Here is a 65694-nt window from a genome sequence, read left to right on the forward strand (position 1 = left end):
AAATATGCCACGATTAAACATTTGAACTGGGATAATGTTATGATGAACGATCATATGGAGGTCCCAAACACCCTAAATAGTCACTCTGTGCTCCTAAAACAGAATGTTACGGGCTCTGATCTTGATTTAATGTCCTCAAATGGGGCTTTAAAAACAAACGCAGGACAGAGGAGTCAGGCATCGAGTTTTTATTTCGGAATTCAAAAGCCTAATGAGGTAAGGAAGCCACCAAGAGAACTATAAAAGGAAAGGCAAAAGGTTGAAACAGTCAACAGACTCACATAGGAGGTGGCTGCAGATGTGCATGATGCACAACACAGGGCAACTGCTGAACCTGCTGTTGAAATGCTAATCAAATCCCCTCAAAATAGAAGCGAGAGAAGAGGGATAATTCCTTTTCCTGTGCTCCATCAGATGGCAGTGGGAGAGCCCAGCAGCTGTAAGGGGGCTGGTGGTGCTCTGGCTTCTGTTCTGCCGATGGGGTCTGGATGAGGAGTGCACTCCTTGCCAAAACAGTGGCATCACTGTGGTCCCCAGCACGGATGCAGCTGAACTGGCCTGAAGGGCTGAGGTGCTGGTGGTAACAGGGACCTTCCCTGGCCCTGTAGGAATCCCTCTCTCCCACAGGCACGTGTTCGCTCTCAAAATGACCGGGTGAATTTTGAGAGAGCAAAGAACCCCCACTGCAAGTGGTGGTGATGGACAGCTAAAACTTGGACATTTTGGCACATCCTCACTTGGCAGCGCTGGAGGAACTGTAACAATTTACATCTCCTCAGAGACTTCACAGACATTCCTCCTTTATTGTGCAGCTATAAATAACGCAGCATTTCGGCTTCAGCTGTTTTTGGAGGTGGGATAGTGGGGGATAGTGAGCAGGAGTCAAATGCAGCAGTGACAGGGAATGCTGTGCTGAAAAAGCCAGGGAATTTTTGCTGGAGAACCTTTTCCCTCATCTTGTTTGCTGGCTTTTCTGACAAATTCAGGACACTGGTTCTTTGAAGTGTATGTCCAGTCCAGTTTTTCCTCTCTCCACGATGAAAGCTGGGGGCCAGGCAGGTTTCCCTGCCCTCCAAAGAGCTACTCAGAAAGAGCAAACAAACTGGGGAATCCAAACAATTCCAACAGCAAGGTATGAGAAATCTGTCTTCCCTCAATACACACTCCAAACAAATACCCTGACATCATCCTCATTCACCACACAAAATCTATAGCAAGAGCAAACACCCTCTTCCTTCCTTTTGGTCCAGCTTGAACTCTGCCTAACACAGAAATTAAGCCTAAATTGCCACAGGAGAGATGGTCTGTGTATATTTTCCTCTTCCTGTTCTATAAATAAGCTGAGTTTTGCATCATTGTCCATTACACCATCACTGTTTTCCTGAACCTCTTTGACAGACAAGCTGGGTAGGATGTAGCCCTTATTTACAGCAAGTAAATAACAAGTAATAACAAATAAAAAATGCTGCAAGAGTAATGCCTGAGTTCTCCTGATTTCTGTGTATGGACTCAGCCTCTGGTCTAGTGTTCCATTCTCAGCATTTTTTTACACTGTCATTCAGATAAAACCAAACATGCCAACATGCACATACAAATGTTAAAAGAGTATTTGAAGCTCCTCTAGGATTTTGGAAGCATGGGGAATAAAGCTGAATTATTCTAGCCCAGTATTATATCCAGTAATGTCCTGAATAATTCCATATGTGGGGTGTCTCGGAAAAGTGAAATCCATCAGTCAAAAGCAATTTGTCCAATGAAACTGCGAAATAATGTGGAAATAATAAGACATGAGGGCCTTTGACCACTTCTGTGATTTCTTTAAGAGCTCTTTAGTTCGGGGTGGGCTGCTCAGTTATTGTGCTGGCTCTGCTTTACCAGCCAGGAGACTTTCACACGTGAATTAACACGTCTTTTTGCAAGAGGCTGACATGGCACATTTCCATTTCCCCTTCATATGTCTGTGTTTGTATAAACACACATGTATGTGTGCATATATCTGTATCAAATAAATATATCTGTATCAAATAAATACACCTGTGTCAGAATGAACTGCACTGGGAAATGCCCCCTTGCATGGAGGTTTTGGGGCCTGGCAGGATGTTAATCAAATCTTCAGCACAGCAAGGACAGGATGTGCCCTGAGCTCCTTCCCCCTGGGACAGAGGGACAAAAGGGAACATCTGTGTTTCTTAAGGAATCAGTTAAAAGAGAGTCATGTCCAGCTGCTGCCCCAACCTCACCTGGGGGTCCCAGGTTTTGGGAAACTCCTCTGGGGTTTAACCACCAAGTTTTTATGGATAACCCTTAATGTCGGCCACTAATAATTAGCTGGGGAATGAAAGCTTTAACCAAGACTGGCTCTGAGCATAATAAGGAAAATAATATTAATCAGGACCATGTTCAGCTGTGGTGGCCAGGGAAAGGCAGCCCTTTATGGCAAGGGGTGATGGACTGAAATGTTGGTAGTGTCTTAAACATGGTCAAAATCATAATAACCAGATCCTGACACAAGGTCTGCTCCCACTGCCTGATCTTTGTGTGGGCTTGCTCTGCAGCTGAATATTTGAATGTGACTGTCACCACTGCCCTGTTTCTGTGATGAGAGTAAGTTGGTGTTAAGGCACTTTCAAAGCAGTAACCAACAGGGTATTTTTAAATTGACTTGTGCTTGCAGGAAAAAAATACAGTCACTTTTATTTAAACACAACCTAAAATTACTCAGCCCACGTTCATAGGGCATGTCAAGTGGGATGTGTGATGCCAACATGTCCTACAAGCATCATGACACAGCTACATATGGAGGAGCATCCATTTGACATGAAAATCCCTGTGCTGAGCATGGAGTGAATGGCTTAGAGGGGGGAACACCATAAAATCAGCCCTTGAAGAGGCTTCTGACCTCTCTCCTGCCACACCATGCTGTCCAAAATAACACTCTCCTGTGTGCAGCAGTTTGGCATCTCCCTGTCACGAGGGTGAGACTTTGGACAACACAGAGACCCTTCCCTTTGGGGCAGGTGGGTGGCCAAGGAGTGGCACAGCAGCCAACCCACTGCCCTTGCTCTGAGGGCTTTGGCAGACAAACAGGGATGCCTGAGCTGCTCCACGGAGAAAACTGCAATTAATAGGAACTCTAAAACCAGGAGAGTGCAGTATCAGAACCCCCCCACCTCCATTTATGATTTAAAAAAACCCCAAATAATGAATTATAACGGGCCACTGGAATTGCCACCCTTCCTCTCCCGAGGAAAAATCACCATCATAAATAACAAAATCCCAGCCAACACAGAGCAATACTGCATGCTCCTGTCAAGGGCAGAATTAACAAAGTATTTAATTATGCCTGTATTATCCCTATCCAACTCAGGGGAACACGAGGATCTGAAGCAGAAATCATAAACAGGTCGGAGGAATCAGCCAGAGGCACGTGCAGACACCACGGAGGGATTTTCAGGCTTTGAGGACAGAAGACATTTGGATTCAGAAACACTTGCTGGGAAGGCTGAGACCACAAAGGCTTTCCATTCTCTTCCAAGGAAGCCTGGCACTTGTGTGTGGCTGTGCAAGGCCACGAGTTACTGAAGCAAGAGTGGTTTACAATCCATACAGTCACTGAAATGATTTTTCCACCTTCTTTTGTGGCTGTATTATTGCAGTGAGCTCTTGGATGCTGGGGTGGGTCTGGACCTGCTGCATCATCATTTACAAAGCCTGTACAGTCATATTTTCAGTCTATGAGTTCCTGCCTATTAAATGAATGTTGGTGGATAAGGAAAAGGCACGAGGAGGTGTGGGGGGGAAGAGGGTTTCAGCCTGGATTTCAGCCCTTCATGTGCAGAGGAGCCCTGGGTGCTGGGCCTGCAGAGCCTCTGACAAATGGGCTTTGACAAGAGCCAGTGACAAAAGCAAGAGCGGTGCCTGAATTTTAAGGACTCTCTGCTTTCTTCCCCTGCTCGTTTCAGGAAGGCTCTTGTCAGACAGCTGCCTGAAGCAGAGCAGACTGACCTGTTCCCTGTGGGGATCAGGGCGGGATCCAGCAGGATCCAGCTCACACCGTGGCTGCCTGTCCTCCTCCTGTCACACCCCACGTGCCTGGTGGCCCTCACCAGCCTCCTGCCTCCCCCCAGTGCCCGTGGGGCATCTCCCACCAGGAGAGCTCAGTCAGCAAACAGCCCCTGCCTGATTTCCCCATGGAACTTGGGGGGGGGGGGAGGAAATTCCCCTCTAAGCATCTGTAAAACTAATTTAGACTTTCCCTCCTAATCCCCACGTAAATGCTCCTTTTTAAAATTTTTTTGCAGGGCCTGCAGAAAACAGGCATCACTTCTGGATGAGGAGCAGACAGTTTATCACACTGACCAAAATTATCTCCCTGTTACCCTGCTCTTCTCCATTTGTTTGCTGCAGTATCCTTGGGAGAGGAACCATCCTGATCACGGGCACAGCACTTGGCACAAATTCCTCACTGCTTCTTGAGGAAGTCTTCCAGGCATTCCAGCTACCCATATACTATATTAAAGCAACAAGTTGCTCCCTCACAGGGACAGGCTTGCACTGCTCCTTCCTCTGAAATCCTGCTCTCTTCGTTTCCTTCCAAATATTGAAACAAACACTATTTTAAATTCAGGCTCCTTGACTCTTCCCCACACCTTGTGGGATCTTCCCAACGAAAAGTGCCAGGATTCCCACATCCTGGTGACCCTGGTTAGCATCCAAAGGCTGGCCACCCATTCCTGCTCAGGTGAGGAGAGGATTAGGCTCAGGGTTGGGAGTGCCCAAGGGAGGGCTGGGCTGTGGAGAGAGCTTGGCTGTGAAGCAGGTCTGTCTGGGATATGTCAGCAGGACCTTGTCCAGCAGTTCCATCAGGGCTGCAGCTGAGCCAGAAGGCCCAGTGGTGCTCTTGGAAAGGGGCCACCTCAGGAAAGTCTTGGCTGGAAGTCAAAGGCAGACAGCTCAGGTTCAGGTGCTCCTGCAGCACAGCCCAGACCCCACACTGAGCAACTGGTGCAAACCTGGAGCAACTCTGAACCAGTTTGTGTCCTTTTTTTTTTTTTTGGCCATACGAGGAGAATAACAGAAAATGGCAGTTGAAGGTTATTTTTCTCTGTTTAACCTCCTCCCAGTGTCCCAAACATAGGTTTGTTCCCTTATCTGGGTTGCAGGGCTGGTTTGAATGTATTTACTCATTGTTTCTCTCGGCTGTGGTTTGGGAGTGAAGCTGTGGGAGCGTTATTATCAAAGACAAGTTCTAAGCAATTCTAAGAGCAGCTTGTTCTGCCTCCCTCTTGCTGCTCCCTGTCCCTTCCAGCAGCTCCTGGGAGAGCTCAGGGGCTGAGCCTGGCCCGTGGGAGAGGGTCAGGGGGTCCCAGCACAGCACTGCAGCTGGGGACAAGCCTTGCTGGATGGAGGGAGTGCCCAGGGAACCTGGCAAGAAGGGATTTTCCCAGCTGCAGCCTGGGAGATGGCGTCTTCCCCATCCCAGTCCCCGGGCTGTGTGAAGAGTATTTCCACACAAGTGGAAGCTCCAGAGAGTCAGGAAAGCTGCTGGGAGAAGTGACTGCTGTATCCCACCAAATAATTGATTAATTCACTCCCTGCTTCAGCCTGGCTGCCAGCACATCCCGTGGGGATGAGTCCCCGGGGCTGAGGGAGGGAGGGGAGGCAGCTCAGCACAGACAGGGCAGATGTTTGCAGCTGTTTGCAGCTGCTGCAGAGGAGCAGCACGGGCAGGTTTCAGAGAGCCTGCTCTGCCCAGCCACCTGGCATCTCCACTTTTTGGGAGGAATTAATCATGTGCAGAGCTCCCAGGCTCTCCTGCAAGCCAGACTTAAACCCGAAGTCTCAGAGCAGCGCTGACACACACCGAGCTTTTCCTCGGATCACATTACCCTGCTCCCCACTGCTCCCAACATCCCTGCTTGCCCAGGGTGTGCTTTCACCTAAAAAAAGCAACAGTTCACATTTTGGTGGTTTGGGTTTTCTCTTTTTTTGATTTATTTTGTTTTTCCCCATGGCAAAGGAAACCAGTCCCAATCCAGCAAAGCGCACGCCGACCTTAAATTCATGTCTAAAACACATGTTTTTCAGGACTGGGGCTACCACAGACTTTTTCTTAGCAGCCCTGCACCAATTAGGAGGATGTAGCAGTCCAGTAGGATCTATCTGACAGACATGCCCCGAGGTTTTAAATTGTCTTGGTCTTTTACACAATTTGAACAAAACCCACAAAGCTGCCGTGTGGCTCCTGTACTTCAGTTATTCTGGGGCTGTGTCCTCCAGCACTGAAATATGTGAGACTGAGGAAAAACTTGCCAAGAGTCTGAGAAGTACGAAAAACAAGAGAGGAGAGTCATCAAAACACTTAACACCTCCCGTGAATGCAATTTGCATCCCACTTGCATTGTAGAAGGACCGGGTAATTTCTCACAGTGACAATCAGATACAAATGAGATGCGTCCCCATTATACACATAAAGAAAAGGAAATAAAGATTAAAATAAAGAATAAAATCCCTGTTTTGGTGCCTAGTCCCAGCACTCCTCTTAGAGACAGCGGGAGCTGCTGAGTTCGTGCCTTTGGAAGCACAGTAGGAAGCACCTGGTGGGATCCACATCCAGCCTGGACCCCCGAGGGAAGGATGACTCAGAGTAAAACCTCTCCCGTGGCATCCCCGCTGCGTTCCCACCCTGCTCCCCTCCACAGATACAGCAGCTCATCAAGACACCGCAGGCTGCTCCTCCTCAGCACGGAAACTCTGTTCTTCAGGGGAAATCAAATTGCTGTTTTCCTCCAAGTGCCAGAATTGAGGCTCGCCCGTGTTTCCCTCACGATCTCCAGCGGGAGACAATGACAGAAAAAGCTGTGCCTGACTCATGCCTTGGGTGATTCACACCTGAGAGCTCCAGCACCGGGAAGAGCCGAGCAGACACTCAGGGAGAGATGTTATGGGTGGGTTTAGTAAGGGTTGCATTTCTCCCCACACAGCCCCCGTGTCCAGCTGGGGCCCGAATTTTTTCCTCTCGTTCCCGCAGCCCCAGAAGAGCTCAGCCCGATCCAGGCGTTTGCTCTGCCCTTCACAAGCCCTGCTAAGCCACACTCTGGGGCCAGGGGACCTTGTAAAGCCAAACAGGCCCGGAATGACAAACAAGACAGGAGCATGTCCCCTCAGGAGAGGGGGATGTGGGGTGATTGATGAGCGGAGGGGAAGGGATTGATTGCAAAGAAAGGTTTTATGGCAATCCCCGGCCTAATAAAACTGAAATAGGGCAATTTCTTATTCTGAAATCCGTCAGTGACCTTTGGCAAATCAATTCATCTCTGTCTGTGCCTCGAGTAAATGGGAATAATACAGCCTTGCTGTCTGGAAAACCCTGGGTAATTCTGAGATGAAAGATGCTTTATTGGTACCAGTATCATCCCTCATTGCTATTAGCATGATAACAGATCTATCACCTAGCAACAGAGCAGCAACTCTCCTCGTTCTGCTTGGCCACGGATTCTCCTTGAATTTTGGCTCTCTAGCAATCTGCTTTTCATTTCAAGAGGTTTTACAGCCCATGGCTGTTCTTCCCTTCCCTTTCCCTGCTGCAGACAAGCACATCTGCCACGTCCCGAGTCCTCCTGCCCCCTTTTCACTCCCCCCTTTTACCTCTTCCCTGGCCCCGCTGTCCACGTGAGTGGTGAGAGCGTCACCATCAGCTGACACAGCAAACAGCATTTGCCTCTCTTAGCTAAGGCACCCCGGCAGAGGTTTTGAACTGTTAAATATATGTGCAAACTTAGTAGGTATGTAACCTTAGAAATGCAGCTATCTATCAGATGCGCACAAATTACGGGGAAAAAAATGTGGTAATCGGGAAAATTTATAAAACTTTGCAAAAGCAACCATTTTCCCAGACGTTCCAGACATCAGTTTTAAGGACAAAGTTGCACATATGTAGATAACACCGACCACTGAGGGTCAGGAGTCCTGCCTAGTCCTATGATGCCTTTGGACATGTGACAGGAGCACTCCGCACTCCTTCCCCCCCCAAGTGGTGCACAGAGCAACTTAAACCACTGAAACCAGCATCAGCAACAAGCTGGAGAGAGGATCAAAGGGAAAGATAAGGATAGTAAATGCATTGTCCTGTCTTGTCCAAGAAAAGCCATTCCTAACACCTCTTTTTTTTTGTCTAAGGCAGTTTTAGTATCATTACTTAGAGGAAGCAGTTTACAGCAAAAAACCAGAACCAGAATCTCCAGTGCTTGAGTCTGGGCCAGAACCAGAGTCCAAGGTCAGCCCTGTTGGTTCATCACTGTTCACCTCCCCCTCCCCTGAGTGCAGCAAAACATCACCATCTCCTTCAGCTGGGGATTTGGGATAAAAACACTTTTAGTTATTTTCCTACTCTCTCTCTTCCCGAAGTTCCCACCTCTCTGATTTGAAGGAGGATGCCGCTCCAAAAAGCCTAAAACAAGGAGACTGCCCCAGTTATGCTTGCTGCTGCAAGGAACTTCATCCCTTTGGGGGTGAGAGACCTGGGAGATTTGGTTTCTCCCCTCGGGAATGACCGCTATAAAGGAGCACTGGCCCTGGGCCATCAGTCTGACACTTCCCAGCAGGACGATGTGCCAGCCTGGGGTGTTGATTGCCCAGCACGCCCCCCGTGCTGTTCCCTCCCGCGGCGGGAATTCAGGGATTCAACTCCTTTCCAAGAGAAGGGGCAGGAGGGAGCCCGGCTTTCAGATGTTTCTGGGCGACAGTGCTGGGGGAGAAACCCCCCCTTTCTGCCTCAGAGGATGCCTGTGAGGAGGAGCACAGATCATGGAGCTGGCACATCCATCATCATTAGACTTCCTTTGAGAGAAAACTCCGTTTGGACTGTTGCTTTCTTTTTCCACAGTGTTTGTGCTTTGGAGTGAAGTTTTTTTGCGTGTGTTTTTTTCTTAAAGGTACTCGGGGTTTGTGTGTGGAAAGAAATGATGGTTTTGGTGTCTCAGGTGGCTGTCGGGTTCCATTTCCCCAACTTCAGCTTCCCCCAGCCCCTGCTCATAGCAGCTCCTGTGAGTCCTGGAAACTTTCTCCCCTTCCTCTGTGTCCCAGAGAAGTGAGAGAGGAAAAAAACCAAAGGAAGGAATCTTCCCTGCCTAATTTAATGAGCCCAGTGCAGTGCAGGAGTCAGGGATGTCTGTGCTGGTCACATCCAGTGACCCACCTGATGGGCAACAGAGCAGGAATTAGTTAAATTCGGTCTCATCTCCCTTTCCGGGGCTTTCCAAGACTCTCCCTCACTGGGAAAAACACCTCTCTGGGACACATCTTACAGCCTCACAGTTGCTTGCTCCCTGAAGAATCGTTTATATAATACATGTAGACTGGGGAGAAATATGGAGAAGGTGTGCACAAGGATTTTTAGACCTGAATTTAAAGAAAAAGAATGGAAAAAAAGGAATGGAAAAAAGAGGAAAAAGTCCTTGGTGCTTGCCGTGGATTTGAGAAGGATTGAGATGCCAAACTTAACAGCCAGCTGGGAGGAGATCCTTGCATTTTAAAGGAGGAGGGAGGGGGGTCACTGCAGGACAAAAAGCAGTTGCATGAGCAGAGGGAGTGATTGAGCCTCCCGTGGGGGAGACAAGCGATGGCTCCTCTACCTGCCCGTGTATTTCCATGGAACTTCCAGGAACAACGTGATTTCTGCAACCATTTCATCCCTGTGGGAGGTGGCTGAGCTTGGCCAACAGTGCAGAAGCGGCCTGGGCAGACAGACAAACACTGAGGGACAGGAAACATTCAGTGATGCTGCAAACCCTTACCTGGTGTGAATCAGCCGACAGACACTCCCCTGTGAGTTGGATATTAATGAGCAATAATATTCATGGGTATTAAAATGCAGGAGTGCCACCCCAGGTTTACGTGACTAGTTATTAAAAACTCTCGCAGAGTCAGTGGCTCTTTAAGATTCTGAGGGCACGGCAGCCGCTCCGAGGCATCAATTACCTTTCCTTTCAGAGCTCAAACACCCCCACAGAGCTATATCGCGTTTCCAGGTCAGTACCTGGGCCCGAGCAGGGCTGTCACCATGGTGCTGCTGGCACTCAGACACACGGCGACAAGGGGAATTGCCGGCAGTTCGCCTTGCTTGTCCCTCATCCCCCGAGCACAAACCACAACGGGTTTAAGAAACCGGCTTTAAAGACTTCATTTAACGTGCCTGAAAGGCATTTGGGGCGAGGACGGTCAGTGGGAAAGGCCTGTCAGACTTGTTTCCGAGATGTCAGCATCCCTCTCAATAAGCTGAGCCTGAGCTTCTCTAATTGCCAGGTAATCCCATCCTCCCAGCCCGGGATGCACAGGTAACTAATCGGTTCCTAACCTGGCTGTAACCAGGGATTTGGTGTCTTCATCCAAAGGGGATTGCAGGTAACTGAATAAAGATGAGACAGGGCTGCCCGGGGATGACACTGTCCATGCCAGCTGCTCTCCTGGCAACCACAATTCAAGCAGGAGAAAATATCCCGAGGAAAGGATGGGCTGGGGAGAGAAGCAGCTGCCTGGGAACACAGCATTAGGCTCCCCGCTGCAAAGACAGGAAAAGTGGAGGATAGTTGTTCCATGACATCCTTTCTTCCCTGTAACGTTTGGCCATCCTTAAATCAGGCTCCTAAGATGGTTTTTTTGGAAGGAGCATTTTTCCACACTGGTGTGCAGTGCCTGAGGGCAAAGGGAGGTTTTTTTCCTCTGGACTGACACTGAGTGTGCAGGCCAGGTGCTTAGGGGGAAATTCCTGAAGCAGAAGAATCCCTGTGACCTGGATCAGGCCCCTGTCACGGGCAGAGATGGAGGGAGTCAGGGCTGGTTTGTCAGAGGAATGGTGGGATTTGGATTGTTTGAAGGGTCTCCTGTCCTTAAACCCCTAATGGAGGGGTTTAACCTCACAGAAAACCCTGGACTGTGTGTAAAGCCCTGGCTCAGGGCTGAACTCAAAGCCAGGGAAATCAGAGGGAGCTGCAGGTCTGCCCAAGGCAGGTCTGTGGGAGCAGCACATCCTTCCCGGCCCTGGCACAGCCGGGAATGAAATGTGGGATCACAACCCAGGAAAAAAACCTGGGTTGGGGGCGGGGAAGGGAGCATTCTGCTGACACTTAAAGACACGGTAAGTGTGGTAAGTGTGTTACATGCTCTAGTCCCAGCCCCAGGCCATCTGCCAGCCCAGCTCCTCACTCAGAGGATGGAGCACAAGCATCTCTCCTGGCAGCACCCAGCAGGATGGTGCAGGGGTCAGATGCCAAGTCCTGCAGGAACACGTCTTGGAGCTGAGACTGGCACGTTTCTTAGCCATGCAAGTCCTTTCCTGGTGCCTCAGCACAGGCAAAGGGGGGACTGCACTCAGCTGTAGGCAGTTAAAAGCTTCCTTCTGCAGAGCAGACCTAAATGTGTCATCTTCTCTGCTTGGAAAAGAGAGCACAGCTCTGAGAAGAAGAAAATTCGGAGCATCCACGGGATTTGCCAGATCAAACTGCTCTAAAGCACCGGCGGCTCCTCGAATTCACACATCCCTGCCCCACCCCTGCCCCCTCGTCGGACCGGGAGGAGAGGGGGGATGACAGCCGCGGCCAAGGACTGCACGGATTTATGCAGCCTTGGAGGAGCTGAATCCCCACCAGGCGCGCTGGGAAACAGCAGCAGAACAACCGCACCCTGAGGCACCCCAGTCACTGGGAAAGGACGGGGGGGGTCTCATCCAGGTGCATCCGCGGCTGAAATATGGAAATGAAAGGCTGTAAAAGGGGACGTGGTGACACATCGTCCTTGCAACGCACAGGACAACCTGCTCTGTTCTGGGGCTCTGCTTCGCCCCAGTCCCATTCCTGCAGATGGACAGTAAAGGCAGCTGCCACAGCCCCGGAATAATTGCCCCCTTCCATTTTCCAGTAGCTTCTTGATAGAACAAATACACTAAAATACCTGTTCAGAGGCACCTGGGGGTGCAGTTCTGCGGGACCTGGGACTGGAGGGGGGACTGGCATTCCCATCCCACCTGTGTTGCTCCCCTCCGTCCCTTCCCTGATGCAGGAAAGCACGGGGGGGCTCAGGGGAGCTGAAAAACCAGCCTGGCAAATAAGTCACATTTTCCAGCTCGGTCCCTCGTCGCGAAGTGTTGCAAAAACCAGCCCCGGGGTGGGAGAGGGCAGAACCAGGTCAAGCAGAGCTGGGGGAGGGTGGCGGGTGCAAGAAGAAAGGGATGGGATGGGTGGTCCAGGCACAGCCTCGGTTTTGGGAGGCTCCGGCTGTGGGAGAGCTGCCCCTCCCCTACCCCTTGTCTTCCCGCGGGTTTCGTTTGCCTGAGTTAATTAATAATCACGGTGGGGACCCTCGGGGAAAGCCAAGCCCGGCCGTGCTGCTGCTTTCCGGGGCAGGCAGAGATGAGAGGGAAAAAACCCATTATTGTCCCACAGCTGTCCCTATGCTGCAAGCACAGGACAACAACATTCTGTCCTTCAGAGGAACAGAAAGAGGGAAGCTATTTGGAAATAAAGCCTCTGGCGACCTTTCTTTGTTTTAGATTGAGCCTGTCCTTTCCGGTTGTAGGAGAGACAAGGAACTGGAGGATCTCTACAGGTAAAGGAGGAAGAGTGCTATTAATACAAACATTAATAAACATATTTATGATCTGTGTGTCAAAAATGCCATAGTTCTGTTCTTAGATAATAACCAAAAATTTAAAACAAGCGTAGAACCTCACCCTTAATCGAGAAACATCTCATTTCTCCTCTCTTGGGCTTTGAGTGCCCTGGCATCAGCAGGCAGATGCTCCACAAAACTCCAAATCCCACTCCAGGCTCTACCCTGATGCCCTTTGTTCCTAACAACAGCTAACTGCCTGTACCTCAGCAACAGAAAGCATCATATTCCGGGGCTTCTTTTGAGATTAAATACCGAAAAGACTCCGGATGTTTTCACCTCCCTCCCCTACAAACATCCTCAAGCCACCTCTGAGACAGGCAATTAAGGCAATGCAAACATGCCCCACACCGATGTGGGGCTGGGATACAAAAGAGAAAATTGTCCATTTTTGGCCACGGAGGATCAAAAAACCAGGGAAAAGCCAGGGAAAACCCAAACTCCTGCACACAGCAATAATGTCCCTGAAGTTCCTGCTCGCTTTGTGATAAGCACAGCCCTGTAATGAGCTTGGGGTGCTTCAAACAGCGAAGTTTAAAGCTGCATTACAAAGGAGCAAAGAGAGGGCCAGGTTCCTCTTGGGATGGAGGTTTTTCTCCATCCCGTTTTTCCGGGGACTCGCTGACAAACCATTTCCCCGGTGCACTGGGGACTGAAAAGTCTCCTGCAAACCCGACCCAGCCTGTTTCCAGCTGCACACCAAGGGATTTTATTACAAAGATCAAGTGATGTCAAGTGCAAAAGCAAGAAAGTAATTGTTATTTACTTTCAGGATTTGTAAACCTCTACACTCAGGAATTTTAATATTCAGCAGCCCATTTACAGGAGAAGTAAAAAGCCACAAAGACCAACACCTTTAGCAACAGATGCTGATTTCTGTTCCTTCTCCCTGAATAAATTCAACACCTGTTTTTCCAGGCAGAAGAGCTTGAACAAAAACACTTCCACCACTGCAGATCCTGAACTGCTGCCCAGCCATCAGTTAGTTTGCAAAACCCTCTTCTAAGTGTTTCACAGCTGCTCCATTAACTCCACTGGGTTCTGCACTCAGAGAGGCCCCACAGAGGCGCTTCCATCCTGCACCCAAAGCTCGGCACTGCTCCTTCCCTGATGCACAGCCTGAAGTGTAAAGGTGTATTTTCAGCTCTATCAAACAGGTTCATTATGGGCTCGGTGCCAAACACCACAAAAAGAGCTCAGCTGATCGTGGAGGTCTCTGGATCAGTTGTTCTGGAGATAGATTTGCACAAAGGCAGGAGGAGGAAAAAATGGTACTTACAGGAACAGCTTCTCTCCCTCCCCTCTGGACACGGCTCAGGAGCAATTCAGTGCCATCCTTTTGGATCTCTGCTTCAAGGAAGGAAGAGCTGGACATTCCTACCAGCCTCCACTGGTCACAGAGGTTGGATAATGCCCAGAGTGGCTGCACAAGCTGCAGAGGGTGGGCAGCAGCCCAGGTGCAAAGGATACACCTTGATGGGTGAAGGGACAGGTGCTGCCAATCCTCTCCTCACCTCACCCTTCTGCTGCTTGTTTTCATTGAATCACACACGATTTGGGTTGGAAGGGACCTTGAAGCTCCAGTTTCCACCCTCCTGCCATGGGCAGGGACACCTTCCACTAGACCAGGTTGCTCCAAGCCCCGTCCAACCTGGCCTGGAGGTTTTTGTGCTGAGATTATCCTTTTTTACACAGTGACCTGGCAAACAGAGTCAGCAGTCCGTGGCAATCTTGTCCAAAAAGTACATGTATTTAATAATGATACCAAATACAGTTTTTCCCCCCCTGGAATTTCCACTGTGGCATTTCAGGAATTCCCTTCTGTGGCCACTGCAGTTGGACTGTACAGAGCTACTGTCTACGCTGGATACATGGTTATGTTTTAGCAGTGTAGCACTCATATATTCTCTATAAATATAATAAAAGATTTAACATTTGCTTTCATTCTGGTTCTTACACATATTTACTGGGTCTTCACAAAAAATACAGGTCTCTTTCCTGCCTCCCCCAACCTTTTATTGGGTTCCAAATAAACCTGAGTTTGCGATTCAAGTCAGCATCTGCCATCTGTTCAGGTACGTGAGTCTGGCACACAAAAAAGGTGGGATTTCAGTGGTCCCTGATCTCAGTGGTCTCTGATCTCAGTGGTCTCTGATCTCAGTGGTCCCTGCTCGCTGCCTTTGCAGCACAGACATGTTCTTAGCACGAAGGAGATGACAATGCTTTGACATTTCTAAATGAAAAGAGCTAAAACGGACCCCCCTGGGATGCACAGGTGCTCTGTACAAACAGAATACAACATTTTTTGATGGGAAAATGAATAAAATTATTTCGGGGCTGTCTTTCTCATCCTGTTGGGATGCAGATTTTGGTGTTAGGCCAGGAACACATGCTCAGCTGTGGGCTCTGCTGGGGACCTCCTCCCCTGCCTCTGCCCCAGCCCCTGAACATCTTACTCATGAAACTGGAAGGAAAACACCTCAAAGAGGGGTAACTCTCACTCTCAGCATTTGCCTGGACACCAAACCAAGGGGGCAACAAAATTGTTTGCAAAAATATGGTTGTAAATAGGGCTAAACCTTCTAATTTATAGGAAATGGGGCTGAAGACAAAAACAGAACCAAAAAAAAATGTTGCCAACCTCTCAGATGTATTGTTTACTTAGAAAAACATGACCAGTATGCAGGACATGGTGTCTCTTAAGAAAGTTAATTTTCACTGCTCATAATAACACCCAATTTTTGGTAACCACCGCATTACCAATCCTGGAGTATAAAACAACCTTGGTACAGGTTCATGTGTCCTTTATTAGTCATTTTAATTCACTGCAGTCTCTCAGAGAAGCCTTCAGGTGTGTCCAAAGCTGCCTTGCTGAAACAGGGGCTACTGCAGGTGTGGGCTGGGTTGTTCAAACACAGCCTTCTGCAATCTGGATTTCTGTTTGAAGCATCTTCTTGCAGACCCATCATATGAAAGGAACAGGCCTTTAGTGAGGTGAATTTCCACGTGACAACACTTGTTTTTAAACAATCCTCTTTCTTGTGAGTGAGGTGATTAAATCAGTGGGGTTTTTCAGGGAAAAAAGAATTACTCTGTTTTTAGCTCCTTTATGTAACCAACAGTAAAATCTGCTTTGACTCCCAACATTCCCACTTCTTCTGAATGTTTAGATCACTTGTGTCTTCATTCAAGCTCGCAGCACCTTCATCTCCTCGGCAGTGCTCGTCAGCGAGCTGACTTTGGACAGAGTACCTGGAGTTTCTCCCCTTGCCCACCCCGTGACCAATGTCTGGAGCAGTGCCACAGGCAGGAGGAGCAGGGACAGTCTTACCACAGATCCTGGACGGGACTGGCACTCCTGGCACCGCACAGATCACCTCGAGGAACCAAACCCTCGGCGCCTCCAACCAGCCCTGCTGCAACACCAGGTGAGAGCTGTGAAAACACACACTCACCTGGCTCTTTCAGGACATGTTTTACTGTACAGTCGGGTGCCAAATGCTAATATTTCTTAACAGCACGAGCAGAGCCCTTTCCTTTCAACTTCAATATGTAGGACAACGCCTTCCTTAGGAGCAAAGCTCCGGTTTCCTGCTGGAGCACTGGGGTGTGTTCCGCAGCGACAGTAACATGCCTGTGGCTTTCCCTTCTTGTTCAAAGTGGAAAAAGGTGAGATCCCAGAGCAGAGCAGAGCAAATCCCAGGATGTCAGGCTAACACTGGCCGCTGACAGCATCTGCTGTGCTGAAGGAGATCTGGGTGGGGCTCATCTGCTGCAGCTGAGGCATCCTGGCCTCCAGCGGCTTCTCGCTGGCCGACTGCATCGTCTGGCTCCTCTTCCTCAGCATCTGTCCGATCCCCATCATGGGGAACCTGCCCCTGCTTTTCACACAGTTGGGGCTGCCCAGGGGGTTGTTGGACACCAGCTGGGTGGGGGACACGGCTTCTTCCTTCGCCGGATACGCTTTTTCCTCGTAGGTGAAAGAGACCTGGGTGGGGTGGATGGGGGACGTGCTCCCCGGGGGGAAAAGCGGGGACAGTGTCCTTTCACTGGAGCTTTTGTAGGGGAAATTCATTGGGGAGCCTAAAATTCTGTACTGGTGAGAGGGGGAGACCTGGTCTATTTGGTCCTCTCTGTCAACTGACTCGAAGGAGTGCACGATGTTGAGGATGAGGGGGGAGTCCTTGGCTCGGCCCCCGCTCCGGGCCGGCTCCTGCTGCGGGGGAGATTCCTGCCTCTTGAGGAGCCGAGGGGTCCTGGGGGGCGGCTGCTGGACCTCGAGGTACTCCAGGGAGCTGGAAGTGACACAGCCCGTCTTGGTGGCCAGGGGTTCATGGAAAGGGCTCACCCCCCCGCCGGAGTCTGCAAAGCAATGGGAGAGGGAACCAGGAGAGAGGGTTGGAGTTACCGGCACTGCTTTCCCTGGCAGGCAGGTCCCACATCCCCTGGGACACACTGCACAGGAGCCTGACATGCACCAGCCACCACAAGCTCTTGGGGACACACACTCAGAACCTCTGCCTGACTCAGGGACACACTCAGAACCCAAGTCCCCGACTCTCACTCGATACTTACACTGTTGTTCCACGGGAAATTCATCTGCCACTTCCCTCAAAGGCAGCAGCAGAGCTTAAACTGAGTGAGACGAGGACTTGAAAAGGAAAACCACAGGTGTCTTCAGCTGTTTGTATTAATTATATCCTCTAAGGCCACGCCTGACAAACCTCACGTTTCTCCTCTCTTAGCACAACTCTGCCTGGCTCTTACTGGATCTGTGTCCTGTGTTCACTGCCACACCTAAAGACACAGTGAGTTAATCCCTGGTGTCTTTCCTCGCATTTTGGAACAGAATCTGCTCTTGGTTTCACACATGTAAATATGGAGTAGCTGCACTGGCCAGATTCAGGCTGTTAGAGTTGGAACAGATTTGCTGCAACGACTTCAGCAAGAACCTTCCCCCAGCAAGGACCGAAAATAAATGGAACAATCTTTGCAGGATTTGGCCCAGTAAAACAAAGCAGCTTGTGGAGAAGATCTGCTCAGTTTCCTCAGGATGCTGGCACTGGCTCATGCCAAGCACGTTTTGCTGCCTTTATGGAAAGCTGTCCAAGGAGCCTGACTGCCAGGTCCCCCTAATTAAATTAACCAGCAGTTAATCACTGTCCGTGAGTTCTCTCAAACCACCTAAAAGGGACCTCAAATAATTTAGGTCTGCCAGCCCTCAGGTCACAGCCACAAATCTCACATGTATTTCTTGTGAAGGGATGGTCTCATCAGGGGTTGAGACCTGAATGGATGGACAGGATGGAATCTCACACTCAAGAGTTGCCTGGCAAAAGCAGACCAAGGTTAATCTGACCAGTCTCTTTCTAAAACCGGTCAAAATTATTTGACCACTTCATTCAAGATGTGTCAAAATATGGTTTCTATGAAAGAAATGCTTTAGCTGAGATCTGAGTGATTTTCGGGTTTCAGGTCAAAAAAGCAGGGAGAAACCCTAAAGAGGAACAAAACCTAATAAGCTGACTTCCCCCTGTGCCTTCCTTCCAAAAGGGACAACAAATGGGAGCAAAATGGGCATTTTTAAGTGGTTTTTTATTTTTACATTTTTCACAGGAAGTATGTCCCATTTCTGACCAGCTCTCTGGACTCCTGCTACCTTGCAGCAGAGGTGCCTCTGCTGCCACACAAACACCATTTGGACCTATTTTTTTTTCAGGTTGACAGCACCAAACGATGAATTATGAAGTCATGAGGACGAGCACGAAACCACCATGAGCCACCACTCTAAATAACCCCCTGACACCACAGCAACTGCTTTATATCACTCTATTTCCCCCCACTGCTCTGTAGTGATCACCCCTTATTTAGTTCCTTATTTAACAACCAGCCACATCCCCTTCCTGCCCCTCAAGGTCTCCCATCCATGTGTGCACTACCAACACTCCCCTTTCCCTCTACTCCTTTCTCCCACCTCCTTTTGCCAGGAGCTCTCACCCATCCCTCCCTCCCTGTGTGATTGATGGTCTCCTCTGGCTGTCACGTCTTTTCCTTTCCCTGCTCGTGGTTTTTCCCCCTCCTTTTGCTGCCTGAAATGTGCTGAGCTTGCCAGTCCCACCTGCCTTTCCCCTTTCTCCATCATCAGCTGCTGCCCACTGCTTCTCCCAGGGATGCCACTGCTACTGGCACATCCTCAGGGTCAGGGATTCTCCCGTGCTGCTCCTCAGCCCCCTCTCAGGAAAACACATTCTCTGGTAGGAAGAAGCTTGTCTACCAGCTCTGGCTTGTCAGTGATCTGGGGTGGGTGTTGATGCTTTCAAAACACCAGTGTGAGTGCAGATGATTTGGTGTAAAAAAGCTTTTTTTTAAAGCACTGCAGGAGCTCTGTCAAACACGAGGAGAAGTAAAAGTGAGGGCTCATGACTGCTGAGCACCGTTCAGGACGTTCTGCTCCACGTTTTATGACATTATCCAGTCCTTTCCCACACCAGCTCCCGTGCAAGCCCATTTTTACTCACAAACACACAACACACAGAGAGGACAGGCTCATTAACGCTCATTAACACTCATTAACACGCTCACAGGGACGCACCACGGGCGTTTCTCCCACTGACCTTTCTCGGGACCCCCGGCCTTGGCGCCTTTCCGGTCCTTCAGCAGAGCCTTGGTGTTCTGGATCTGTGAGACAAGACAGGAAGAAGGCTGTCTATATGAAACTGGACTTTTCTCAGTTTTCTCTGGGGGCTGACGGTGAAGAATCTCCCCTTTCTTTTCCCGCTCTTTGGGTTTTTTGTCCTTGAAGTTGTAAAACAAACAAGAACAGTTTGGGTTTACTCAAGGGAAGGTTCAGTGAGGCACAAGCACTCCGCTTTACCCAAGCTGGATTAAGAACTTCACATGTACAAGGAACTTATCCTGACTGCTCAGAATAACTAAATCTTCCACGTCTCATTTTTCTCTGACAGGATTTCGTGGCTCCCATCTGCTCTGACATCCGGGCAGTGAGAAAGACAGCTTTGGAAAATTAAAGGAAAAGGGAAGTTTTCTCTTCAGAGGACGTTTGTCCTCACTGGAGGAAGCAGATACAGGTGTGTGCTCCTCCATATCTGAAATACCCTATTTAAGCACCAAAAAAGGTCTTTGATTTCTCCTTATTCCACTTCCTCTGACATATAAAAAGGTGAGCTGCTGAGCTTTAAGTAAGTTTAAACTCTTTAAATAATTTATTTTCTGTCCAGGTAAGATGTGGAGGAATATGGCCCTTGATTTTGCAGCATCTCTGCAACTGCACAAGACATGGAGGGGGAGAAAATTCCTGGCCAAGCTTTCCCTGAGCCCTAACTCCTAATCATGAGGGGGAAGAGCTGAAGGTGGGACTGCAAGAGCACGTATCCTAGATAGGTTTGATCTGCAGTCATGACAGAGGAAAAACAGAACCTGGGAGTAGGACTCTGAAGAGGAATCCAATTTTCAAAGCACAGTTTTACAGTGAAAATTCACTGCCTCTTCTTTCCATCACTGGATTCAGCACAACACCCCTTCCTGCCACTGATTTCTGGGGGAGCCAAAAGTCTTATTTCAGGCATCAAATTTGTGGCTTTATTTTGCTACCCCTCAAAGGCTTCAAGGATCTCTTGCCTTTCTGGGACAGAGCAGTGTGGTGTGGTTTGAGACGTCCCTCTCAAAGAAGAGGGGCTTTTGTTTGGGTTGGTTTGGGTTTTTTCCTGTGATCATAATTCTCATTTAAGCAGCACGTTTTGCTGCGTCTTATTAAAAAGTCACTGTGAGTGCAAGTCTTTTTTAAAAAATGCAGGAAAGTTCTTTCCCCCAGTTATGTGTTTCCATCCTTTATCTCCTCCAGTTCCCTTCCCTTTGGCCAGCTAAAGCTAAAGCTGGCTGACCCCTCCACAGCCATGAGCACATCACTGAACTGTTGTCACTCTGCATGACACCTTCATCCTTTGGTGCCTTCAGAGGCTGTAAACACCTCTGGCACCAAGCATTTATTCCTGCCTGGCCACGCTGTGCTTGGAGCAACACAGTGTTGGATCAGGCCCAGGCATTGCACAGTCACTCCTGATGAGGATGAAGGAGTAGCAACAGCAATGATGATGATGATATTATTAATAATATTATTAATAATAATAATATTGCTGTGTGAATAACCTCCTGCCACAATATAGTCAGTGGCCTTCACCCTGCTGGTGTGTTTTCTCAGCCAACCCACACAATTAAAGCACCCACAGCAAAGAAAACTCACATATCCGGTGTTAGCAATTAATTAGTTCACGCTGGATGAACACTGCAAATGGTCTTGGAAGTGTTTTTAAAACTATTAACGTTGCTCCTTAATGACCAAGGTTGTGAGAGGGGGAAATGACCGAATCCCAAACTCCCAATAGTGCCACACACTATTCTATATTTTAAAAGGGAAGGAAGATTTCATTCGGGGGAGTTACAAAAGTTTGCTTGGCCATGTCACGCTGCCCCACAATGCAGGACTTGTACCGGGACTTTATACTTGATAGGTTGGGAATTACATCATCCTCTGCTATTTCCTGTCCTGACCTCGACCCTCAAACCTACCCTTAGTCCCAGCAACGGATCTGAAAGACAGATAAAGGGTGTTTGCCTTGGCCACGTCTGAAATGGTGACAGGGCAGCGACACGAGCTCCTAAAAACTGCATGTTCCCTGGGTCTGAGCCCCCCAGCTGCCATGGGGGAGGCAGGTACCCCCTGCCTGCTCCCCTGGGTGCTCTGGAGGGACAGCCACTGATCCCCTGAGACCTCTCCCACTAAAAGAGAGATGGAGAGCAAGACACAGACTCGTGCCTGCCTCCCTCCTCCCTCTCCATGCTGAGCGCTCCAGTGAAACCAGCCTGCAACAGCCTGGTTCCCTGGCACTGCCAGCAGCTCCCAGCACCCCAAAAAACCCTAATGGAGAACAGGGGCTTGGCATGACCATGCCTCCTGCCTGCCCCAGCTGCTGGCAGCCCCTGCCTGAGGCCAAGTCCTTATTTCACACCCCTGGAGTGAGGTGGATGAAAGAGGGCTGACCATCCCTCCCATCCCTCTCCCTGCTATTCCCATGGCAACACACACAGCTCTGCTCTTGTGCAGCGCCTGCCAGGGGACCAGTGCCTCCCAGTTCCCACTCTGGCAATGGCAGGGAGGGATAAGGGGACTCTCTCTCTCTCTCTCCAGCTCATGAAACTTCCTGAGCTTACAAATCCCCTGCCCCCGAGTGCCGGTGGCACCCGCTGATCCCAGTGGCATGAGCTGGGCACTGCCAGGGCTGTGTTCCCACCCACATGAAGGCATTCTAGGGGAGATTCTACCTTAGATACAAACGGCAGTAGCAGCCCAGCACCTGCATTCCCCTCCCTGTGCAGCTCCACCTGTCCTGGTTCAGTAAGAATCACATGATCCCCTTGTGGAAGTACAGCTGAAGCAATAGAAAACATTGTACAATCACTGGGTTTGGGTTGGAAGGGACCTTAAAGATCACCCAGTTCCACCCCCTGCCATGGGCAGGGACACCTTCCACTAGCCCAGGTTGCTCCAAGCCCTGTCCAAGCCGGCCCTGAACACTTCTATCCTCAGCTGTGCCCATGCAGAGAGAGAACAGACTGTGTTATTATTATTGCAGTGTCTGCACTGTGAGTACATCCTGGTGACTATTTCAAGAAAGACATGACACCCCCTCATCCTCTAAATAGCTACCCTGGGACTAACTCTGAGTGCAGGAGAGGCTTTGGAAGGAGTTTTATCCCTAAGCATGCCCACAAACCAAACTGGGGCCAAGTACCAGCACTGCCGTTGGTTTCCAGTTATCCTCAGGGAACTCAAACATGGGCTCCAGGCAGGCCCTGCTGCAGCTTCCCCTGCACAGGGTCGGTGCACAGAAGCCATGAGCTCATTCCTGGATGGCTGGCAGAGCTATCCCTGGCACAGAGAAGTGGCACCAGCAGCAGGGGGAAGCCGGCCCAGGGAGCAGCGAGATGCTCCGTGCAGCATCCCGGTACCTGCCTGTGTTTCCAGGGAAAGGCTGCTCTGCAACAGCTTGAATAAGCTGTCAGAGCATTGTGAAATATTATATTCATTGAGTCTACCCACTACTGATACATTTTAAATAAGATGGTTTTGATTGATGTAAGAAAAGAGTAAGTACTTTGCCCCGCTATTTCCATGGCTTGCAGCTCAGCTTGTCTTGCAGGGAGTCTTTGTGACAAACAAACCCAGCCACGACACAAATCTGCCCCTGCAATTAGATCATCAATCCAGAGCTTGAGGAGCAGCTTTTGAAGCAGGCAGACTCCTCAAGAATGCTGCTCTTTGTGTTGGCAGGGAAGACTTGCACAGCTCAGATTACTCTTGTAATTTTAGTGCTTGGCAAAGAATCAGCCAGGGAAGAGAAAATCCAACCATGGTTCAATAAAAAATACCTTCTCTACTCACAGGCAGGAAGGCTGGAGACCAGAGTTCTCTGCCCTACACCACCAAGGTCTTAAGACTCAAGGAGAGTCTCAAGAAGACTCAGTTTTGATGTTATAACACCAGCAACTTGCACCTCAGAATGAAACTATGGAGCCCTATGATTAAGTTCACATTATTTTGCTGAACAGAGCCTTAAAACCTTTTAATTTCTTCAAAAAAACTCTCAAAGTCACCTTTACACTTCCACTCTAGGGGGTTGATATTTGTTCCTTTGAAAAGGAATTATTTGTCCTGCACAGGAATGATCATGGGTCTTTTTTTTTTTGCTCCACAGGTCCACAAACCCATCACCTTGATCACAATCACCAAGGATCCTCAAATTCAATCTGTTTCCAAAGCACTTTAACAAGCTTTGATGAGCTTTACCTCATAGGAGTCTTTATTTGCCTTGTATTTTTCTATCTGGTAGAGCTGGTTCTTGTGGCAAACACTGTCCTGGCCTTCGGCCTTCTGTGGAGAGAAAAGCACAGAAAAGTAAAATATGTGGGACAATTAGAGAAAATTAATGTTCAATTATTGCTTAATGTGCTGTATCCCCTCTTGGCATTCAGTGGAGGAGCATCAACTTACAGAGCTGATGATTTTGGTCCACTACATTTTAAATGCCACTGGTGGCATCATCAAGAAAACATTCTCGTGAAAAGAACTGAGAAACATAAAAAATTAAGAAGCTGTTGCCAATTTGGAAGGCCCAGGACATACTCAGGGGCCAGGAAGGTCAGCAGGAGGTCAGATCACATCAAACCTTCAGCTAAGTTTTCACTTAAAAGCTAAATAAAAGCTTAATGAGCTCTTAAGCTTCCTCTTGATCTCCTGAATCAAGTTACATGGTGTTATTGATATCTCAAGCAACAGAACTGTGTCAATACAGGGACACAGCACATCACAATCACACAATGTACACCTAAGGCTCTGCATGGCAACATTTTGCTTCCTGCAGGGTAACTGCCCTCCAGGAGGGGATCTCCTGTGGAAACAGGGAGACACAAAGCCTATCAGCAATTACCTTCGCAACCTGGGGAGTTTTTACCTGGAATAACGTTAATAATTTGGGGAATACTTCCCCTTCGTGCTACAAAATTAGGAAAAAAAAACCCCACCCCAAAACTCGGGTGAAGCCTTGAGTTTCCCAGCAAGCAGGGAAACTTTCAGGCCTTTTTTTCCCCCCTGCTCAGCCACTCGTGCAGAGAACCAGAAAGCAGCAGGGCTCACCCTCAGGCTGGCCAGGTAACGCTCCAGCTTCTTGTTGAGCAGGAAGTAGATGGCGAGCGTGTGGCTGGCCCTGTTGGAGAGCACGGTGTTGATGACATCGCTGTTCTTGTAGCCCAGCTTCTCAGTCATGTGCAGCAGGACACTCTGGCTGAGGTCCTCCAGGTGAATCCTGCATGGGGAGAGAGGCAGAGCACCGAGCTGGAGCCATCCTGGTGTTGGAACCATCCCGGCAGTGATGGAGCCTCAGAGGCGATGGAGCCTCCGGGGGGGGGGACGACGGGACCAGGCACAGCCTGAAGGGCTCAGGGACGTGGGAGTGATTATCTCTCTCTTCCCATTAACAGGACAGGCTTTTTGGGAACCACTGGCACTGCAGGAAGCTGTGACAGCTGAACAAACAGGACCCTGCCCACCGTGTCCATCCCTGGTACGAAACGGCACCGTGATGCTCAGGATGTGCCGTTTGTTACCCTACACCCGACCAGTGAGGACCATCAAGGTTATCACAGAATCACAGCATCCATCTGGTTTTGAAGGAAAAGAGGTCAAATCCAACCCAGACAGCTCCCTGAAAAGTCCCTTTCCTTGCAATGAAACACCCCTGGCATTCAGCTTCACGCCCTACCTGTCGCACAATATCTGTGCTCCGAGTAAGAGAGGGAATTTCCTGCTGGAAAAGGGGCATGTGCAGGGTTATTGCAGCAGCTCTCAGAGTGGTAACACTGCTGTTATAGCCCTGTCAGTTAAAAGCACACATCCAAGCCATGTTTACGTATCTGCTCTTCTATAGAGTCTGTAACAGGCTCAGCCAAGGCGAGAAATGCAGTGGAAATGGCAAAGCATCATCTTGGTGTAAGTTAAAACCAGATTTTCCAAAGAACACTGCTCCTATTTAGGCCTCTAAGTGTGCTGGCCAGATTCCCAGATGTACCTGTCAACTCCCATCCATCTCCAAAGAAATGCTGGGTTTCACTTGGTTTCTAAAGGATATTCCTTGCTCTTAATTTCAAGCCTGGCTAAGGCATGGCGGGGGAGCTTGGGCTGTGGGCATTTTTGCCAGCTGCCTTCCCCCTTCCAAAGGATCACTCCCACCTTTCCCACTCCTGTCCTGTGCACCTGTGCTGTGAGGAATGCCCAGACAGCAGCCTGGGTCTGATCTACAGCACTCGGACAAGATGTAAAACAGCGTTTAACAGAAAAAAAAAAAACCAGTCTGGAAAATCTCAAACAACTCTTTTCCCTTTGTTCCCCTTGCTTATTAACAGTCTTTCTGCCCCAAAGAAATGCTTGGGGTTGGGGTTTTTTTCAAGTTCAAAAGCAAAACTTATCTTGGCCATTGCACGTTGAGACATCTGTACAGCACAAGAAATTCAGGCAATTTCCACTTGAAGTGCTCAGCAAAACGGGAAATTTTTGCTTGCCTCCAGGGAATTTCTTTAACAAAAGCAAGCTTATAAAAAGCCTGGGAGAATATTCTCCTGAAAATGCAGTTTTTGCTGTTCTTCCACCTTATCTCCACGTTCTTCCCTTTCCTACCACGTTCCTGTCTTTGGAACAATGGGTGTTATGCCCAGAATAGTGCAAGAACGTAACACAGCTTCTTCTGTGTTGATTAAGAGGAATTGATTCTTTGCAAATTCAGCAGTGGATTTTTCACACACTGTTTCAACACACCTTATCCATATCTGCACACTAAGGAAAACTTGGAGAAATTCCATCGAGGCAAACTCAAAAGGAGTCAGGCCACATATTTAAATATTTCCAACTTTACAGATTATTTCCCCCATAAAGCTCCAGTATGACAAAGTCTAGGTAGGTCAAGCTTGGGGCATCAACTAATGGAACTAAAGCAATATTATTACCAAAAAAATGAAGTGAAAGAATCTCTGTGGCTTTTATCCTTTACAGCTTCAAATGAAATCTGGGTTCAGACAGAAGGAGTATCTACTTCCCTCTTAATTTTAGACAAAAGGATGGGAAAATCAGTGCAATGAGAAAGAAAGAAGGGAAGAAGTTGCCCACCACACTGCACCAATAAGTAAACTCTAGAAGGGACTCACAACCTCACAAAAGCCTGACAACTGCAAGCCAGGAATTAAAAATAGAGGCATGAAAACACACCTACAAAAGCAAAAGAATTGTGAAAGCACATTCAAGCCTTACTTCTGTATTTTTTTCCTCTTTTCTGCAGCTAAGACTCAAACAGACAGAGAATTAAATTACCCCTCCAGGTCTCTGTCACACTTACATTGACTTAACAGATGCCACATTTAGTGGATTGATTGGGCTCATTATGACAGTGATTTCATTAGCTTAATGACTCATTCAGTTTACACTTGTTTTCCCTTTCTTTACCACACAACGTTCACATGTTCCACACTCAGCACAGTCCAATGCACCACAGACACTCAGATCTCCTTTTGCTGAACACCACACTGGGCAAATTAACCCAACTGCCCTTAAATTTGCAGCAGGAATGTCAAGAGAAGGGCTCTGCCTGCTCTCACTCCTTGTGAAACAACTCTTTGTGGGGGTCACCTTTATATTCTGTCCACACAGGTCTGGGCATCGCCCCCACATGTGCCCTCCCCGTTTCAGTGCATGGCCCTGGTGATGCCCCCTGGCATCCAAGCTGCTCCACACCCATCCAGCACAAACTCTGAGGGTGCAAAACCTGTGATTCTCCTCAGGTCAAAGACCACAAAGAGGTGGCCTGGCTGGTGAACACCAAATCCTTTTTGGGCGGAGGACAGTTCAGATAAAAGTTCATGTTCAGATAAAAATCATCCCACCTCCAGGCACACACTACACCTGGTTTGTAACAAGTGTAGGGGGAGGAATTATGATCTTCACTGAGGGACTCTCCTCTTACTGAAGTCAGGACAGAAATTTGGGAGCACTATCAAATTTTAAGCACCAAAATCAGGCTTTAATTTGCTGTCTTTGCCTCAGTGTTGCCTGACCTGCTGCAGGTACCGGGCTGTGTGTGAGGCGCAGCTGGAGGGCTTTGATAGAGCAAGGAGGTTTTATCTGATCAAACACAGACTTGTATTTCCAAGTGAGCTGCCTGAGGCTCCATTTACAGCCACTGGAGAGGAACTTGGTGTCTCCTGGGCACAGAGTCATCCTAAGGCAGAATCAAAGAGAAGGCAGATGAATGGTTATGTAAAGAGTGCCCTTGTTTCTCTGCACTGACTGCAAGGAGAGCCTTGCCTGGCTGGCTCATGTGGCAGCTCTGCACATGTTTAAAGTCAAGCAAGATTATTTCTAACACCAAAGTGGACCACAAGTATCTTTCCTTCTTTTTCTTTTTCCCTGGGTCGATGTTTCCCTGACCATGAGGTTTGTTCTCTTCTTGCATTTAGTCATGTATTCAGCAAGGTTCAAGATGAACAACAAGGCAAGATCACTTAACTCTGACCTTCCTTTTCACTTAAATCACAGAGCCTTATGGATATAGCACAAATAGGCAGAGCCTCTGTAGGGAAAGTAGCTTGGATTTTACTGAATTACAAGAAGATCAGAACTGCCCGTCACACATCCCCATTCCCACGTCTGGAGCCAATTAATCCCATGATCTGCACCCCAGACCACCCTGCAAATAATACACTGTATGCCAGCTTCTAATTTAAGGTATTGCTTTTGACCATTCCAAGCAACACTTAATCCTAACAACTTCCATGATGGAGTCGCAAAAGCAATCCCAGAAAAAGCACTGGGATGGTGTCACAGGAGTGGAACTGAAGCTCCAGAGCTGTTCACATTTTCACACACACGATGTACAGACACCCTTGGCAGGCTTTCTCCTCCCTTCCAGGCAGTACCTGTTTGGATAGGTGACATTTGGTGGTGCTCTTCCGGGGTAATTCTCGTTGAGCCATCGATTTGCCAGGGCCTGCTGGATGTTTGGTCTCTTTGCAGGGTCTGGCTCCAGCAGAGATCGTAGGAAGTTTATGGCAGCTGTGAAGAAAGCAAGGAAAAACCCCAAACAATAGCTGTGCCATCTGCTTTATGACTTACACAGTAGTGCAGTTACTACAGCCTGGCCAAGAGTGTACTAAAAAGCAATGTTTTCCTTACGGTGTGCTCTGATGTCCTTGGGAAAATGGAAGTACTGATAAGGGATTAGTAAGTAAAATAAACAGTGATTTATAGTCACAATGATTTTATGGAGTCATAAAGGAGAGGAGAAAAAGAGGGTTTTTGTCTCAGAGCTCGTTTGAAGTTTCGGAGCAGGTGAGACAACACTTGATTTCCTCGTGGGAGCAAGAGGCTGGAGCAAGGTCAGAGAGAAAACACTGTGTTTAAAGCAGGAGGAGATGGACCAGGGGGGAGTGGAGGGGAAGGGATGCAGAGCTGGGAAGGAAGACATGGGAAATTTGGCTCCCTTTGACATTATGAGGAGAAATTCTCTCTCCTGGCTTCCATCCAGCCCACAATCAGTTGCAGAAGGTTTCGGCCCAATTAAAAGAGTACAGCAAAATTCATTTTCATTTTGGTTTCAGGTGCTGAACCTTCAGCTTTCAGGGGCATTCCAATACCACCAAACATTTCTGCTATTTTCCTCCAACAACAGTGTGGCAGAAAAGCAGCAGGAAAAGTCTACATCCAAGTTCATAAACTTGCTGGAAGCTGTTCCCTGCGCGCCCGGGGAGTGCCCCCTCCTCATCCTCCTGGGCACACAAATCCCCATTACAGCAAACAACAAACCCCTTGTTCTTCCACTTCGTCTCCTCTCGCTCCAGTAGCTCCCTTATCTCTGTGTTAGAAACCACACACATCCCATGGGCTCAGAGCAAAACAAATCACCCCTTCCCAAGCCAACACCCTCCTCCTTCACCACCACCACCACGCTCAGCCCCCAAATCACCTGATGTCTCCTTAAATGTCTTACTTCTCCACCACCCCCACCCCTGCCAAAAGGCAGACTAATTAAATGAAGCTTGTGAAGCACCACAGATAACAGATTCAGACCGGGAGAAACTAATTCTGGAGAGAAGATCCCCCCTGGAGGCTCCCTGGACCCGGGAAACACGGTGGAGATGAGTAACTGTGCTGGTTTTGGCTGATTTGAGCTGTCAGATGGTACAAGGAGAGGAGAAGCCTTTCCCAGGTCAGCCACACAGCTGTGGGGCGACAAAATTAGTGCCCCAGGGAGCAAACATGAGCAAACATGTTCCCTGTCATGAGTGAAACCAGCTCAGTGCCTCGTTCCCTCTGGGAGGCTGTGCCTGGTTGTAACTGGGTGTGCAGGTATGGCCTAAAAATATCTCTGGAGAAAACGCAGCAAGGTCATTCCACAAGCCCCACCTAATGAAATCCTTCCTCCAAACCACGGGCATGAACAAACAATGGCTTTTCTTCTCATCTCCACTTCAATTCCTCTGTTCCAGAAGGAAGAACATGAGCACACGGAAGAGGGAAGGAAAGGAATGTGTGCAGGGTGAATACCAACCTCCTGAGCCACTGACCTCTGCTCACCTGAAATCAGTAACCAGGTGGCTGTGTTGTTGAGGAAGCTTAAATGAAAAATGGTTTCCTAAGTGGGGAAAAATCAAACAGTAACTCCAAACTTGCCCTGTTGCTACACAGGTTGCTTTGGGTGCTCACGGTCACCCAATATTCTAACCTACACAAAAAAGTGTTTTATTGCTTGGTGATAAGACTGACTATCACATGATGGGTCTGCATGTTCAGTAACTGTGAAAAGAAACATTGAAAGGCAATGTACTGAACAAGCCAAAGAGACTCCTGCAAAAACTCTCTATATATGAGTTTTATGGAAAAATAAAACCTGATTAAAGCAAAAGGTCCATAAACCCAAGAGGTTAACGACCACTCCAATTCACAGAGCAGAGTTTCCACCCACTGACCCAAAGTTTAATGGTGGCAGGAACAAATGTCATTTTAAATCAGAGTGTGCCATGTCAGTGAACGTGCGAGGCCCCTGGCTCAGATCAGGAACTGATGTGTACCTTTGTTCCCAGTGAGGAAAGATTAACATGCTTAAATCTAGTCCATTAATTTGCCATCACCTCTCCAAGTTCTCACAGGACAAACAAAATACTGCTTTCCCTGGAGACCGGTGTCCAGTGAGCTCCACAAATGCTACAGAGAAGGATTGGTGAGAAAATCTCACGTCCATTAAAAATGGGAGGCTGAACGAAACAGTGAAATGAAGCCTGTCAAAAGTAATGTTATCTTTTTTGCTACCCAGTGTTTGCCTTCCACAGGCCTTTTCCTGGGTGGTTCAGCCTTGAGTTGTCCCAGTGAAGTCAGTGAAATGTCCCACTTAAAAGAGAATGGGAAGAAAACGACGATTGGGGGAACAGTCCATTGGTTCAAAGACACTGCACAGCCACCATGTAACTGCTCTTTATTGGTAAAATAATTTACCTCAGTCTAGGAGGTAAATTTTTTGCCAAACTTGGAAAATGTTGACTATGCCATGCAAGTCCCTGAATTCAAAGGTAACTTTGCAAGTGATGCGGGACTTGGCATCCAGACAAGTGCAGCAGGAAGCAGTCAGTGTAATCTTTCTTTTAATTTACTCAGTGGGGCTTTAAAGCGTGTGCTGGAGCATTAAAACAGCCATTTTGTGCAACTGAATCCTAACGGGAAGCATCCGGAGTGGAAATTCCAAACACCCTAATTTGGGTCAAACAGACAGCAAAAAGCAAACAAACAAAACCAACACCAAAAAAACCAAACAGAAAACCCCAAAGAAACAAAATCCCCAAACAGAAACCTGCAGCATCCCAGCTCACTTGTAAACCCTCCACTTTACAACACACCAGAATATGAACTGCTGGCAGGAAAAGGGTCCTTCATGCAGGAGCTGAGTGAACAAGGAACAACAGGTTATGCAGGGATAAAACCCTTCTCTACCCACTTCTTCCACAGGTAAATCTGTGCTTGGAGAATTCATCTCGTGACACAACTCCCAAGGGTTTTCTCTCACACCCTGTAACAGTGGTTTCCTCCCTCAGCTGCCCTTTTTGCACTTGCAATCTTTTCATTTTGCTGAAGGTCCTTTGCAAACAGGCTGCCAGGGAAGGAGACAGAAGCTCCCCACGAACCACCAATTTGGCACGCGAAAATAAAACCCAACTGCCAAACAGAGCTCGTTCCAAATGCTGACAGTGGTCTTGCTACAAGCTGAAAAATGATTCTGTTGCCTAGTGACACGGCTCTGAAGCAGGAATTAATATTTCTAACACTAATACATCAACAATTTCGCGTTTTGTGAACACACAAAGGTTGTCCCAGGTCACTGTCCCAAAATAGCTTTCTGAGCGCGTGTCATTGCTACTCCATAATTAATGTGAGGTCATTTGAGGCAGTTTATCACTCAAACCTAGTCATGATAATGCCCAGGAATCTGTCACACCAAAATAATCTGTTTGTCCATCCACACGCTAAAATCTGAGAGCGCAAAACTGACCGACTGCTCTACAAAAGCAGTTTCACAGAATTCCACAGGTTTGTCCCTTCTCTTACACTCAGCACAACTCGGTGTTTCTTCAGCCGACACAGAGAAGTCAGAGCAAAAGGAGTTCTGCTGCAGCAACTCCTGCAGTTCTTTCAGAGGCTAAGATGAAGTGTTTTTCCCACTTAGCACAACACACTGGCAGCAGGAGCCACAACCATTCCATGCAATGGCTCTGACCAGCTGGATCTGACCAGGTCCCACACAACCCCCTTGATTACCTGAAGAGAGCTGGGTGGGAAAAGGGTTCATCTCCTTGTCCACCATCTTCTGGTATAAGGCTCTCAAGCTGAACGGCTCCACGGTAAAAGGCAGCGTTCCAGTCAACATGGCATACATGTTCACCCCACTGGGAGAAAACAGGGAGAAAAGGAAACCAAAGTGATCAGGAACAAGGAAAAAAAACCTTATTCTTAGTGTTTAGAGACTGTACTTCATCTTTAAGGCTTGACATTATTACATTATTGATGCCCCATCTCTGGAAACGCTCAAGGTGAGGTCGGATGGGGCTCTGATGGAGTTGAAGGTGTCCCTGCTCGTTGCAGTGACAATTATAAAGCAGAGAAGTAACTCACATGGACCAAACGTCTATTTTGGGCCCGTATTTCTTCCTTGCCAGAAGTTCAGGGGCTGCATATGCTGGGCTCCCACACTGGGTGCTGAAGGGATCAGAATAACCCAGGATGCCTGCACAGTTGCTCAATCCAAAGTCTGTGAAAGGCACAGAGACAGAGTTACGAAAGACAGTCACAGTCAGACCGCCCTAGAACACAAGGGAAAAAGAAAGAACATTTTTTTCTTTCCAAAAGCCAAGCAATGGGCTGCCCGAGGAAAAAAAAAAATTCACCCACATGCAAAAATGTCGTGTAATTGGTTTCTACGAGGTGCTAAATAACCAGAGATTTCCACAAACAACAAAAAGAAGTCTTAGAATATGCACAATCATCCATTTCAGACACAAAGCAAGTCCATTTCACTGGGAACTGGATGGCAACAGCCAGAGCTGAGCTCGGCCCAGGCACTGAGGGCCACCAAGGGCTGCTGTGGCTTCCACAGTGCTGCAGGATGTTATGGGGGGGCCAAGTTTAAGTGGGACTCCCTCAACATTCCCTCTAAATCGTGTCAATGAGCCATCAGATGCAAGGGGGGGGTGACTTTTCTGGGCAATGCACAGGCTCAGAGGGGTGGAGAGGCAGCGCTCCAGCTCTGAGATAACACGGGGAGGTCCCGGAGTAAGAAGGGGAATGTCTTGACTTGGCTGCCCCCTCCCTGACTCCTGCCTTGAATTGTTGCATTTCTGGGTGTATCTGCCACTCTTTTGCTGGCAGTAACAACAAGGGACTGGCACAGGCTGGCACTGGAGACCAGAGGGAGCCTCTCAGCAGGAGGAGGCTGAGGCTTCCCAAGTGCTCTCAGGCAGCCCGAGACCAGGCTGGCGCCGGGAAGGGTGTTCCCAAAATCTCCCCTTGTCTGCTCTGCTGTGGGCTGAACTGGGCTTAGGGAAGGATCTTAAAAATGAAACCACTAAGCAAGGAAAGGAAGGCAGGGTCACACTGGTGGCAGAGGTGGATGGTGGCAACGTGCAGCCAGGGGAGGGCAAACCCACCCTGTCCAGGGGTAGCCACGGTTGGCTTGGGAGAAAGCAATTAGGAGAGCTGGCAGAGAAGGGGAAATCAGCCAGGAATCCTGAGGGTATTAAAGGGCAGACACATAAGCCTTATTCCCTCACAAAACCAGACAAAAATATAAAAATGCTTACTAAAAAAAAAAAAGCAATTATCAGGCTGCCTGTGTGAGCTGGAGTGGCCCAATGATGGCACAGCGCTTTCCACTCGACTGGCTGCATCTCTGAGAGCCAGACAAGCACAGGGAACACAGGAATCACCATATTTCACATGTAAAGAGGCTCAAGGGGGCTTTCCTGGAGAACACTGTCAACACTGAAGGGGGAATCAAGACAATTTCCTTGCCTCTGATGGAAAACAATTGTCCCTGGACACTGCTTAATCATCCCTGTTAGATATGTGTTATCCCTGGGGCTTTTACAAATACTACTGAGGCTCCATTAACTTAATTAACATATTCATTAGCTGTGGCCCGAGATGAGTTATGTCAACTGTAAAATACATTTAAAGACTCCTAGAAATGATATCTCCACACAGCACCATTGCTGGTCTTTACCCTAGAGTGTCATACCCCCTCCAAATTACTTCTCTATACTATAATGTCTTGCAATCAAAGTACGTAAGGGCTGCAGTCTGAAATGCTGTAAATCAGCGTCCCTTCATCAGTGTCAGTGGAAGTTTTCATTCTCTTCTTTTATAAACACCTTCTCTTCAGTTATAAACATCTTATTCACTCCCTACAGCTCATTCATCTGAGCTGCCATACCTTTTTTTCCCCTAGTGCCTGCTGAAAATGCAGAATGTGTGCAAACAAATGCATCTCGAGGACAGGGATTTCCTAGCCCTGGAAATGAGAATATTGTTATTAACACTGTGGCAGCACATCGTGAGCACGGTGCGGTTTTTATTGCTGAGCTTGGTAAGGACGGTGTGACCACCAGCGTTGGTAATTCCACTGCCATTCCTGCCTCTGCCCTGGGCTCCCCTTTTCAATAAGCCCAGCTAATTACAGAATTCAGATCAAAGGCCACCCTTGGTTTTCCAAAGTAAATATTATGACATGGGAACTCCCCCGCCCCCACCGTTCGTGCTATCGGAGTATCGCGTCGCACGACTCCTCTGCAACGCCTCCAGGAAAGCAGCAGTAATCCATGGATGCACAGCCATCTCTGGAGCTGTGGCAGCCAGAAAAGGGAAAGAGCTGTCAGACAGAAGCTCCTGGACAAGCTGGACCAGCAGAGCTGAGTGTCACAGGTGCCCCAGCAAGGACTTCGCGTGGCCTGCAAGTGGCTTTTCACGGCACGGGGTGGGAGACGAAGAGAATCATTCCCAACATTCCCAGTCCTGATGTTCTTCAGTCTGATTAACAGACTGCTAAGAATAAGTCCTCTTAAAGGGGACTTTTCTAAGAAGAATATGTAAGAGCACATCATAAACCACCTTGTCACACAGCTAAAAGGAGTAACAAAATCCAGGTGCCATTGAGCAGCTGGGTGAAGAAAGGGACTCGAGGTATTCAGTTCCCACTGAAATGCATGAAAAAGCAGGGACTTTGAGTGTCACCCCCTGGCACCTTTCAAACTTTCATTTCACCTTCTCTTCTCTCTTTATGGTGGGTTTTCTTCATTTCACAGGTATTACAAGAACCAGCATTGCTGGTGAGATACAGCACGAGCTGGCTGCAGTGTTAAATCTGGTTTTACTTACAGCAGATTTACTACTACCTTTGTTTTGCTACAACATACCCAGTTGGATGGTGGGATTTAATTGCTTTGTTTTAAAATACATACTGTGTGCAATCTGCTTGGCTGAAAAACATCAGGCTGCAGACCTGAGGACAATCTATTTCAACTCCAGCGAGGCCACAGCAGATCAAACTGTCTCTTTTCTCTATTCTTCCCACACCACCCACTGCAGGGAGACCTTTCCATGCAACCAAAGCCAATGAAACTGCAGGAACAGTTGTGAAGTACATTCTTTTTGGCACGGGAGTTTTAATTGTGCACGTATCATCTGATTAGGTCTTGCTCTGGATGTCAAGTTCACATATTATTGTGTAACCAAACACCCGATAACAGGGAAGCTGCAGAAGTTCTTTAAATCCATCAGATGCTCACACAGCACTGTTGCGAGCCATCTGGTCTCACTTATCTGCTAAATCAAGATAATGGGTGGTATCCACCATTAGTGGTGAATGATTCATGGCAACATCTCAGTCTCCCCTTGACCCATGGCTGAGGTAATGCAGAGTTCTCCCTGCTGTTACTTTCCCAGATTCGGCTGATTTGCTACACTGAAAGTCAGAGCAGCGTTTTCAAAAGCTGAATTCTCCCAGTAAAATTTGAACATTTCAGATTTCATCAACCATCCTCCTCTCGTTTGTCTGGAGATGCACGTGCTTTTTGTGTCAGTGAGTGTCCACTTGACCTGAAAGCCAAGTGTTTTTCATCACTTTTCAGTCCACAAAACCTTTTGGAGGAAGTGGGTTGAGTTTTTTGAAGTCTGCAGCCACAGACTCCGCTGCAGGCAGAAGTGTAGGCATGGAAATAAATACAAACAGATGTTGGGCGCTTATTTTATGAAGGGAAGATTTTCTTTTCAATGCCCACATTAACATTAATGGGAGTTATGCAAGGCAGCGAGAGACTGTACCCACCAGTGATTAATCTAAAATGTCTGCACAGCTTGAATGAACCCAGCCCCACGTACAGCTGATACCTAAACACAAACCAAGGCTCTATCACTGATCTTTTTTATTTTTTAACAGCCCTCCGAACCAATTTCGCATTGGGTGCTGGAAGCAAATTTAACAAATATAAATATAGGACCGAATTTTGCCAGCTGCTAAAAATGTGCTCAACTCCCACTGACTTCAGAGGAAGCATATGCATACGGGGGCAGGATCCAGCCCTTAGCAAATATGAAATGATCAGGATAATAAAATAAATTACTTCTGTGGTGTCGATTCTTGAATTCTCTACAAAGTTCCCAAGCTGAATATGAAAGCTGTGGTTTAAAGATGCAAGATTATTCCCATACCCAGTTAAAGCTGAATTATTTGGATCATTTTTTTTCAGGAGATGCTGTCAGGAACAGCTTGATTGCTATCTATACTCTCCCAGCTCCTCTCTGCAGCAACATTAGCAATTGTCACATGGAGGATTATGAAGTCTCAAAAAAACCTCTCTTTATAAAACTAACAATTTTAATTACTGGAATTGCCAAAGTGGTTTCATACCAATGAGCTTGATATTGTTGTCTTCATCCAGCAACAGATTTTCTATCTTCAAGTCTCTGAAAGAAAGAAAATATTTTGAGTGAGTCTCCAAAATAATGAAGCAGCTTTCCCTCGCTCTCATCAGTGTTATTTACAAGGCTCATGTATAATAACTTGCATAATGAAAGCAGCACACACAGTTCCACATTCAAAGCAGAAAGCCCCGTGCACCCTCTCTCCAGAATTAACAGAGCTTTCACACACGGCTTCACACCTATTCTTCAGGCACAAAAACGACTTTAGAAACATTTAGAAACATTTGTCAGTACATCCTGTAATTAAGGAGGCTCTTCGGGTTTCTCACACACTGGGAAAGTTTGCAGAAATCTCACAAACTTGGAAACATTTCAGATATGTGTTTTTGGAACTGGAGGTCGCTTTCCCCTTGCTCTTCCCAACCAAAGGCCACTGGAAGGAGTGAACCTTCCTCTGCAGGGATGTGAGGGGTCAAATGTCCGTCCCCTGCCCTTGCCTGCACAGGAGAGAAGAATCAACCTGCTCTGAGGGTTGAAGCATTCAAACTCTTCACAGGGGTGGTCAGCACTGGTACTGGTAAAAACAGAGTCTACATCTCCGTCACAAGAGTTTTTCCCCCCCTTCCAGACATGAAATATTTCTGGGATACCCAGAGCAGTGATGCTTCTCCCGGCACGCTCCGGAAAAACCTGGATGATTAAGCCATCAGCTGTAATGATGGGAAGTCAGTGACATCCATGGCATTTTGCCTCTGTGAGGCAAAGGGAGTGATGAAGGATGCCTGTACTCCAGATGAAGATATAAGGCTTAATAAAATAAGACAAGTAAACCAACCAAGCCCAGCTAAGTACTTCCACAAGGAGGGATCTGTGAAGGAAAGAAAAATAGCCACGACCTACTCCAGGCCTTTCCTGAACTGCTCCTCTCCACTGCATTTCATGCTCATGCTGTGTTTCAAATAAAACTGAGGCAGAAGAGGACTTGCAGGTAGGATGACACTCACTTTATCAGACCACAAGGACTTTCTCCAAACTTAAACTGAAACCAAGAGAAGCACGTGGAGCTTTGGGTCACACATTGCAATGTCTCAAAGCAAGGACAAAGACCATTTGGAAGCTCTGAGTATATTAAGCATCGGCCAAGAAGACTTAAAAGGCAAGGGAATGGGAAGATGAAAGCTGTATGTTGAGGAGAAAAGACATGCAGGCAATCAGAGTTAACAACTGAGAGACGGGAGGACTAGCCAGGAACACAAGATATTTCAAAAAGCATTCAAGGTTAAAAAATTTAAAAAAAAAAAAAGGTAAATATTACAGGGCATTTTAAAGCTATTAGAGGAAAAAATAGCAATGTAAATATCAGCCCAGTATAGAGTGCAGCCAGCCCTGGTTAAAGATGTTTACCCATCTGTCTATTCTCAGCAGATTTGCCAGTGAGTGGTAACTGATCTAATGGTCCATATGCCCCACGTTTTTTGTCAATCCCAATATGAAAGCACTGTTTTTTGGAGTGACACCGGGAGCCAGGACAGGAGGCTTTCACTCCTTGATACAACCTAAAGAGAAAATTTAATTATCTTTTCCAAAGAGAGGCTTATCTGAGTTGCTCATAAGACTTGTGCTCCAGACCCTTCATTGGCTGTCTTAGTTTGCTTTTATTTTTTTAAACCCTTTGTAATACAGGGCCTGAAATTCAGGGCTCCACTTCTGGGACTTTGTCCATTGCAATGAGATCATGTCAACATCCAAACAAAGCAGCAACTCTGGACACTTTCAAGCTCCCTCCTTGAAGTAAATCTGATCTTGTTCCTTGCTGTCACAGCTCCTCAAAAAAAACCAGGACTAAAGGATTATTTATTTGTTTTCCCCCCTTAAGCAAACTTTCAGCATTCATTGCTGAAAAACTTAAAAATACCCTCAGTGATTAAATATGAAAGGACCAAAAAAATGTTACCTTTTCCTGAGGGGTTAGTTCCATGATGCTGAGAATGTCTCACTACGGCACAAGGTAGTGAAATCTAGGAATAATGAAGACACTCAAGGCATTCCCACAGTGTGGAGAATCAGCAGATATTTATGCCTTTGCAGCCCGTGAAGCTGGCAGCAAAGAGGCAACATTCCCTGGGTCTGAAAATACACCATCTTCATGGGATAAGTTCATTTGGGAGTTTGTTGATGGGGCTGATTCATCCCTGGCTTTGCTTAGAGCTTCTCAGACCACTTTGGAAACCTCAGCTCCAGCCAGTGCCTCCAGTGAGGAACACAAGTGTACTCCCCAAAGCAGTTTATATTCCATGCCATGGCAGGCAGCAGGCTGCAAATGGAAGTTTTACATTTCACACTTTATTTCTTGTCTGGGGGAGGAAGGATGAGAAGGAAGGTTTTACCAGCAAGCAGCTGCAAAGCAGAAGTTGTTGGCTGCTGTCTCCTGCATCTTATTTTTAATCACAACACCATAAAAAAAAAATCACTCCTTAACTACCAACCCACAAGCCCATTCTGCAGCCCTGTGCAGGAGCCAGAGGTGAGATTTAGGTTCATCATCACATTTATATGCCAATATACATTTCAAAGGGTTTGTTATCAAAACACCACTTATTGAACCCGATTCTCCTGTCAGTAACATCCCTGAATTCCATGTGTCTGCCTCTGTAAAAGAGGGATTCAGCCTATTGTCTTCACTAAAATGATGTTTAGTTTGTTTACACCAGAGCACTCCAAGAGAATGCCCAAAGGTAATTTTGAAATCTGACATAAAATAGAAAGAGAAACCGGCTCTGCACTTCAAAAGGGGAGTTTGTTCTGTGGTGCAGGATCTGTCATAAATATTGCAGCAGCATCTGGCACTTCAAATGAATAGGATGGAAGTTATCAAAGCCCACATGTCAAAGGAGCAGGTACCAGAGCAGGAATCCTGTGCCACCCTGAGCATCTGGATTGTATGGCACCACCTCACTCTGCTCAAAACCTCAGGGCCTTTTTTGTGTCTTCCAAGCTCCTGATCTGCTTTTAATCACCAAATGGCAGTGGAAGGCACAAATATGCTGCCAGGAGGACAGAAAAAAGGGGGAACACAGAAAGCTATCTCTGCCACCAATACATCATTAAATTCCTTTTCTTTGACATCCTGACAGTAATTGCACTGAATGGGATTGAGTTTTGTTAAAGTGACTTTAAAAGGGTTGTTGAGAATTTCCTGTGGGATGCAGTGGCAAGCACCAAGGCTTTCACTTCGTTTTCTCTGCTGTCCTTATGCTCCCTGAGGGCTTATTGTTCATCCTGCTTTTTGACAGCGTGAAGGGCTGTGTAAACACCCTCTGCCAAGAGAAAGCTTTACCAGATCCTGCCATTTGGGTTTGTTTTCCTCTGTCAGAGGGAAAAGATAAATATTCCTACCTGATTCACAGCTGAGCTTGTGGCAAGTATATTTTTAGCAACCAGCCAACCCTCCTGATAGAGGGAACGAAACACAAATGATTACATGAAATTATATATAGGCTTGTGGCATTTTGCTTTCAGCAAGCAGCCAAGGAGTTCTCAGCCCTGGACAGCCCTCACCAAAGATGCAGCTTCTGCACTCAAGAACTTCTTCATCCATCTTAGCACATGAATATTTATAATTTTAAACACATCTGTACAGCCAAACATGAGTTTGGAGGTACTTTTACACCTCTAAATAAAATGAGGTTTCCTAAAGTTCTTTAATTTTAGGCTTTTCACACATCAGTGCCTCTTAACAGAAGCATTTCCATTGAATTCTGGATCCCTGAACTTGTCCAAAAACCAGACTGGTTTTCTGCCATGCCAAGACTGCAAGCCATGAAGCTTTCTGAGTAATATTCATGGAATAATGCAAGTAAATTATATGCAACTTATTTCATCTGGGTGTTTTTTCCATCCTAAGTTATAGAACAGGGTAAGTTGTCTCTATTATTCCCCGAATCACGCAGACAAACCCAGTGACCTTTTTGCAACAAAACAGCCAGGGAACACTTTTCAGTGTGAAAATGTGAATGGTGAAATCACATGGAGAGACAAAAACACCAGCCCCGAGTTCTGGCCCAGGTTTGTTCCCCACGCAGCGAATGCAAACACCCACAGATCACCAAGCACATGAAAGTGCTGGTATTTTTACCTGCTTTAAAAATATCAACAACAACAACACTGCCATTTCATCCAGGGACAGAATGAATCACTGGTTTTTTCCCCCCCCACTCTTCAGTAGCTGGTTGAGTGGTCTGTTTTTAGAGCTGCCACAGTCGGAAGCCTGAGATGCTGGAGGACAACTCCTGGGGTAATTATTATTCTTTCTCCCTCTCTTGCTCGCAGAGAGCCAGGAGAATAAATCTGGATCACGCCACCAGAGCTTTTCCTGCATCTCTGCACTGCTCTACACGCTTGGTTTGCAGAACAGGTCAAGACGTCGAATGGGTTAAGCCAGAGAAATAACTTGCAGACACACTGCCTGTGATTCTGTCAAATTTTATCAGTTTAGGCAGAATTAGACCTGCTCATCACCGTGTGGAAGCCTCCCAAGAAGCAGCTCTGTGCTGTGAGCTGAGAACCAGAGTGGATGGAGTGGCTGCCTTTGGGGCAAGGATTAAACCAACGCCACAGGGCTGGGCGGGCAGAGCTCAGCTGCCTGACACAGCAGAGCATGGCAGAGCTCTCAGAGCTGCTTCCTCCCCCTGCTCACTCATATCCCTCACCCTCCAGGGTCTGGGAGCTGTGCTGATGTTCGGAGACAGCAGGGAGGGAAGGGGTGAGGGCCAAACCTGCAGCACCCGCATGGGAACTCAGGCTTCTTGGGCCCCAAAGCCTTGCCTGCCTTCCCACCACAACAGCCTGGTGATTCCAGCCTGTACTCAGGGAACAAGCTATTTTTGTACAAAATGTGGGTTTGAATCCTCTCTGAAAGAGAAAGGAATCAAAGCCAAGTCTACAAATCCCCTTTAAGTGCCTTGGCCACTACAAATTTTTCAGGGAGAGGAACTGCTGCAGCTGAACTTAGTCCTGCTGTTAAAAGCTGAACGTTCATCTGCTCCTGACGTGTTTTCCTCTGCTCATCTCAGAAACTTCGCTTCCTTCATCTCTCTCTCTCAATACCAGATAGCAACTGATCCCTTAAAACAATAAACAGACTTCCTTCCTTGTCCATGCCCTAAACTGTGGGGTTAATAATTTAAAGAGATCAGCGGTTTTGTGGCTCGTAGACAACCTGCAGAATGGACCTGGTGGCTGCTCAGATGTTTATGTTACAGTGGTACCTGAAATTTAGCTCGAGATAAGAGCTCAGCACTCCTGGGCTCACATGTGCACCTTATCTCTAATGGGAATATACAGGGAATATAGATAAAGGCTCCAGACAAAAAAAAGCAGGTTTCAGAGCACATGGGGTTCCACCAAGCCAGATGCAGCCACGCTGCACAGCTCAGCACACAGCTGGGCACAGCTGGAGGAGCTGCCTGCACAGTGGCCCTGGGCACAGCCCTCCATCCTCCACACAGCCAGCAAAGCCAAGGAAATGAAGACCCAGATCCTCAAAAGCATTCAGATGTCTGGCTCCTACAACCTGCCTACATAACCTGAGAGGATGGGGCCTACACAACTTGCTCAGCATCATATGGGAACTGTGTGGGAGCCCAGACTTAACACCAGCTGGCCCAAATTTAGAAAGCAGAGCCTCCTTCTTAGCACAGTGCCCTATAAATACACCTAAGAACAGGAGAGGAGACATACTGGCTCGGACCAAAGGTCCATCCAGCCCACCACCCTCCTGTCTCCATAGCAGCCCAGAGCACTAAGTGGAAAAAGGCACCACGTGTGATACCTGCACCTGCACTCTCCCAGCCTCTTCCACTTGCTGCTTGCTCAGGAACTTCAGAGGCAGCTACTCCTGACTCATCAGGCTCCTCTGGGATGAGTCCTGTTTCCCCTGGAGCCCAGATGATCTTCCAGCTCCCCACACCGCTGTATTTCCACCGGGAAAACAACAGCCACAACCACCTTCTCAAAGGAACAGCAAAATGATTCAGCAGCTCACGCTGGTCCAGAGCTCTGAAGAGGCAAAACAAGTGCTTGGAGGGAAAGGGCCTTTACTTTTGGGATGCACAGGTTATCTCTACGGACACAGAACCACAGAATATCCTGAGCTGGAAGGGACCCACAAGGATCATCTCCTGGATGTGGAGTCAGCAGGTCTCCTGTGTGCCCACCTGAAGCCACACACTTGCTAAGGTGCTTTCTGCAGATACCTTTTTATGCCTAAAACACAAGCATCTAAACAACCCCGCGAAGAGCAGCCAAAAAGCAGCCAAAAAGCTCTCAGGAACACGTTTTCACGGGGAAGTCTCCTTACAACACACACAAAAAAAGGCCAAAATACCGCTCCCTGATATAAACTTCCCCAGGGAGGGCCTTTAGGGTTACCTGTGGACCACCCCTGCCCGGTGGAGATGTTCCACGGCCAGGATGAGCTGCCGGATGTATTTGCGCGCCTCGTGCTCCTCCAGCCTCTTCTTCTCGTAGATCTTGTGCATCAGGTTGCCCCCGGGGCACAGCTCCATGACAAGGTAGTAGCTGTTTTCGGTCTCCAGGATATCCAGCAGCTGAGCAATGTTTGGGTGGCGGATCATCTGCTGGATCTGCCCTTCCCGCCGCAGGTTCTTGGTGACGTAGGTGTCCTTTTTGGCTCTTTTCTTGTCAATGACTTTCACTGCCACCTAAGGGAAAAAAACCCAGGGGGTTGGGGGGGGCTGTCAGCAGTCACATGGGTGATTTATTGCTTTAACTTTGTATAAACAACCTCAAAATAATGAAATTTAAAGGATGTCCATCTCGGCTGACACGCCACGGTTTCAAGCACAACTGCACAGGTCAGAGAAAGAGATGTTTTTCCAACCCCACTGACCAGACCTTTCTTTATTTCCCTGTGCAATGACAGTCAAAAATTACAGCAAGGAAATAAGCAACAAAGCAGAGGAAACAATCCCACTATCTACACACAAGCACTTTGCACACCAAACGCTGGGCATTTCTTTTAGCTGTTTACTCAGAAAGCCTCCAGGCTGGTGTTTACAGGTTTTAAGTGCCATTTTTAGCTTTTCCTGGCTTTGAATATGCAACTTGAGATGATGTGCTTCCATGACAATTTTCTTAGACTATAGTCAAGCATTAGCTTTGCATGATTAAGCAGGAGAAAAACATACTATGAAAAACAAAATAATTTTGGTAACTACTCTCGTGGCACGTTTCTTTTTCCCTCTTTTTCTCTCTCTCTCTCTCTCAAGAGAGCTGGAGAGGGACTTTGGACAAGTGCATGCAGTGACAGGACAAGGGGGAATGGCTTCAGACTGAGAGTGTAAATTCAAGTTAGAGATTAGGAAGAAACTCTTCTCTGTGAGGGTGGGGAGGCCCTGGCACAGGTTGCCCAGAGAAGCTGTGGCTGCCCCATCCCTGAAGTGTCCAAGGGCAGGTTGGAGCAACCTGGTCCAGTGGAAGGTGTTTATAGATAAGATATTTATTCATTGAGATTTTTTATTTCAGTTGGGTGCTGCAGGTCATCTTCCAGGTCATTTGCACCAGAAAAAAACCTGAACAGCTTGTGCCAGGCTCAGCAACAAAAGGCACCACAAAATCCTCCTGCTGGGCTCCTCACTTCCTTGGAGCTCTGCCTGTTGTCACCCAAGTGACAGCTGCTTGTTCATCAGGATGAGAGGGGGGAAGCACTGCCTGGTATTCCTGCAGGATACTGATTTTTACATGATGTGAAGGAGTCTTGTTTGCACGGGTACAGGTCCAATAAAACACACAGAAAATGCCACATCTGCCTCCTCGGTGGGAGGCACAAAGATGCTGCACCCAGATCTTTGCTGTCTGCTGGATCTGGCCTTGGAGGAGTTCCTGCATTACCTTAGTAGTCCTACAATGAGCAGGAAAAACAAATATGGGGAAAACTTCAGTTTTATTTACCCTCAACTTACAGAGAAGCCTCTGGGGCTTGGGTTTTATCTCCAGCTTGCACAACATCCCTCCTCACAGCCAACAGACCAACTACTCCCAGCAAACTCTCCTCCCACCCTGGCCAACTACATCCTGACAACCCACAGCACTGCAGCCTGGTGGGTTTTACCATAGGGAGATAGGTTTGGAATAATTTATCTGGCCTCCTTCCCAGCCCTGAGAAAGTGCCAAGCACACATCAAGGACACAACAGCTCCCTCTCTGACTGGCCTTACCTTTATTTTTTTCTGCAAGCAAAGCAAAGGGTAAATTAGTGTGAACATTTTGGTTTTCCTGTCGAGAACAAAAGCCACGAAAAGCACGGCCTGGAAACATGACAACAAAAACAGACCCCAACCCGTTGAATCAAAGTCAAGTTCTATCAGCAGAGGAACTGAAGAGTAAAACTACAGGAATTAGGGCTTCATAGTCTGTCCTAAGAGCCAGAGGCCAATATTGCTGAGCGTGCTATGAGCTGGAAACATTTCTACTATGGAAAGATCACTCTGATGACAAACCCCTGATAAAAAGATAACCACACACAGACAAACTGCCTGGGTGAAGCTCGGAGCAGCAGCAGGACCACAAACACCTGGAAGCCACATTCCTGACTAGTCGTATTAAAGAAAGATCATTTAGTCATCAGATAAAACAGCAGGTAAATCAGAGCTCAGCTTCACCATTTTTGAAGCCCTCAGGTGGATTCACCAAGGAAACAGACTTAAATTAGTACATTATTTCATCTAATGAGATAAAACCGAGCACAGAGGCTGGCGAGGGTTATTTTGACAGCAAACCACACAGGTTACTCTGGTGAGGACAGACAATTTCATGGGTTACAGAAACATGAAATACCACACTGTGCACTGGCAGCACACCACCATCTTTGCAAAAATAAATAATAAATAATATTAAAAAAATATTTTCCTCGGGGTACAAAACATGGAACGTTAACAATATGGAGCAACAACCTGTTATTCATATTGGTAAGTCACCCCCAATTCATGGATCCAAATAAAAAAAGGCACATTATGACACGTGTCCACATCTGCTGCCCAGGCCGAGCTCAGCTGGCTCAGGGCAACCATCTGAACCCAGAAGACAGAGCCAACTCTGTGACTACTTGAGGACCTTCTCACCATCACAAAGAATTAGCTTTCTATGCCTCAAGGACAAATTTTCTCCTTGATTTTGACAGACACTTGGTCAGGCACCCCACCCATCCCAGCAGACAAGCAAAGCTGCTTTCAGGCTCACCCCTGACTCCGAGCTACCTTTCCCCCTTCAAGACTCTCTGCATCAGGTCCAAAAGACCCCCCCAGCACAGCTAACAAAGGTGGAAACCACAGATTTGTTCCAGCAACAGCCTGATCCAGGGATCAAACTCTGCAGGCAGTTACTCTGAGGCTGACTTAGCTAAATATCCCCGATTTCGAGTTCATCCTGAGTTAGACCGAGGCAAGTGAAGACCAAATGTGCCCCGACACATTTAACACACACGGCCTCCTGTGCAGGGTAGATGTGTGTGCATGCACCTGGAAACTTCATTCATGCAGAAGGAAAAAGCATTCAGCAGAGAAAATACTGTAGATGTTGGGTAATCATAAAACAAACACATTCGAGCTCTCACAGCCTACTCAAGGCATGCCAGTGATTCAGCTCTGCTCTCCTAAGTTTCAAGTAGGGGCTCTTTGTTTCTGCATCATGCCTATCTCCTGACTCGAATTCTTGGCCAATATTGGCACAGAGATAAAAAAAATAAATGATAAAGCAGGTAATCACTCCGAGTATGTAGCAACAGTGGCTCTTGACATTCAACACTTTGCTTTTCCCTAAACCTCTGCTGTGTAAACAGATAAATGGTTTAGGTTATTCTGTTTTATGAGATACAAAGATGAGTAATAGCCCATATTTTTGGTTCCCGAGTCCTAGAATTACACTGCTGGAATGAATTACTTTCCTGAAGTTTATGGTGTGACACATCATATGAGCAATTGCTGCTTCTCTCGATCGTCGCACTAAAATAGTTCAGGTTGGGCTGAAGCACCCAGAAGTGGAGGTGAGGCAAGTGCAAGCACCACTCCTTCTCCACAGATCCTCTTGGGAGAACCAAGCAGCTCCACCACCACCAGCAGCAAACACGGGCACGTGTCATCACCCAAACAGAGGCACGTGTTGGGCACACACGGGCGGGGGGGGAGGAGGATTCCTGCCAGCTCTGCTTTGGGAGGGCCTGTGAATCCGCAGCAGAGAGGCGGAGGAGGGTGAAGCTCACTGGCACCAAACTGCACGAAAACAGTCACAGCACGGCCCCGAGGGAAGGCAAGAAGGAACAGTTTAAAGGACCAAACGTCGCCGGGAGAAACCCGGGAGCCTTTGGTCGCTGGATCGCTGATGCACCCCGAGAAAACTCATTTTGCATCCCCTCTGTGAGCACTCGTGCCTTGACACATGGAACTGCCACAAAGCAGGGAAGGTGGCTCACACACACCCTGGGCATGTCCCAGCCTGAGGCTGCTTCCTCAGGCTGCTGCTCAGTCCTATCTAAAGAAGTCACAGCTTCTTTCTGTGAGCTGACCCTCCATAAATACTCCTTGGTGCTGGAATTCTGCTTTGAAAGCTCCCGTTTTTCAACTTCTGCTGTGCTTCCCTAAGAGATTCAAGGCATGGCGTGCCTGCTGTGTGCTGCTGCTGGGAAACCACGTGCTGGGTGCCAGGATGAAGCTGAACACAAAACCAGAATGCTGCTGGGGCAGGAGGGGAGATCCAAGCTCACCAACACACGAAATTGGTGGAAGGCCAACTGGATTCCTGTTTCTTTGGTTGGTTGTTTCCTCCCCAAGATGCAAAGAGCTTTATTCAAGCCATTACTGTAAAAACATCGATCCCCCTACCTGACTTTCCCTGGTGAATCTCAATCTTTGAGTTCTTGACACATCATGATTCCACCTGAATCAAACCCCAGTGACAACCCCCTGACCAGCAGTGACTTCGGCGCTCGGAGCGCCCAGGGGTGAGTTCAGCCCGGGGTTCCTGGTTTGCCAGGTCTCTGCACAGGCCGTCTCTTGGCCTGTGAGATGCCCCTCAGCATTTGCCCTTCCTGTTTGCCAGAAAACAGGTTTTTTCTCAAGGACCCTTTCGAGGAGCCGAGGCCAAGAGGCCCCGAACAACGCTCACGTCACACGCCTGCGATAACAACCCGAGGAACAGCTTCACAGCAGTGGCCCCAGCTTGGCAAATAATGTTAGAACATGTTTAACTTTGCAGGGAACAGAGGATGGCACGTGACCTCGCAGAGAGTCAGGGTATGACATCTTGGGGACTTTTTTAAAGAGCTTTCTCCTCTTACCCGACCGCTCGGATTGTTTCCTTCTGCAAATTCCCTCCTAAGTCCGACCGAGAGGGAGGCAGTTCCTGCTGGCTGCTGCCAAAGGGAGCTCTGGCTGAATGGAGAGGAAACTGGTTTGAAAAGGAATCCAGCAGGCGCTGGGGGATTTGGCCAGGAGACCACAGAGCACAAGAGAAGCAACTTCAGCCGTCGAAAGGAGTATTCAGCTGTTGGAGGGACAACCACCCAGCCCTTTTTTCTGTCTTTTTTTCCCCTTTTATTTTTCCCTGCCAGGGTCTGTTTTGGCAGACCTGCTGGAGATGGCACCCTGACCATGCCAAGGCTATGGGGCACAGCTCAGGGGACAAGCAACTGGAAGGCCTGAGATCTGGACTTGTGCACCTAAACCCACAAACTTTTACTGTTTAGTTTAAGCTTTGCCAGGAGAATGAGACAAAGAGCCAGCCCACGGAGATATTTTACAGCCATTAGTACTGCAAGTCCATCTCCAGTTTTTTGGCTTTTTGGTTGTTTTTTTTAATGTGCCCAAGAAGGCAATGAATGGAGTTTCTTTTCTCCCTCACTCCCAGTGATAGCTGTCTGGCATCACTTGCAGCTCGCTTTGAATTTACCACTGTTCTCACCACAAAAATCTGAGCTTCGTTTTCAAAACCAGCTGGTGATTTTGGGTGGCCAACTCAAATCATATTACACAGGCCTAACTTTGAAGCCTGCACAATTGTCAGCAGCCCCTTCAAGGGCATCTCAGTTTGGGCAACCAACCAGCCAGGCATGTAAAAAGTTGCTTTTCACAACTGAATCCAAGGATCAGAAAATGCCAACTTCATTCTCCGGGTAGCATTTATTCTTTCCTTTAACTGTTACAGCTTAGCAAATTTTACAGTGCAGTAAAGGAACTTATATGGCAAGTTCCAGTATCTTAAAGAATAAAGCAGTAAAGAAAAGGATCATCCAAGCAAATGCACACCAGAAGTTGATAAACTGTGCCCTTCAGCAAGGACAGAGAGAAATCACAGCTCTTCCCTCAGGACTGTCAGGCACAGGTGACACGAGACAACATGACAGGAACACAAACTTAACTCTCCCCATGAGACTGAACACATTGAAAACATAAAAAAAGGTAACATGCTCCATGTTAGGCCTTTGCCAAATTACCTTGCAGCCTGTTCCACCCAGTTCTGAGAGACTTTTACATCTGCCTTGTCTGCTTGCCACGAATGGAGCAGGGGGACAGAAGTTGAGTTAAACATGTGCACACAGTGTGAAAAGGCTGCTCAGCAGCTACACAGAGAAGTGTTGAGGTTTTATGTTAAACAAGGAATATAATCTCTTGATATGTAAAATATATATAATGTAATATAATAATGTATTATAATATAATAATATTGTAATATATTGTAATATACTCTATAAAATAAAATATATATTTAATAGCTTGATAAATAATATCATTTGAGTGGCAAGATTCAGTCTTTCATAGATTTGTATCTGCTATTTGTAGGACAGCTGAATATATAGGTTTATTTTGGCATTTGCTCTGATATTTAGTAAAATCAGCAATCAGAAAAGGCAGCACTTCTGTAAAGGTATTCTCTTTTCTTCTGAGCCTCTGACAGTGCAAGCCAAGAGTTTTGGGCTTAGCAATACACAAAACCAGCTGTAGAGACAAGTACAGGATAAATGTCTCAGCAGGCAGAAGGCCACTCTCTCTGCTGGCACACCAGATAGTCAGGAAAGCCTGAAATCAGCCCCTGATGAAACAAACTCTTCCAAACCAGAAAGCAGCTCTGAGTACACTCCCTCACATACTTCAGACCCACAGCAGCCTGAACAGAACGAATCAAATGGCCAGGGGATAAAAAGAACATCTTCCCATTCCCCACAGCCTGGAAATGACAGTATCCAGCAGTGCAGAAAGGTATTCAGGAGCACTTGAGATAAGCAAATGATCATAAATCCTCTTGGTGCCACAGCCAACTTAAACATAATCCCTACAACCATAAGCAGGATGTATTTGTTAAAAAGAAAAGGTATTAATTACACCTGTCCAAGGCACTGGGGACTATTATTAGATTACTGCATCCAGTTCTGGTGCCAGTAATTCCAAAACGATGTTCAAATTTTGGGAAGAGTTATGAAAAGAGCTTCAGAACAGTCTGAGGTCCAGGAACTGTTTGTTGCAGTAGCTGACTGAAGCTCAAAATATTTCACTAGGAGAATGCCAACATGAAGTGTCAGGAGGAGTCATGCAAACAGACACATCCTGACCTGCCAGTGCCTGTGCCACCTGGAACAGCTGGACCTTTAGAGCTCAGGGACCAGTGGGAGATGGTTTTGGGGTAAGGAGGGTGCCACAATCCTGCCCCCACCCAGCCACCCTGAAAAGAAACCTCCGAAAACCACGTTTTTTCCTTGGCCCTGCACGTCCAAAGCAGCAGGATTTTGTTCAAGGCACAGATGCCACAGGGTCAGAGCACAGCCTTGGAAAGCAGGAATACAGAACAGCCCCATCCCTGGGAAGGAACACATGGCTTGTCTCGAGTGGGTCACGGTGGGGAACTGTCTCGCCTTGGGCAGAAAGGAATCCATTCCAGCAACCTCTCAGTGCTCTCTTGGTCAGCTAATTAATGGGGGAGCTATAACTGCATCCCCGAGGGAGGGGAGCACATTTTTACCTCCCTGGCCTCCAAGGATATCTGCACAAGTCAAGAGAGATTATGCAGAGACTGATGAAAGCAGAGGTGGCAGAAAGCCAGACGCAGAGATGCACGAGGATGCACAGAAGAGGTTCCAAAAGAAGCACTCAGGAGCTTGTCAAACCAGCCTCCGGGCCGGAGACATCCTCTGCAAGGAGAAAGTGTGTCTCTTGAATCCCTGGACAGATGGGTTTGCCTTGCCACTGACATGGAAAATATCCATCAAGTGTCGCTTTCCAGATTCTCAGTGTTTTCCAGAAAAGGGCTTTTTGACCCCCATTCATAAGGCAGGACTGGCACGCCCAGCTCTGCAGAGGAAAACTCTTGGAACTCAAGGTATGATGAGCCAACAGGGAAGACATTCTTCAGGGTCTGTCACACAGGCACACAGAAAGCAGATGGAAAACCCCTTCAGACCAGCAAGGTCTTCACCTCACATCCATGGAAATCCATGGCTACTCCTGGAGGCGGCCAGTGGGACAACTGCTGGGAACAGGAGGCTCCCTCCACCCAGCGGGACAACTGCTGGGAAGGGGAGGTCCCCTCCACCCAGATGTGTCCCTAGCAGGCTGTCAGGACAAGAGGCAGCCACGGGAGCTGAGGCTTGGAAGGGCACAGACGATGCAAGCGAACCGTGTCCCACCCAGCTGCTTCTGATAAACCACAACTCGCCTTCCCAAGGCTGAAAACTTCTCCTGTCACAGGGAGACGGATGAAGATCTCAGGTTACAAGTGGGGAAGCAGAAGCAGAGGACTGACACCCAATGACACTCATCCAGCACCAATCCCTACAGGAGAAACCTGGCGGGTAACGCGGCTTCCCGTTTTCCTGATCAGGGACTCGGGATGTGTTTCATATTAAACAGCCCCTGTTTCACATTTTAGTGATCTAATGCAGAACTGGACTTATGGAAGGCTAAGTGTCCCTGATTTAATACCAACAGCAGCTTTCTGGCTTCAAGGAAGAGAAAAACCAACGGCCAAAAACCCCAGAGCCACTGCTTTTGAGGCTCAGGTAATACCCTCCTTTGTAGTGATTTAAAACACAGCAGATGAAACATTTACAACTGCTGGGAGCCAAGGAAAACGTGTCTCCAATGAAGTTTTTATATATATATATATATAAATAATATGTTCTCTCCCTCAGCTCCGTGGACATTATTCACAGAAAATAAATTTATTCTCTGAAAAAAATGTTTCCATGACAATCTTCCACAACAGACAGAGAGCAAAGGAACTTTATTTTATATAACTTAGCTTTTTTTAGTTCTCTTTGTTGCAGTGATTCTCTCACTGTGCCAGTAGCTCTGATCCTGCAAATGAGAAGAAGAATCAAAGGTGTCTGAACCCAGAGCTCAGCAGGGCAAAGCACTGACAGCAAAGGGGACTTTGGTCAGGGCAGCACCAGCTTCCTGTTAATTTTTTTGCAGGTGGTTTCCCTGGGGGACCACGGAAACTCCTCCCAGGCTCCTTCCATGAAGGTGAGGTTTGATCCTGTTCTCTGACAGCACCAAACACAGATCAGCACCCAGGTTTTGCAGGGATTCACTGCACCAGCTTAGAAAGGGGGACCTCTGGTGCAGTGTGGGCTCCAGAGCTGTGTTTGTGATGTCCAGAAAGAGCCATCCTGTCTCTCTCCATCATCATGACCCCCCATCAGCTCACCAAAACCACCCACAGCACCAGGTTCATACCCTCAAGGAGATCAAACAACCCAGCAGGACCTGTTTTAGAGCCACAGATTTGGGAGGTTTGGGTTTTTTTTGCTCTTTAGCTCACCAGAAAATAATGGCTGAGCCAATGTGGAGCTGAAGGAAGGCAAAGTGCAGCAGCCCTGCAAGCAGAACAGCACTGTCAGGACAGTCTGAGCCCAGCCAGTTCCCTTTGGTGCAGTTGTATCCCGTGCTGCCAGGTGAGCACCAACACTGCAATCCACCTAATTCATCTTCTGGCTGGTATCTTCCCAATTCCTGGCTTTGGACAGCTTTAGATGCTTCCCCATAACCTTGAAGAACAGCGTAGTCAGCACATAAACCCTCATCTCATTTTTATGCCACTGTTCATACAACACAACAGCTTGGGTTTGAGGCAGACTGCTACACTTCAGTCACCAGAAGGTTTGTCACACCATCTCACGACTGCTTCCCTGCTGGGGTTATATCCTTGGGAAGAGCAAGTGCTGCTCATTAATACCTTGCATTTCCCCCACTGCAGGCAAACAAACAGCTCAGGAGGGCAGAGGGGCACGGACGTGCTGCATCTGCCGAAACCAAGAGGCTGCAGGAGCGTTCTCCAGGTCACTGGTGTGAGAGGAGACACTGCAATCCTTAATTGTCAGGACATTTATGGGTAACACATGCCTACAAGAACAGGCAGACAGCTTTACATATCATTAAACACGGTAAAAATACAAAACTTGCAAGAACAAACACACGGACCCAGATGGAAAAACCACACCTGGTATCAATTCAACCTAAAAGCTCCTTCCACCCTGCATATGCCACTGAAGCTGGGAGTCTGCAGGAAAAGAAGCACATTGCTGACACACACTGTTACCAACATCCTTAAAACTGCTGAATGCGGACTTGAAAGCAGATTATCTCAAGAGGATAAGGAACTGCCACATGTGCATCCATTCAGCTCATCCCAGAACAAGTTGCAAGCCACAGCTGGAAAACATTAAAGCAATCTTCCTGGAAGCCAGACTGCATTAATGAATGGGCTCTCTGGCCTTCCTAAGCTCATTCCTGCTGACACCCGGTGTGCAACACAAGACAGGGATAGGGGGAAGAGTGTGGCTTTATAACCAGTGCAGTTGGTCGTTCTCCAGGTGAACCATCAGCAGCTGAAGGGAGCAGGTGGGAGCACATCAGCAGTTTGGCTTCACTCTGCCTTATGCCAAACTCCTGCAAGCTCCATCACTTCTCAGGGAATGCTAAGCTGACACAGCAACCTGTCTCCTGGTCCCACTCCCAGCCAAGTCCTCAGAGCTGCCACTGCAACCACGACTCTCCAAATCATTTCCTATGTTCACAACAGCCCATGTTCAGTAGCTTCAGTACAAATCATGTATCTGCACACACAGACACAAACCTCTGGGAAAAGAACAGTGCCAAAGCTGTGAGAGCAAACGCTGGGCAGCAAGAAAATGGCAAAATTCAGGCTGCAAGAAACACCCTCCTTTTCTTTCCTCGAATTAAGAGTGGCACAGCATCCAGGTGCAACAGTTGGCAGCTGTTAATGAAGGTGAACAGCATCCTGGGAAAAAGCCACCCTGTGGATTTGCAGAGCTTTTCAAAACATGATTTTTTTGTTGTTTGTTTGATAGAGATAAATATTTGAAAGTATGTAGAGAAACAGGTAAGGAGAGAACCACTAACTAAACATTTAAGAGTGACAGAACAAACATCCAGGAAATTGATGTACAAGTATCGCTGGTGGAAGAACATAAATAACAGATCAAATTTCAAATTAAAATCCTGCAGCTTCACCCTCAGAGCCCCTGAAAACAATGAAGGAATTCCAGGTCTCCCAGTTTTACCTGCAATCCCACAATACCTGGGGGAGGAAATAAAAAAGGAAAGGCTCGAAGTGAAAGACCAGCAGGCACCTTAGAAACTCAACTTCTGTTTGCAATGAAGTGACTTGGGGGTCGAAAGGGACACCACACACACACAGACAAGGCCACCAAAACTCAGATCTCTGACAAAGGTAAAAAACCTAGAACTGTACATGAGTGTGCACCCATTTTCCCAGGTTTTAAGGCAGGACTACTGCTGGATTTTGGGATACACACAGGGCTGACAGCCCCAGCCCAGAAGCCTTTAACAGGAAGCCCCCACCAGAGTTGATTTCCCCTGTGCCCCCAAGGGAAGAAGGGTTACCCAGGGCATCAACAGGGCAAGATCTCCCCTACCAACACACCCAAAGGCGACCAAGTCTCCATTCCCTGAAGTCCCAGTGAATTTATCAAGGCAAAATTAACGCTGTGACGCAAAGAGGCATTTCCAGCTCTCTGCAGGGAGGCTGCTCTGCCCACCCACCCACCCCAGCTCCTCCAGGGGGCCCAAACACACCTCTTCTTTTTTATTTTTTCTTTACCTTTTCAATACAGGAACGCATTCTGAATGCGAACTCTTCTGTGAAAAGGCCACTTATTAATATTAATTGCTTTGCCTTCATAGAAGAAACTGGTAAAATTGTATTTTTAGCCGCTGCTTCCCACTGTTGCAGAAAGCCACTTGATTAACTGTGACTAAAAATGTACCTTGTTCCAGCTTAACAATAGTGCTAAAAAAAGTGATAAACAAAGCTTTCGGTGGATGAGAAATCAAACGATCCAATTCGCCTCAGGGACTCTTTTTTTTCTAGTGCCAAAGATTACACCAAAAAGGGAGTTGAGCATAATCTTGGCTCAGGTTTGTTTACAGGAACTTGGGCTCAATATATTGTCAATACATTGTCACTCCACAGTGCTGCAAAGCTATTGGGGTCCACGGGAGATAACACAATAGACAACACAATTATTCATTCTGCTGACAGAGCCCCACGTCACCCCACCACAGTGATGGCAGCATACTCTCAGCTGCCTAGGAGTGCAAAAAATCAGTATATTGTGATATCTGCCTTTGCCTGATTCCCTCTGCCCAGTGCCTGAGCCACCAGCAGAAGGCTTGGAACAATCCAAGGGCATATTGTGCACAGGCTCCCAAAGTTACCCGAATTCAGCTCACTCAGCAGGGCTCCAGAGCCACAATTTAAAGCTAAATTGGCTGGCTCTTCGCAGAGGAACGACGTTTCCTTAGGATTAGCAATAAAGACTGCCTGAGCCAAGCTGACAAATCAGCCCTTTACCCCAAAATGTCAGATTATAGGCTGCGATACTCTATTCAAAAGCCACGGAAAGAGTAATCTGTTCAACATTCCCGTGCGCTCAGCTAAAGTACACTTAATTGCATCAGTTCTGCGAGCCCAGAAAATAATAACACGCCTGGCACCGTGGCAGCACAAACCACAAGCAGCACTGGGAGGGACGTGCTTTAAAGCCCCACTGATAAAAACCTGCACGGGGAAGGTTTAAACATCTCACCTCGGCTCACCCCCCCTGAGCTCGCGGGAGCTGCCGAGTCCCGTCCCACACAGGTCACTCCAAGTGCATCCTCCATCAGCTGCCCCGCTAAAGCCACCAGCCTTTGGCCCACAGAATGCACCGTCCCGTGCTCCCTCCAAGACCCTTTTAGCTTCTAGTAATGTCAGGGTGAGGTAATGGCAGATTTTTGGCACCCACCCCGCGCTGCCTCGATTCTGTCCAATGCATTGTGTCAGTGCAGTGGATCCAAGCCTAGCTGGGGGCTCATTAATCCACGGATTTCATTCCTAAACACACCATTTTCCGAAACAACAATGCACATTAACTCCCGTGGAGTTGCTAAAGTCTGCTGCAAATCAAAACCTGTTTGGGCTCCCCTCACTGAAGTCAGACATTTCAGTGACCATAAGGGCACAGGCTCTGCCAGAACAGCTACCACACATCAGCACTAAGACTCCACTTCACATTCTTAGGGCAATTTTATTGAATTTAGGCAATGTCCTTGGCTCAACAGTGGCTTTACAAGGTAAAAAAGTCAGATGTCGGTTGTGTTTTTCTTTTCCCTTTCAAAACACACGCAGGCACTAATCCTGGAATAACAGGCTCATAAAGCATCAGCTTAGAAAAATGCAGGGATCCCACTGATCCAGGGAGCTGTCGGCAGGACATGGCTGTGCTTCCATTCCACCCTCTGCTGTGCTGAACTCCACTCGGGAGAGCAGCGAGTGCACACTCCTGCAGATCAACTTTCCCTCAGCAAGCGACTGGGAGGCTGCACACAGCCAACTTGTGACTCAGGGTATGGAACGGGGGACAGCACCAGCCCTTATGGAGTGATATTCCCAGCCTCGGGAAGAGCAACGGGGGGGGGGGATTTTCCCTCCTGGTACAACACAAGTTTAGGGATGGAGGGATGACAGAACTGTCACCTGCAGCTGCTGCTGCCATGTCTCAGACAGCTCCCTTAACTCCAGGCTGACTCCAGTCACCTGATGTCTGGAGGAGGAGGTGTCTGTGCTGAGCATCGCTGTCACTCAGGCTCCGACCTGGCACTGTCAGACCAATCTCCCCAGCACCCCGGGCTGCTTTACAGCGAGATTTCTCAGAGGCCACAAACACAGCTTAGTAATGGATGTGGCCCTGTACGTACCAGGATGCCATGCTGGAGATAAAACATTCCTTATGTACAAGGTCCTGTTCCCACAGAACCTGCTGCCGACAGACAGTCCCCGCTCTCACACCGCCTGGCACTTCTGCTCCCAATCCTATTCCTACACCCTTCCAGTCCCAGCCTCCTCTCCTTCCAGCCTTGTGCTCCCGGGTGAGCAGATGTTTTCCCTCTCTCCCCCATCTCCCGGGCAGAGCTCCGTCGCCTGTGGTGGGCTCCGTGTGGGCAGAGCTGCCGGCAGCTGCGAGGCAGAGCCAGTCTGGGCACGTTTCAGCTGCCTTTGGCTGGGGGCCACGTGGAAGCTCGGCACAAGAATATGCCCAGGAGAGCCCAGTGTCCATCAGGGGTGAAATCCCCATGTGGGATGGAAAGCATTCACCCCTCCACTGAGAGGGAGGATCATCACTGAGGGAGGATCTCACCCGAAGCAAATCATTGATAACCCTTATCTCCTACCCATTACCTCAAATGAAATTTTCTGGGAAGACGGACCTTTGATTAGCGAATTTGAAACTATGTGAGTGATCTTTCACCCACTGGCAGCAAGAGCTCCCTTTGATGCTCAGGTCAGACACAGCTCTGGGATCATCCTGCCTGTCCAGAGATGGACACGGCAGCTCAGCAGGAAGGAAGCGTGACTCGTCTGAGTTTCTGCTTGTCACTTTGTCACAGTGTGTGTTATTCAAGAGATCGAAGGGAAAAAAAAAACCCCAATCCAAGCAGCAGGCCCGGGAGCTGAGACAGAGGGGCGTGTGGTGGGTCTTTTTATTTTTTCCCCTCTTAACAGACTGAGATAAATGTAGCAATCCCAAAACGTGGAGGTGGGGAGGACGTGTGTGTGCATGTGCCTTTTATCAACTGGCGGATCATTGGATGTTTCTGTTACCAAGGAGAAGCACACGCTTGGTAACAGAGGACAGCAGCATTTTTTTTTTTTGCATTCCTATAAGATAACATTCACCAACCTTATCGTTTTTCTCAAGATGAGATTCAGAGCTCTATATTAATTCCCACTCCGTGACAAATTTACTGGAATGAAAAAAAAGGAGGAGGAAATAACTACCCGAGAATACAAGAACGGAACTGCCAAGGTGCAACCACGGCAGCAGCACAGTGCCAGGGCTGCTGGAGCTGGAGGGAGTTCCATGTGCACAGCCCCACTGGTCCAGGGAGCTTTCAGTAACAACCCAATGTCCTGCTTTGGGCACAGGACACTGTTATCTGTTCAGGGGCTGATACAGAAGAAGCAGAATTCAATAGCTCAGAGTCACTGAGGTTGGAAAAGCCCTCCAAGGTCACTGAGTCCAGCCTGTGTCCGATGCCCACCTTGTCCCCCAGCCCAGAGCACTGAGTGCCACGTCCACTCATTCCCTGGACACCTTCAGGGATGGGGACTCCAAACCTCCCTGGGCAGCCCCTGCCAATGTTTAGCGACCCTTTCCACTCCTCCTGATGTCCAACCTGGACCTCCCCGGCACAGCTTGAGGTTATGTCCTCTCATCCTCACTTGTTCCCTGGGCGAAGAGCCCGCCTCCCATTCCACTAAAAACTCCTGTCAGGGAGTTGCAGGGAGCAAGAAGGTCCCCCCTGAGCCTCCCTTCCTCCAGGCTGAGCCCCCCCAGCTGCTCCTACAGGACTTACAAGTTGTGCTGCTAAACAAGAGCAGCACAACTCTTCGCGAGGGGACCCCGGGGGGCTTCTCCTTGCTCTGTTTACTGCCCAGCCAAGCCCCTTCTACTCCTTGTAACGCTGCAACACGTCCTGACTGATGGGCAAAACCCTCCATGGAAGGGCTCTGTACAACAAACTAAACGCGGAGACTCTGAGCAGACTTTTCTAACCAGCACCCCGGGAAAAACCCATCCGGGGTGCGTCCCATCATCAGGGAGATTCGCCGTGCATTGTGCCAGCAACTCGCGACGGCCGGACCGTGCCCCCTCCTGCGGGCACCGCAGCATCTCCCATCGCCCCGGTGCCCGACGAGCACCCGCGTGCGTGTACCCGCACGTGATATGTCGCGACTCAACAAAACACAGCGACGGGTCCTCAGCAGCACGAGCCTCACCACGGAAAACACATTTCTCACAAAAAAAAAAACCAACAACAAACAAACAAACAAAAAGAAACCCCCAAACAAACGGGGAGGGGGGGGTTGTGTGGAGGGGGAGAAGAAGATAAAATTAAAATTTAAAAATTAAAAAAGAAATTAAAAAAAAAAAAAGGAAGACGGGTCAAGGCAAGCGAAGTATTATTCCAAGGGGAAGGCGAGGTTGCAGGCGCGGGGGGAAGCGCCGGTTCCCGCCGGCAGCGGGAAGTTGGGGGACGGCGCCGAGGGGAGACCCGGGGGGGGCTCCTCCATCCTCCGGGGGCTCCTCCAACCTCCTCGCGGGGGGCTCACCCTCCGAGGAAGCTCCTCCATCCTCCGGGGCCTCACCTTCGGGGAAAGCTCCTCTATTCTCCCAGGGGGGCTCCTCCATCCTCCGGGGGGTCTCCTCCTCCCAGGGGGGCTCCTCCGTGCTCCCCAGGGAGCTCATTGTCCCGGGGGGGGCTCATCCATCCCCCCGCCCGGCAGGGACCCAGCACCCCCACTCCCATCCCCTTTCCCACCCCCCCACCCTCCCCAGCATCCCCCCGGAGGGGTCTCCCGGGCGGGCGCCGGTACCTTCTCTCCGGTGAGCACATGCAGCCCCTCGCGGACCTTGGCGAAGGACCCCTCGCCCAGCTTCCTGCCGATCAGGTAGTTGCCGACCCTCTTGGTGTGCTGGAAGTCGCGGAGCCGCTCCCGGGGCGCCGCCGCGCTCAGCCAGGCGGCCAGGAAGGAGCCCCCGTCCGCCGCCGCCCGCCGCCCCTCCGCGCCCGCCGCCACCGCCGCCGGCTCGCCCAGGAGCCCATCGCCCGCCGCCGCCGGCATGCCCGGCTCTGCCCCCCTGTGCCCCGGCCCCTTCCCCTGCCGCTGCCCCCGGCCCGCGGGGCGGTCACCCGAGTTGCTCCGGGCAGAGCGGCGGAGGCTCCGGCGGAGGGGCTGAGCTGCCCCGGGCTGCGGCGGCTGCTGCTGCTGCTGCTGCCGCCCCTCCCTCCTTCTCTCCGTCCTCCCTCCCTCCGTCCGTCCGTCCCTCCTCCTGCTGCTGCTGCTGCTGCTGCCCCGCTGCCCGCGTGGAGGAGGGACCGGGAAAAGGAGAGGGAGGGACCGGCGGAGGGAGGGAGGGAAAAGAGTCTCTCATTCAGTTTGAATTTTGAGGTAATTTAATGCGCTCGCACGCGGCGGGAGCAGCTGCGACCCAAACCCGGCGCATCTGGGTGTTTGCAGACCCGGCTGCCCCCTCCTCCTCCCCGCCCGCCCCCGCGGCATCCCAACGCGGGGCTGCGGAGCATCGCTCTCCCGGGAATTAACCCGGGGCTCCCCGCCCCCAGGAATTAACTCGGGGCTCCCCGCCCCCGGGCCCGGCCGTGATTTCGCTCTGCATGTGGCTCTGCTGCCCGGGAGTATCTTTTGTGTTGCTTTTCCCCACCTCCCTTCCCCGAGCACGTCCGAGTCCTCCTCGGGGAAAGGCGCGACCGCTCCCGCTGCTCCGGCGGCTCCGCTCCGCGTCCTCCCCGCCTGCTTCTCCATCCCCTCCCTCCCGGCTCTCGGCTTCTCTCTTCCGCTGCCGGCTTCGTCTTATTTCTCCTGTCCTGCAGAGCCAGGATCCCGGCTGAGCACCCCCTCCCCATCTCGCAGCCTGCATCCCCCAAATGTTCCCCCCCCCCGGCAGCGAGGAGGCGACCTGGACTCCCATCCGCGTCCATGGGACTGTCCTTTCCCGACCGATCTTCCCTTTCCCGACCGATCTTCCCCCTTCGTGGGGAGGGAGAAGGAACGAGTACGTTCCCATTGTCACCTCGCAGCCCCGTCCCACCCAGCTGGAGGCAAACGGCAGCGGAGGAGAGCAAGGATGGGGGATAATCCACGTGCTCAAGTTTTGCCCGCGCGTAGTTGCGTTAGGGAATATTTTGAAATAAAAGAGGAGCCAAGTGCACCCTTGGCAGATGTGAGTTGTGTCAGCAAAACCTTCCCTCGAGACTCAGCTGTACCTGACACCAGCCGGCCTGGAGCTGTGCTCCCATCCCATCCCACCCCAGGCAGAGCCGCTGTTCCCACCAGAGGGCTGGCAAACACACTTCTCTCTGCTTTTTAAGCTCTTCTTTGACTCCCTTAGCTTCCCACTAGCCCCTCCAAAATGCACTCCTGGTGGCTAAATACAGCGTGGTTCCAAGGCTGAGAGCCCTGGGACTGGCTCCACACCACCACCTCAGTGAAATATATGTTTTCAGACGAACTTTCAGACAAAACAGAAATCCAACACTGCTCCAGTAGGCAGAAACTGGAGAAGGGAAAGCTTCAAAGCCCATAAATAATAGTTTGGATTGAAAATTTCCACTCGTTGCGTGCACTGGATTCACTTACAAGTATTACAGCACACAGCCACCTAAGACAAGAGTGTGCATGTCCTCTGACCAAACACTATCCCAGGAGCAGTTTGGTCCCCTGTGGGAAGGTGTAGGGACACAGGACCATGTCCCACTGCCTGAACTGATGGAGCTGGGGTGACTTTGGCATGACACATCCCTAAGAGCTAAACTGGAGCTGCCCCCCTTCCCTTCCCCTGTGCGATGCCACGGCAGCGTGGTTGTGTTGCTGTGCTATGAACAGGGGCTGGGAGGGAACCCAGAATGTTTAAAAGCGCCAGGAAGTTTAGGACAAGTCCCCTCCTGACCTGGCCACCAGAGAAATTGCAGTGTAAGCACAGGGTGAGGCAGTGCAGGTGACCTGGAACCTCCCTGTGCCACGCAGATCTCACCCTCAGGCAAACCACCGCGGTCATCAGGCCTTCCTGAGTCAACTGGAACTGGTAAATCTGGTTCCAAGTAGTCCAAATGGTCCCAGAGAGAACTGGTTTGAGGGTTCCTAAATCGAAGCTGAAGTGGAAAGGTGCCAGGAGCATCCCTGTGTTTGCAGGGAAGGTGACCCAGCCCGAGCACAGCTCAGGAAAGTGGCAAGGCAGGATCATTCTGTGGTGAGCCTGGTCTGTGCCACGGATTCTCCAGTCAGCGTGACATATATGAGGGGTCTGACAACATTGCTGTATGGGAACAAGGGAAACAAGGGGGCAAAAAACCCCGCTCTGTTCTACAGACAGAGTAAAAAGTACATATTGTCTTCAAGTTGGAAAGAGGCTGCATCCTGTCTTGCTGAAATATATGACTGTGCTGAGGGGGTTTGGAACTGGACCCTTCCCTTGCCCAAAGGAACATTCCTTCAGAGAGCCGGGCAGGCAGAGCTCTGTGCCTTTGTTTGGGCTCTCAGCTCCCACTCCCCTGACAGAAACACGGTTTGGCCACTGCGAGGATTAAACAGATGTTAACGGGATGTTTTCCAGTCCAACACCTGAAAATCAGCCTGTTTTAAAAATAAAACCGGCAAGAAACATCCATTGCAGCAAACATTACGAGAGTTCTGAAAGAACCCAGTGAATATTTTTTTTTAATTGACTCAACTTGAGGACTTAATGAGTTGACAGTATCCCTTTACCCGCCCTAGACTGCTGCCTTCTCACGATTTCTGTCCTGTCCAGCTGTGCCCATCAGGGTGCAGTCTGGATGGAAAGGGGATCAAAGGCTGCATTCATTTCTGTCCATGCTCTAATTTGAATTTAACTCCAGTGTGCTTTCCTTTGAGCTGCAGTCTTTCTAGGTAATGACATTTGCTGATTAACTGTTGAAATCACTAATGAATTAAAGGCAGTAGTCTGTCTTCAGGTTGCAAAAGCTGTAACAACAAGCTACTAAAAATAATGTAGACCTCTATTTAAACCCATGAAAGCAGAGAAATTCAGTGTTACCCTGACAGTATTGTTCTTTGCCACCTCCAGCCCGTTAAAATATTGCAGTAAAATGTGTTATTGGCTTTCAGAATGGAGCCCATCAGCAAAACGTTTCACCTTCCCGTGCTGGTGCCTCTTCTGGTGCAGCTGGTGGTGGCATTTAACATTTACCCGCCACATCAGCAGGTCCATGGTTAACTGCTGACTTCACTCAGGTCACAGGAGAAAGCCTGACTTAGTGCTGATAGGCTAAAAAAAGAAAAAGTGAGCCCGTAATTGCATATGCTTTCCTTGGTATTTTCATCCCGTTTTAAAATAACTGGGGATTCTGCAGGTTTTTTTTTTGGTTTTGGTTTTTTTTTTGGGTGTTTGGTTTTTTGTTTGTTTCATTTGGGGTCTTGTTTTGTTTTGGGGTTTTTTTGTTTGTTTTGGTGGGGTTTTGTTGTTTTTTTTAAAATCTTTTTGTTTGTTTTTATAGTTTTATTTTAGTAATATTTGGGTTTCAGGTATTACAGGGCTGTTATTTAAAGGAGATTTTTTTTGAAGTGAGAACCCGTTTGTGTTAGCATAAAAATCTAGATGGGGCTATTCTTAACTTGCAAAAAGAAAGGGGCGTAAAAGGAAAAGGATGCTCTGCCAACATGAAAATAATCGTGGGACCAGCTCCCATTCTCCTTCTTTATGAGGTTTATTTGTTGAATAGCGCAGCTCACACAAGTGAGAAGGCAAAGATCTGGCTTTTGATCCCTGCTCCCAGGGCTTTGCTGGGGAGGGAGGCAGAGGCAGGTGTGGAGGATGAGCAGTGGAAGCAGGAACAACATCCGGAAGGATGTGATGGTGCCACACAGGATGTGTTGGTTTAATCCCGAGCACGTCACATGTGCCAGTCTGCTGTCACAGAAGTACTTGGGATGCACTTCAAGAACTTAAGGGTGGCCTGGGAGAGACCACTTTGTCACTCGAGCACAAAGAACTCTCATGGCACAGCTACCAAAATCTGAGAGGTTTGTTCATTTTGATAAATTTATTTATTGTAAAATGCCCGGAAGGTAAAATGATTTTGTTTAATAGCCTGGACACATGTACATGGTTTAAAAACCAGAGACATACCAGGCTGGCCCCTGTTCATCTCACAGACTCCCCTGGGATGAGTTATCCGTGAGTCCCCCTGCCAGACCCCCAGGCAAAGGTTTGAGAAAGCAGATGGGCCTTGCACTGTGCCCTGAAGGTCAGTGGACGTCGGCTCTGAGAGGCCACTGGGACAAGTAAATTCCTGAGCTGAGGATGTTTCACGGAGAAAGCAGAGCTTACACTCTCCAGATGTTCCAGTCGAGGGTGTGTCAGCAAGAGCTCTCTGGCTGGACTCAGCTGTCAAGATAGTGCTTAGAGGAGGGGAAGAGGAAATTCCTCAGGCAGCCTGAGTCTGAACTGTGCTGTTCCACTGCTCCAGACCGGTGGGGTTGGACTCACAGCGTCAGAATCTACAGGGGAACCACCCACCCACACAGAAAGCACTGGCTGAGCATTTCATAGGGAGCCTCTCTGTCAACAGTGCACCTCATACACCCTATTCTTGGGTAATTATTTTGTAAATTACCTCCAAGTTTCCTACAGGATGAATTGGTTTTTCACTCTGTACTGTTTTGGTTTTCCTTCCCAAAGCTTGGGGATGCACTGTGCAAAGCCTTCCTCCCACAGCTCCTTTGCTCCCCACCGTGTTTTAGTCCACGACAGAATCTCTCACCATTGTAGAGTTCCCTTTCCAAAGTGCTGCACCCTCAAATCCCTGCTCCTGCCTTGGGTGCTGAGCAGCAACTCCAGAAGCTGCCCTCAACTCCCTCCCCAAGCTCCCCTGGGATACTTGGCCCAAACCAGACTAGCTCAGCAATCCCTGCTGCAGGCTCAAAGGGATGTTTGCTCTCATTTATTTTCTGTTTCTTTCCAGGTTATTCGTCTTTCTTGCTCATTTTTCAGTCTCAGAAATGTTATCAACAAGCTCGAGTCTCCTGTCACCTTGGTTCAAAGAGCACAAAGGAGGAGGAGCTCTGGGACAAGTGAGGGTTTAGACCATTGGTCCTTGACTCCAACTTAGCTGAAGGAAAAGGAAAGGAAAGGAAAGGAAAGGAAAGGAAAGGAAAGGAAAGGAAAGGAAAGGAAAGGAAAGGAAAGGAAAGGAAAGGAAAGGAAAGGAAAGGAAAGGAAAGGAAAGGGAAAAGAGAAGAGAAGAGAAGAGAAGAGAAGAGAAGAGAAGAGAAGAGAAGAGAAGAGAAGAGAAGAGAAGAGAAAAGAAAAGAAGAACAGAAAAGAGAAGAGAAGAAAAGAGAAAAGAAGAAAAGAAAAGAATAAAAAAAAAAGAAGAAAGGAAAAGAGAACGAAAGAAAAGAGAAGAGAAGAGCAGAGAAGAGAAGAAAAGAGAAGAAAACAGAAGAAAAGAAAAGAAAAGAAAAGAGAAAAAAAGAGAAGAGAAGAGAAGAGAAGAAAAGAAATAAAAAAGAAAAAGAAAAAGAAAAGAAAAGAAAAGAGAAAAGAAAAGAGACGAAAAGAAAAGAAAAGAAAAGAGACGAAAAGAAAAGAAAAGAGAAGAAAAGAAAAGAAAAGCAAAAAGAGAAGAAAAGAGAAAAAGAAAGAAAGGGAAGGAAAAGAAAAGGAAAAGAGACGAAAAAAAAGCAAAGAAAAGAAAAGAAAAGAAAAGAGACGAAAAGAGATGAAAAGAAAAGAAAAGAAAAGAAAAGAGAAGAAAAGAGAAGACAAGAGAAGAGAAGAGAAGAGAAGAGAAGAGAAGAGAAGAGAA

At 48.4% G+C, this 65694-nt stretch overlaps 1 protein-coding gene across 1 annotated transcript; it reads right to left on the reverse strand.

The window, feature by feature from the left end:
• Positions 1 to 14392: 14392 nt before the first annotated feature.
• Positions 14393 to 59953, reverse strand: HUNK (hormonally up-regulated Neu-associated kinase). Its single transcript, XM_027699837.1, has 10 exons — positions 59705 to 59953; positions 43169 to 43461; positions 36726 to 36781; positions 32438 to 32573; positions 32084 to 32211; positions 28198 to 28333; positions 24374 to 24542; positions 23528 to 23611; positions 19278 to 19341; positions 14393 to 17025 (listed from the first exon to the last, which is right to left on the reverse strand). Exons 1-10 carry the CDS (start codon positions 59951 to 59953, stop codon positions 16376 to 16378), a joined length of 1965 nt encoding a protein of 654 aa, XP_027555638.1. The 3' UTR covers positions 14393 to 16375.
• Positions 59954 to 65694: the final 5741 nt, after the last annotated feature.

Source organism: Neopelma chrysocephalum, unplaced genomic scaffold (genome assembly GCF_003984885.1).
Source record: "Neopelma chrysocephalum unplaced genomic scaffold, ASM398488v2 Primary Assembly neopelma1_141, whole genome shotgun sequence".
NCBI classification, from domain to species: Eukaryota; Metazoa; Chordata; class Aves; order Passeriformes; family Pipridae; genus Neopelma; species Neopelma chrysocephalum.

What these genes read in the sequence shown, in the direction of transcription:
- HUNK (XM_027699837.1), bottom strand. Translation starts at nt 59,953, where the DNA reads ATGCCGGCGGCGGCGGGCGATGGGCTCCTGGGCGAGCCGGCGGCGGTG. An exon ending in AAAATAGACGTTTGGTCCAT is followed by an intron (nt 32,212 to 32,437) that starts GTGAGTTACTTC and finishes GTTTTCTCCCAG; the next exon opens with TGGGGTGAACATGTATGCCA. An exon ending in AATGTCACCTATCCAAACAG is followed by an intron (nt 24,543 to 28,197) that starts GTACTGCCTGGA and finishes CTCCCCATGCAG; the next exon opens with GATTCACCTGGAGGACCTCA.